This window comes from Haliotis rubra, unplaced genomic scaffold (assembly GCF_003918875.1).
Source record: "Haliotis rubra isolate DU_JTF1 unplaced genomic scaffold, ASM391887v1 Scf252, whole genome shotgun sequence".
NCBI classification, from domain to species: Eukaryota; Metazoa; Mollusca; class Gastropoda; order Lepetellida; family Haliotidae; genus Haliotis; species Haliotis rubra.
In genome coordinates, this window is record NW_025766581.1 from 1,212,436 (window position 1) to 1,284,524 (window position 72,089).

Consider the following 72,089-nt stretch of genomic DNA (forward strand, 5'->3'; position numbering starts at 1 on the left):
TTAATCGCCTCTTACGAAAAGCATGGGTTGCTGAGGATCAGGTTTAATCCGGATCTTCACTAGTCACTGCTGTATTGTAATGTCGGATTTAGAATATTTTGATATTACCTTTAACTGCAATCTTTATGAGAGATGAAATAGAATCTATTCTGCCGCAAGTTTCAACTGCTTATATTACCTAAAATATATCAGGTCGGTACGAACACGTGACAAATCTGTTTTGGTTAGAAAATCATAACGTCTCTTTCAGGAATGACAGAGGCTGAAATCTACAAATAATACGACTGTATGTATGGACGCTCTAGTCACACTATGGCAATACTGAAAACAAAAACAGCTTCGAAGGAAAACCAGGGCGGTGGGGTAGCCTAGTGGTTAAAGCATTGGCTCGTCACGCCGAAGACCCGGGTTCGAATCCCCACATGGGTACAATTTGTGAGGCCCATTTCTGGTGTCCCCCGCCGCGATGTTGCTGGAATATTGCTAAAAGCGGCGTAAAACCAAACTCAGTCAGTCAGTCGAAGGAAAACCAAGCGCTATGGATAGTCAACTTCTTTATTGCAATGAATCCGACGTTTCCGTGTAGACGTCGCATTCATTGTAATACTGAAGTTGACAATCCATAGAACTTGGTTTTCCTACATCTTTACAACTTCTAAAATGCCTCTCAAAGACGAAACACTGCTTCCATTGAAACTGCATTTAGAGATTGGCCCAATATATATTGGCTCTATGCCCGTGTACGAGGTTCCTGTCGGATATGAGTATTTTGTTTAAGTTGTCGTAAATACCGAGGTTCCTGTCGGATATGAGTATTTTGTTTAAGTTGTCGTAAATACCGCCGACCTTAGTGACTCAAACACTTGTTACAAACACGCAGTGTGACATCTGATCATCACTTGGTGTCAGACTAACGATACGACATGAGAAACATGACAAGAATGTTCGGATATGCTAACGCTTTGTTAGACTAATGCTCAGTCTCTGAATATATATAAGTTTGATAGTAACAAACAAGCCCATTTAAACTGAAAAGGAGCCCCAGGGAGACCAGAAATTCTTGAGGAAATCAAGACTTGCTCCATTTAGGGCTTTAGCATTGCAGGGAGGGCTCAGTAGTAGGTGGAAATATTGTAGTTATTCCTGAACCTGAGGAAATCTAGATTTGTTTCAGTTAGGGCCTTAGCACAGCAGAGAGGGCTAGTTAGTATTTTCTATTTGGTGAAAGAAAGACAAATATACTACACACGAAGTTAAGACATTCGTGTAGTTCATTACAAGCAGATCTGTTTCGTGTTAATCTATCAGAGAGTAGAGCTTGCAATTGTGGTGCTCCGGTGGAAGATGCTAACCATTTCTTCTTAAAATGTCCAAAATGTGTCAGTTGCCGTTTTGATCTGAAGAAAGACTTTGAACTATCAAAAGTTCAGTTAGACATTGATACCATTCTTTACGGCAACCCTGCTCTGCCAAATACTATCAATGAAAATATCTTTAGACATGTGCATAAATACATTGTACGTAGTAAGCGCTTCAATTAATCAATAATATGTCTCAATATTATTATGTCCATCCATTACGTCCAATCATTATTGTTCATTATTGTTCATGTTCTGATGGGAGCGGGCGGTAATAAGTTACATAACTTGTGCCCAATCCATTTCAGCACTGAATAAATATGTTCAAACAAACAAACAGTAGGGGAAATAATGTAGTTCAGGGACATATAATATTATCCAAAAATAGAAACTCATTGGCTTCTACATGTATCTCTTGTCACTGGCTTCTACATGTATCTCTTGTCACTGGCTTCTACATGTGTCTCTTGTCACTGGCTTCTACATGTGTCTCTTGTCACTGGCTTCCACATGTATCTCTTGTCACTGGCTTCTACATGTATCTCTTGTCACTGGCTTCTACATGTATCTCTTGTCACTGGCTTCCACATGTATCTCTTGTCACTGGCTTCTACATGTATCTCTTGTCACTGGCTTCTACATGTATCTCTTGTCACTGGCTTCTACATGTATCTCTTGTCACTGGCTTCTACATGTATCTCTTGTCACTGGCTTCTACATGTATCTCTTGTCACTGGCTTCTACATGTATCTCTTGTCACTGGCTTCTACTTGTAATCCCTTGTCATCACATTGTTACGGTACATCCCAATTCACGTCCTTGTGTTTTAGTTAATTATTTACTGTATATATAGTCCCCTGTGTTCTACCTTACTCATACTTGCTTGACAACGATACAAGAATCTGTATCGAAACGTCGCATCTACCGAATAAAGAAGTTGTTTGTCCAGATAGTTTGTCTATATATTACTCTCCAACTTGTAAACAATGCCTATCAAAGAAGTTAAACGCATAGGCGTTTTGTATTTTATAAATCTATAAATTACCTATCGTGTTCAAACAATCGTCAAAATATGTAGCAAAAGTGTTGACAGCATGATTTTACACAATTGCCCAAGTAAAAAATTGACTTTACCTGAAAATGTTGATTTTGATGAGATTTCTTACAAGGATTAAAAGGCATCGCCACAACGCAACAGAAATCACCTTCCAGTTGAAATTGTGCAGCAAAGAGCATGCACTGTCTGGCTAAAAAAATCCAGATTACTTTCGGAAATCGGCATTCGTTTTGAAGGAGTTTCAAGGTCAAATCACTACGCCACGTCTTGACGCTGCGACAAGGAACATCGCCATTGAAAGAATGCATGCTGAAGATTACCAATCTTCTGTTGCCAGGCGTCTGAATGTTAGCCTGAGCACGATATCACGGCTTACAACCCGTTACAACCAAACAGGCATAACAAATGACCCTCCCCGTACAGGCCGACCTCGAGTCACCACCGTAGCCCAAGATCGATACATCCGGGTACTACATTTGCGCAAACGTACTGCCACGGGGGATCACCATGGCGCTCAACGTCTCCGTTATCTAAAATTATCCACTTGGTTGTATAGACATTTCCTCCTTTTAAACTGATGCAAAAATTCATTTCCTAAAGTCTATTTGCGGACGAGTTTGAAAATGCAACAATTTCGCAACAGATTTCTGGGTTATGCGTTTCTTTTTTGGAATAGTATATGATTTTGATGGTAACAAATTTAAATAGAAAAGGAGCCCAGGCATATGGCTTGAACTCGGGGATATCTAGACTTACTTTATTAAGGCTTTAGCATTGCACAGACGGCTATGCAGAAGGTAAAATAATGTGGCACATAATGTGAGACAGACTAATGTTCGGATGAGGCGATACTCGTCTCATAAACTATCTTTCCCGTTATCTACTATTATAGGATCTTTGTATTGTAAACATATCCACGCAACTGGTACATGCTCAAGGTGCTGAAGTAGTAACATTTTCCCATACATGTTGAAAAATAAATTCCAAATAAGACAAATAGTTATATACCATGTACCAATATGACGCACCAATATGACACACTTCAGTCAGTTAATCGATGCTCATGCTGTTGATCACTGGATTGTCTGGTCCAGACTCGATGATTTACAGACCGCCGCCATATACCTGGACTATTGCTGGGTGCGGCGTAAAACTAAACTCACTCACTCACTCAAAGATGGTTGCTGTGTTGTTCAGCTACGAGTAGATGGTGTATAAATAGTTAATGGAGGCGGCATTGTTTTTGCCTTGTGAAACAACGATAGTAATAGCGTGAACTCGCGAGACTGTGATGCTTGCGACACCAATATAAGTATAAGCTGGTTCCTTGGCCCAGCTTAGCGACACCACCGGAAGCTTTCTGCACACAAAGTAAGCTTTTGGGAAACGTCGGTGGTCAAGAGCTATGGTCTCTGGCGAATCTATAGTCCCTCCAGACACCCTTGACAGGCGCAGTGGTGTGTAGAGACACTGAACCTATCCCCGTTAAAGTCCTCGAGCGCGACATATTTGATGGTTGTTTAGAGTTGAGTTGAGTTGGGCTTTACGCCACATAGCCATTATTCCAGCCATATATAGTGACGAGAACAAGTCTGCATTGTTTGGAGATGGCGGGAGACGTCATTACACGTTGTCCAGGGGAGAGACATTGGACATTACACTGGCGCCTACTGTCCTTCCCCTTTACCCTCGACATATTGTCGTCACGTCAACGTGAGCACCACAGTGGGGTGGTCACTGCATACTTGTAGCTGCGGAACATCCTCACATCGCCATGGCCAATGGTCAGTTCTGACTGAGACGTCATCGAAAGACTTTAACAACGCCATTAACAAGCCAGCGTCTCGCTCGTTGAACAAGTGTTTGGCTTCCGGATGAGTTGGACAGAATACTCCAAAAGAGTTGGTCAAGAAGATGCCTCGTGGAAACAACAAATGCCTCTTGAATCTTGGTTGTATTGACCTATGCGAAACACGTATTAGTCTGTCTCACAGTCCCTGAACCACATTATTTTCCCTATTGCCTAACCCTCCTTGCAATGCTAAAGTCCTAAATGAAGCAAGTCTGGAAATATTTTTATATTTATAATTTTCTATCAATAATTACCTCATTTCCCACATATTACATGGCCTCGTGATAATCATGAATTCATGAATACATATATTTTATACACATCTGCACTTTGTTAGATTTGTTGTAAGATATCGGGATGTAATTGGGATACGATGAATTGGTAATCATGAATTCACGAATGTACTTATATAAATGGTATAGCATGGATGATCAGCGACATTTCCGTGTGGACTGTGACGTCGGGCCGTGGGCAACTGGACACTTCAATCATTCGTGACACCCCAATAGCACCACCCAGCATCACCCCAACCCTATCACAAGAGTCGCCAATGCCCATACATCTGTGCTTGTCCAAAGATCCGACCCCTGGGTAGTTCGCGACGTATAACTGGTTTAGTCGTATAGAAAATATCATTTAATTGTTTCAACTTAAGCAATTACATGTTTGTTATTTCATTTTCTCGATATTAAACATAAATTATTCATGAATGAATAAACTCAAAATGTGTGACCTGGTCTCCTGCGTCATTGCAAACCAAACGTGGATGATCCCCTTGTCTTGCTGGTATAGATTGGAATATTGACAGGTCGACGAATTCAGCTGATATATGTCTGTCTGGTGCATAAAATAACATTCTTTTACCCAACCTAATTCATCCCCAAATGAGTAGGGGCGGTGGGGTAGCCTAGTGGTTAAAGCGTTGGCTCGTCACGCCGAAGACCCGGGTTCGATTCCCCACATGCGTGCAATGTGTTAAGCCCATTCCTAGTGTCCCTGGGGCGGTGGGGTAGCCTAATGGTTAAAGCGTTGGCTCGTCACGCCGAAGACCTGGGTTCGAATCCCCACATGGGTACAATGTGTGAAGCCCATTTCTGGTGTCCCCCGCCGTGATGTTGCTGGAATATTGCTAAAAGTGGCGTAAAACCATACTCACTCAGTCCAGCTGCGTAGATCGATGCTCATTATGTCAGTCACTGGATTGTCAGGACAAGATTATTTACAGATCGCCATCATATAACGGGAACATTGCTAACACAAACATGTAAAAAAAGTAAAAGACGTACACTTCTAGTCACACGGTTGTAAATCATGTAAACATTTATTGTATATATACGGTAAATTGAGTAGGGGACGACGTGGCTGTGTGAGAGTAAGGTGTGGCCTCTGAAACAGTGTCAACTGTTCCGCTGACAAGCAGGGAGCGTGCACGACATCGTACACAGCGTTGTTCGTGGGCTGTAGTGCGTGCATCAAACATGGCTGTAAACCCCAGCATCTGAGACGCCTTGTTCTAAACGTAAAAAAGACCCTTAGAAACTTAGCTGTGTTTAATGACTTGTGACCCACAACGCAATTCCGGCAAGTTTCAAGTGCGTCGGCAGTGTGACTTACACAACATTCAACTGTGTTTCATTGGATTTTAAACGTTGAATTTTTAACTTATTTCCAGGGAGGATGTAGACTGTAATTAGGATACCTCACCAAGGTGTCAGCATGCGGTAGAGACGCAGTATACATTGATTTACAGGATCACCTTTCATCATGTTGGAACTCGAAGACTTCTTTGACATCTCAAAATGATATCTTGCGTATCAAGGTCAATCAGAAGTTTCTGAGTCCATGACGAAAGTGGACTGTGGGTTACTCTCAGCTCATACACAACGGGCGGCTGTTAGGTTCAGTCAGTGCTTGGCGTGTTGTAGTGATAGCAACAGTGATATTAGCGATAGTATGCTCTTTCGCGATAGACACGTGTGAACGTTTTGAAACCACTAAAATCCTTATTGCGTTTTCTTATTGAGATAAATAATCTTATATTGGTTGGCTGCCCCTGACACACAAATGACTAGTTGTTGGGAGGCTCAGTCATGATATGACGCACTTTAGCTTCCGGATATTAAAACTGTAAGGTAGAAGTTTAGCAATTTTTAAACGGTGCAGATAGTAGCGTGAGAAAGCGAATATTGGATAAGGTCTCATAGGAGTGTATGTTGTATCAGAGAAATCATGCGTCTGTTTAGTACGTCATCATACTGTTCCACAAAACAACCCAACCTTAGGTTAACCTCATGTTATCAAAAATTGAAGTTAGTCCGCTCCAACCTCAACCTCACTTATGTTCATATTGATATGTGTATGTATTCTAAATGCCTCTCAAAGACTGACTGACAGATTGGTTTTACGCTGCTTTTAGCAATATTCCAGCAACATCACGGCGGGGGACACCAGAAATGTGCTTCACACATTGTACCCATGTGGGGATTCGAACCCAGGTCTTCGGCGTGACGAGCCAACGCTTTAACCATTAGGCTACCCCACCGCCCCGCCTCTCAAAGAACTTAGATAATGTATATCTATAACAAAAAAAGGTTTTATGTTAGCATTTATCTTCGAGAAAGGGGTAATTGGAAACAAGTAATTTATTTTAATTTTGATTTATATAATAATACGTAGATCTAGAAGGAAGTTGTATTAAGGGTGCTAGGGTAGATATCGATCTGTGTAGATAGTTTTTCATCGTTTTGTACTCAGTGTTTGTCTTTTTTTTTGTTGTTGTTTAACGCCGCACTCAGCAGTATTCCAAATATGTGGCGACCGACTGTATAAATAACCGTTTCTGAACCAGACAATCTAGTGATCAACAGCATCAGCACCAATCTATGCAAATGGGATACGATGACATGTGGTAGTCTCCTCTTGCGACAAGCATGGGTTGCTAAAGACCAATTTTATCCCGGATCTTATCTTAATAGTGAAATGAAATAGTGATCAGGCTCACTAACTCGGTTGACACATGTCATCATATCCCATTTGTGTAGAACGATGGTCATGTTGTTGATCACTGGATTGTCTGGTCCATACTCGATTATATACAGGCCGCCGCCATATAGCTGAAATATTGCTTAGTGCGGCGTAAAACAAGTTAACAAATCAAACGAAATGAAATGATGAATTTGGTTTGGTCTTTTATAGTCGATGTATCTACTCATGTTTCAGACATATTGGACGTGCATTACGTGGAAAACCTTCTCTGCAATCACTTTTCATGTGTCGTTTTATTTTATTTTATGACCAACGTTTACAAACACAATTCATAAATATAACGAACTGACCGATATAACGTAATGAATCGTAATGTATTATTGTGTAAATCCCAACATACAGAAGTTTGTAAATTTACTTAATACCCAAAATGCAAATGTTATTTTACGCCTAGCCATATTTGTAAACAAAATCCATAACGTTTTATGATACTTATAAATGCCAGCGCTCCAAAGAACATGATGTAAAAATGTTACTGTACTTTTGGCCTCATGGCCACTCTACGAAATAAATCTGTCTGTCTGTCTGTCTGTCTGTCTGTCTGTCTGAATCGTAATTTCAGATTTGCTCCCACCCCAAGGAGGCCGTGATACAAATGAAATTCTGTTCAAACCCGATTGATTCGTTAACTTACTCGTGACATGTCGTCATGTCATGCTCTATGTTTGACAGTGCATAATATGCAAAAGTTCATGCATACAACATGAATAAAAAGCGGTTATACATGGTCGTATAATACGGAGCAAATTATACATTAACACACATGCCGACTCTCATCAGCAGCTAATAAGAAGAAGGAAGAATAGTTGAAGTAATAAAATAACAAATATTTTGCCTTGTATGTAATAATATAGATACCCCTGTTGGCATAGGAAACTAGCATGAAATCACAGCTAATCATCGTTTATAATCATATTAACGGGCGGTGGGATAGCCTAGTTGGTAAGGCGTTCTCTCGTCACGCCGGACACCCGGGTTCGATTCCCAACATGGGTACAATGTGTGAAGCCCATTTCTGGTGTCCCCCGCCGTGATATTGCTGGAATAGTGCTAAAAGCGGCGTAAAACTAAGCTCACTCACTAATTATCTTAACTGTAATACGTACACATATCATGCATTGAAAGGACTTCCTCCACTCTCCCTACACTCAGATTTAAACATATAAATCTTTAATTCGGATGGTTCTGTAAGTAACAAATTCTGCGTTGGCGCCGTCAAGTCGAGATCACAGCATGTATGACGTAAAATGGGGACATTGATGTCAAAAGAGACTGATTAAACTTGAAATAGACCACGGTGACGAGAAATCAGGAAAACACGGAGAGAGCGTTCTAACCCACAGTGATAATAGGAACAGGTTCCTTCAGGCTGGGCTTATAAATCTGTTTGTCCATGTCGCTTTATGCTCTTGAATGTCATAATATATAATGATAAAGAAGCAGACTCGCCCAATCGTTATTAATGTATGGGATGTTCGTGAACAGATTTATTTTTATTGCCCAGATATTATGCCCCGATTAATGCATTGTTTATGGGCGCCGCCTGGCTAGTGCCTTGGAATACATATTACAGGCGCTTCCATGAACAGAACTAACGTTACGTGAACTGTGTCTTTTCTCCTCCACATACCAAATGGCTTTGACCTAGGAGATGTTTTGGAGCAGTTCAGAAACCATGCCTATGAAATCGTCAACCAATCTGCTGGTTGACTTGATGTAAAAACCGCAAGAAAATACTGAAAACTGATTAAGACTCAAAGAGTTAACTCCCTTAATTGCCCAACGTGAAACTCTATTTACAAAACCCCCGGCGCTGTCACATTTTAGGACACTTTTGTTGACATTAGTCATAACCAATGTTTTCTTTTATCTGTACCACTCAGGTAAATTCTGAAAACTCATGTTAGTGTTTGAAGCATATTCTTTACTAAAACAGGTGATTATCCTGAAAATGTGCCGTCATAAAAAGCAATCAGATTTTAAATGTATTTAAAACGTCAGTTTTTGTCCTGCAAGTCGTAACTGATAAAAAAATACTGGTATCATTAGGTGACTCTGTAGTATACCCGAAGTATTAGTGTATAATCAGCATAATATAAGGATTGGATAGAGTGAGTGAGTTCAGTTTTACGCCGCACTCAGTAATGTTCCAGTAAATATAGAGCGGTTTGCAAATAATCAAGTCTGGACCAGACAATCCAGTGATCAACAGCATATGCATCGATCTACACAAATGGGAAACGATGACATGTGTCAACCAAGTCTGACCACCCGATCCCGTTAGTCGCCTCTTACGACAAGCATTGGTTACTGAAGATCAATTCTAACCCGGATCTTCACGGGTCTCTAAAATATGGAATTTTCAACACACCAGAAGCGCCTCAATATGTCACGTGTTGGTTCCCAGGGTAAAACGTAAAGAGTACACTAGAAATTGTAAAGAATAAAAAGAAGTTGTTACCAATAAAACGTGTCATGTATCAGCAGGGCAAGGTTCACGAATACAAACATCCATACGGATAATATATGCGACATCAACAATAATTCACAGGCTCTATTATAGAAAAGTGTGCTCTCACAAACGTAATAACATTTGTCACTAAACGAATCCATTTAATAAAAGACGTTAAGTTCTAAAATCCAGTAAATAACATTAGAATCTGGTAGAAATGTAGATAGATATTCCGTCGGGTATATATTCCGTCCTAAAATGCGTCTGATCGGCTTCGTTTCGCTTCTGCATAGGCACAAACAGACATGTAGGAGCTCACCAAACCTTGTACATAGTCGATGACAGCACCGGAACCAAAACCTTCAAACACCGGCACTAGATATTTTAGGAGCGCTTCAATCTACTTTCTCCTCACACTCCGGCGCAGTGATGACTTAGCATAACATCACTGACACAGGCTAATTTGCATATCACGTGACCGGACTTTTCTCTTGTTTGTAAACAAACGCGCATATTCATAATAAGAAGAGACTGGCTGGCGCAAGCTTTTCGGCGCTCTCTTCATAATGTTTTACATTGTTACAAATATATTCTTCCACATCTACGACGGTACTGACTGACTGACTGAGTTTAGCTTTACGCCGCTTTTAGCAATATTCCAGCAATATCACGGCGGGGGACACCAGAAATGGGCTTAACACATTGTGCCCAGGTGAGGAATCGAACCCGGGTCTTCGGCGTGACGAGCCAACGCTTTAACCACTAGGCTACCCCACCGCCCCTCTACGACAGTAAGGTTTATGGCAGTACATATTTAGATATCAAACTGGCTGCATCGTTTGCTCTCCGTCGGCTTCGATGACAGCACATGGAGCCGTACAACCTTTGTAAACAAAAGATCGCTACGCAAATCGAAATAGTGTTACATGTTTTAGGATATTTTCTCAGTGAAACTAAACCATTCTATCAAAGATGTTTCATTAGATGTGTAGACTCAGTACGACAGTGAACAAGTAGCTTGGTTTTACGCCGCTTTTAGCTTGGACCTTTAACGCTGATTCAGTTCAGTTCTCAGCTCTTTAAGAGGGACTTGAATCAGGGACATCTGGCTTTTATAACGAATTCTGCAATGCCCTAAGTAAATACTTGACTGTGATGGGTTAATCATATAAGAAGGTCGTACAGGTTTCTGATTTTCTGACATGCTTTGTTTTCGTTTGCCCACTAACATGGTGGACACCATTATACAGCGATGGATTGTGGGAAATTACTCGTCTGATTGTGAGGGTGCATTTTTAATAAGCTTAATTTAAAAAAAACACGCCATAAAGGTATGAGAAAAATGTACTGCTTATTAGGCGTTCGGTTATAAATATAATTGAGCTATTCTAAATCTGCCATAGAACTCTGATTTTAAAACATGTTAATCTCCCAGTTTAATTCAGAACACCATTTTATTGAAAACTGTAAACGGTCCTATAAAATACATGAACAATTACATAAGCTTGATGTGGACCGTTAGAGAAATAGAAACTCAGGATCACCCCCACCCATAAAACAAAATAACAACAAAAACTACAAAAAAAGAAACAAAACAAAACTAAAACTAAAAATCCAACAACGACCCCCACCCAAAAAAAAAAAAAACACACACACAAAAAAAACAAACAAACAAAACAAAAAAACAAACAAACAAAAAACACATTGATCCAATACTTTTTGTTACGAATTTTTTTTTATATAAATAAAGGTTTAAATTAAAAGAAACTGTAGATGAACAAACTGTCTAGGTTCCTCAACTCCCATTTGTGTTGACTGCTTCATTTAAGTGGGGGACCAGGGCAAACGGAAGTGTTATTGTACAGAAGCTGTGATACCCACTAATTAAGCGTACAATAGCGTCCAGTGTATGTATGTACTACCGACATAAGGTATGATGAAATGATAGGTAAGGTGTCATGACAAAAATGTCAGTTTAATTTATTTCGGGCGCGTAGAGCATTATCTCGCAAGCCCTCCATGTTCGGCGATGCTTGCGACGACGACGACAAACATGGCGATGTGACACATGTGTCCAGTGACCACCACATCCGAGTACACATCCGAGGACACAGTTTTAGAGTGGGTCACCACAACAACTGGGTTAAGAAGTCGCATCCCTAGGAGGAAGGATGCGTCGTGGCGATAGAGAGATCGGTCGGCCTGAATAATCTCAAAGGAGTACTATAGCTGTTGGTCGAAAGAATATTTTGTTGCTTAAGGTCCAATTTCTTTCTTTATGAAAACAGTATAATTCTATAAGAAAAGCCCGATTACGTACGATATATATTTAAACGATAATACAGATCTTGTATTCAGAGTGAAAGTCGTCTGTAATTTCAGTTTGGAGTGAGTGAGTGAGTGAGTGAACTGGGTTTAACGCAGCTTTGATCAGTAGTCCAGACATGTCAGCCTACAACCCTCACCACTCGCCCCTTTCCGTAACCTCCGGCTTGTCCCAGAATAACACGAGTGGTCACGAATGGTCAGCTTAGTGATGCAGGCTTCAGACTTTTTGCCTCTGTGGTGAAACTAAAGGGCACGGGTATGGCGCTGACAAACCTAGAAGGGAGTGAGTTTAGTTTTACGCCGCTTTTAGCATTATTCCAGCAATATCGCGGCGGGGAACACCAGAAATGGGCTTCACACATTATGCCTATTTGCTGAATCGAACCAGGTCTTCGGCGTGACGAGCGAAGGCCTTTAACAACGGGGCTACCCCACCGCCCCAACAAACCTTGGAACATTTTCGGGGTGAAACGAGATTGAAAGTGCTGTCGACAATATAATGACTGATAAACTTTCTTGCTTGGGTACTTCACGCAAGCTTCCGCTTGCCCCTATATTGACACAGTTCAGTTGGTCGTCGAACTTCCGAATAACATGAACTATGGAAGGGAGGTAATCGAAATGGTAGCGAATCGACGCTGAATAGAAGCCCGAGATTCATTGACACTGGTTTCAGTAGTACACAGTGCTTTGGAAACAATGGCAGCATTTCTGTCGTTGTTTGTTGTGTGCCTCGGAATTGGTAAGTATAACGATGATGAATATATTTTATTGCGTCTCATCCATGCATTGTTCGTTACTTTATTACCTGGATTAAGAGCATCAGTTTGCAGTCAAATGGCATCCTCAGCTCCTCTCGGAGTATACATTCGCCATTGGCGGATCCGATGTGTGCGTGTGCGTGTGCGTGTGCGTGTGCGTGTAACACAAGCCGTGCAAGCCATTTTCTCAGTTTTTGTTTTGTTTGTTGTTTAACGCCGCACTCAGCAATGTTCCAACTATATGACAGCGGCCTGTATACATTCAAGTCCAGACAATCCAGTGATTGACGTCATGAGCACAGATCTACGTAATTGGGATTACTTGTATCAATCAAGTCCCTTAGTCGCCTCTTAGGACAAACATGAGTTGTCTAAGAAGAATTCTAACCCGGATCTTTTCTCAGGACTCATTTTGCATTGCGGTGTCATATCTGTCAATATATATCTGTCAATGTGATATCTACCCGCATTGTTGTTTGCTAGAGTGTTGTTCGCTTCCTGTCAGAGTGAGTGAGTTAAAATTTAACGTCACATCGGCAATATCTCAGCCACATCGTGACGAGGCTTCCTATCAGAATACAAAAGAAGAAGCTAAGAAGGTGTCAAAGAATCTGATGATAAGACATAGTTTTCTGGGTCCAATATATTATGAGACACCGTATTACAAAAATAGTTTGACTAACGTGATGGTTATCTACCGGAGGTTCCCGGATAGACAAGGTCATGTTTTAAAGAGTTTCTTCCACATGTGTGTTCAGAATATACTTTTATCCTCCTCCAGCTGCCCTTGGACGTGTGGCTGAAGGCGTAGTGGGCGGCACCCCTCTTGAACCTGGTCAGTGGCCGTTCCTCGTGTCCCTCCACTTCAAGCCTGACCACCCGTTCACAAACAAGACTCGCCAGAGACATCTCTGTACCGGCACCCTCATCCGACCGCAGTGGGTCCTAACTGCCGGACATTGCTTCGAGTAAGTAAAACACATTTCTTTTTGACAGACTGACAGCGCACTTGTGTATGACAGAACTGGTTGATCAGAACTTTGAAATCGCGCTGTTTCATGCACATTTCAGAGTGCCTATTCATATGATTTGTCAAATATTGACGAAACTAAACTAAATGAATGTTTGATGGTCAGTGACATAAGGACGTTAAGTCTGCAGTTTCTGCTATTTGACGGCGGTCAGTGAATAATGAAGTCTTCTAAAATATTGGAAAACACGAGTAGCAAATTAACTACTAAACTAAAAGGGGAATTTTTGGTTCCCAAACATAGGGTTCAACAATAATAGGGTTGACAAATATCTACATAGTACTATATAGATAATTCCGGTACTGCTAGACAATCAGTGCTACTAAAACACCTTGAAAACAAAGATACACTTGCCTATCAGAGATTACCTATATCAAAACAACGCATGATGAAAGTATACGAATGTTTAGTGGATAACAGTTTTGGTCAACAAATTCCCTAATGAAACCTGCTGAGTATCAAGATGCACTCGCCTCTTTCCGTGATATACAAGAAGACATGTACCCCTATCGTACGCCATTATTGCCAAGAATCGTGGCAAACCAATCAAATCGCGCGTAGTAAAACGCATTTCGAAGCATGAAAATGGCGGCACCGTTGAACTTTGAAACTTCGCTAAACTACCCAAAGCACAATTCAAACATAAACATTTTTTTTCAGACGTAAAAACCAGTCGTCCCCCTAATTGTTTTATCGTGGTATTCGTAATCCTTTTAATGTTTAACCTGTGACACTTTAATAAACTACGACCGTCCGGATGTCTGTCTGTCTGTCCCGTCTGTCTGATGATGTTTCCTACATTGACAGTGGAGAAGAATGGGACGGACTGGAGAAGAAGAGCAACTGGATCGTCATGATCGGCGAACACAACCAGTACAAGAACGAGGGGACAGAACAACGGATGAGGATCAGGAAGGTCTTCAGACACAGGAACTACACAGGTGTGACTCTCATACACTACCGGACAAAACAAAGTGTACACTAAAAACTGGATTTACTAGAATGATGAAATCTGAGAAGTATATAATACAGCATTTGTTCAAGCATGGCAAAGACCGCAGAAGTAACTATAATGTTGATCTGGCCTCATGAAAATGATTTACCATGTCACTAAGAGCATGTAAGGAGGCCAGAGAAGAAATGTTTTACAATCTGTGATGTCGTGACTCTACAAGCATCGCCTTTGTATGTATCTTTTTACCACGTGATTAAGTCTTTGGGCCTGTGTATTACCACATATACACCAAGAACTTAATTAAGCACTCCCTGTATATTTGCAGTGATAGGTTTTCAACACCTATCAACACCTTTTAAAACTTCTCGTGGTGAGCACGATGGAAAGTCGTGAGTTTCTCTGACCCGTATGATCCTTTGACTCATAAACAAACGACAAAATGATTGGAATCCATGTTGATTGTATGATGATAATTGCTCATTTAATAAAAACATTCAAGGTTACACGATTCAAGGTTAATACCGAGTGTAACCTCCATATGACTGTATGACAGCCAGCACTCTCCTTCTCATGCCCCTGTCAGCCTCCTGATCCTCGGAAGGGGCAGTCTACCCCATCCCTCGTGTAAAGCAGCTCCAAATGGGCCATGTTCTGTATAGGAGGATCCCTATGTTGCACATGACTACAAATCATGGCCCATATGTGCTCCAAAGGGCTAAGATCGGGGCTCTTTCAATCGTGTGGTATGTCAGGGGGTGCTTAACTATAAAATAAGTTCTTTGTGTATAGCTAAACAGTGATGATTTGGAGATTTTACGTGCGCTTTTCGCGTACCAAACGAAATCCAGCCTTTGCAATTGTTTTGCTGAGGATGCCATTTGTACCTGTCCTTATACCTCGTCATTACGTCTTTGTACCTGTCCTTATACCACGTCATTACGTCTTTGTACCTATCCTTATACCACGTTCTTTGTACCTGTCCTTATACCACGTCATTACGTCTTTGTACCTGTCCTTATACCACGTCATTACCTCTTTGTACCTGTCCTTATACCACGTCATTACGTCTTTGTACCTGTTCCTTATACCACGTCATTACGTCTTTGTACCTGTCCTTATACCACGTCATTACGTCTTTGTACCTGTCCTTATACCACGTCATTACGTCTTTGTACCTGTCCTTATACCACGTCATTACGTCTTTGTACCTGTCTTATATACGTCATTACGTCTTTGTACCTGTATACCACGTCATTACGTCTTTGTACCTGTCCTTATACCACGTCATTACGTCTTTGTACCTGTCCTTATACCACGTCATTACACCTGTCCTTATACCACGTCATTACGTCTTTGTACCTGTCCTTATACCACGTCATTACGTCTTTGTACCTGTCCTTATACCACGTCATTACGTCTTTGTACCTGTCCTTATACCACGTCATTACGTCTTTGTACCTGTCCTTATACCACGTCATTACGTCTTTGTACCTGTCCTTATACCACGTCATTGTAGCGTCTTATACCACGTTATTACCTACCTGTCCTTATTACGTCTTACCTCTTTGTACCTGTCCTTATACCACGTCATTACGTCTTTGTACCTGTCCTTATACCACGTCATTACGTCTTTGTACCTGTTCCTATACCACGTTATTACGTCCACGTCATTACGTCTTTTTTACCCTATTTCTTACCACGTCATTACGTCTTTGTACCTGTTCTTATACCACGTCATTACGTCTTTGTACCTGTCCTTATACCACGTCATTACGTCTTTGTACCTGTCCTTATACCACGTCATTACCTCTTTGTACCTGTCCTTATACCACGTCATTACGTCTTTGTACCTGTCCTTATACTACGTCATTTTGTCTCTGTACCTGTTCTTATACCACGTCATTTCGTCTTTGTATCTGTCCTGATACCACGTTATTACGTCTTTGTACCTGTCCTTATACCACGTTATTACGTCTTTGTACCTGTCCTTATACCACGTCATTAAGTCTTTTGCACCGGTGTTTATACTATGCCAGTAACTTTGTGACGTATCCAAGCCATCCTCAAACTTGATTTTGTTTTTCACATCTGAGTTCCAGGACGCCAAGACTTTAATTAAGCTAAATGTCGGCGTTAAACTTTAACTTTAACATTTAAGCGCGCCCCCTCCTACGGGATCTGACCCTCCTGAAGTTGAAGCGTCCGGCGGTCCTCTCCCGGCACGTCCAGCCTATTGCCCTGGATACCGAGGGAAGGTGCACGGAAGTAGGAGCCAATGTGTCCGTGGCAGGCTGGGGGCAGATATCATACAGTTAGTAGCGTCATATCACAATGTCTGAGTGAGTGAGTGAGTTTAGGTTTACGCCGCACTCAGCAATATTCCAGCTATATGGCGGCAGTCTGTAAATAATCGAGTCTGGACCAGACAATCCAGTGATCAACAGCATATGCATCGATCTACGCAAATGGGATACGATGACATGTGTCAGCCAAGTCAGCGAGCCTGACCACCCGATCCCGTTAGTCGCCTCTTACGACAAACATGGGTTACTGAAGATCAATTCTAACCCGGATCTCCACGGGTCTGAGATATCTAGAGGCATAACTGGACTTGCTTAGGGCAATAAAACTACAATAACAGGGGAAAGAGAGTATAATAAGGTAAAGGGGCTGAAAAAACGAGGACCGACAAGGGGCAGTCCGCCAGTGGAGAGTGCTTTCATTCCTTTAGTTTAGATTTTATTTCTTCTGAGTGTACGGGTGGTTGGCTGAAGGGAATATGTTAACTGACATCAATGGTATTCTAATGATTATAATAATGTTTCGTTTTATACTTCACAAATATCGGAGTTGAAAACACTAATCCACCTTTACAGGGCCTCTCGGTTGGAGCATGTACATTCCACTCAGGGTGAACATCACGGTCATTGAACAGGACCGGTGTAGTACAGGATATGCTACCGTACCAGACGATGACCCGGACAAAGCTTTCTACGCCCCAGAGGAAGACTCGGTTATCTGTGCAGGCAGCCCCTCGGGAGGCCGGGATGCATGTTTGGTGAGAAATTAACAGAAAATATCGAATAGTAAAGTGATTTATTATATACACTGATTCAAAGTAGCAATATGGGAAAGTAAGTGACGTTATTAAGCGCAGTTGTAGTTATATAACAAATATAAATTGATAAAAACGATCAACTTATTATTCGATCTAAAGAATCCATTCATTTTCTATATTCAACTCTGTGGGGAATATAGGTGCGTCGCTACCCCATCCTATCGGGTACCCATTCGGTACCCAACTAGGTGAACATGGATTTTAACACCTTGTCAACATCATGTTAAAACATTATTCTGTGATCACCTGTCCAACTAAAATAGGTCGACCTGCCGGTAAATGATCTTTTGGGTTCTTTTCAGGGTGATTCTGGTGGACCTCTGGCGTGTTACTATGACAACGAGTGGCACGAGGGAGCTGTGGTCTCCACTGGCTACAACTGTGGCAAAGCGGAGTACCCAGGGTTGTACACTAAACTCACCTCGTACCTGGACTGGATCGAACACACTATAGACAGACATTAGGACCCTGTCCTACTCAGCTAACTATGGCATCTGCAGGGAAGCTGGACACTCGCATGCTTGCAGTCAAAGTCATTTGATTCAAATCGTCAAAATTTCATTTCATATGCTTCTAAATAAAATGCCATGGTACAGATTAATCTACCGTTGCTTTTATCCAACCAACACAGTTTTCACACACGGCGCTAATGAACACAATATCGGTATCATTATTTCTCCATAAACCAATCAACACAACATCATCATCATTATTTCTCCACAAACCAACAACACAATATCATCATCGTTATTTCTCCATAAACCAATCAACGCAATATCATCATCGTTATTTCTCCATAACCAATCAACACAATATCATCATCGTTATTTCTCCATAAACCAATCAACACAATATCATCATAGTTATATCATCATCATCGCTTATTTCTCCATAAACCAATCAACACAATATCATCATCGTTATTTCTCCACAAACCAACAACACAATATCATCATCGCTATTTCTCCATAAACCAACCTACACAATATCATCATCGTTATTTCTCCACAAACCAACAACACAATATCATCATCGTTATTTCTCCATAAACCAACCAACACAATATGAACATGGTTATTTCCCATTAACATCATCATGTTATTTCTCCATAAACGGACCTACACAATATCATCATCGTTATTTCTCCATAAACCACACAATATCATCATCGTTATTTCTCCATAAACCAAACAACACAATATCATCATCGCTATTTCTCCATAAACCAATCAACAGAATGCGAACATGGTTATTTCTCAATAAACCAGTCAACACAATATCATCATCGTTATTTCTCCATAAACCAATCAACACAATATGAACATGGTTATTTCCCCATTAACCAACCAACACAACATCATCATCGTTATTTCTCCATAAACGAACCTACACAATATCATCATCGTTATTTCTCCATAAACCAATCAACATGATATCATCATCGTTATTTCTCCATAAACCAACCAACACAATATCATCATCGTTATTTCTCCATAAACCAACCAACACAATATCATCATTGTTATTTCTCCATAAACCAACCAACACAATATCATCATCGTTATTTCTCCATAAACCAATCAACACAATATCATCATCGTTATTTCTCCATAAACCAACCAACACAATATCATCATCGTTATTTCTCCATAAACCAACCAAACAATATCATCATCGTTATTTCTCCATAAACCAGTCAACACAATATCATCATCGTTATTTCTCCATAAACCAACCAACACAATATCATCATCGTTATTTCTCCATAAACCAACCAACACAATATCATCATCGTTATTTCTCCATAAACCAACCAACACAATGCGATCATCGTTATTTCTCCATAACGAACCAACACAATATCATCATCGTTATTTCTCCATAAACCAATCAACACAATATGATCATCATCGTTATTTCTCCATAAACCAACCAACACAATTTCATCATCGTTATTTCTCCATAAACCAACCTACACAATATCATCATCGTTATTTCTCCATAAACCAACCAACACAATTTCATCATTGTTATTTCTCCAAAAAGCAACCAACACAATATCATCATCGTTATTTCTCCATAAACCAACCAACACAATATCATCATCGTTATTTCTCCATAAACCAACCAACACAATATCATCATCGTTATTTCTCCATAAACCAATCAACACAATATCAACATGGTTATTTCTCCATAAACCAACAACACAATATCATCATCGTTATTTCTCCATAAACCAACCAACACAATATCATCATCGTTATTTCTCCATAAACCAACCAACACAATATCATCATCGTTATTTCTCCATAAACCAATCAACACAATATCATCATCGTTATTTCTCCATAAACCAGTCAACACAATATCATCATCGTTATTTCTCCATAAACCAATCAACACAATATCAACATGGTTATTTCCCCATTAACCAACCAACCAACACATTATCATCATCGTTATTTCTCCATAAACCAACCAACACAATATCATCATCGTTATGTCTCCATAAACTAACCAACACAATTTCATCATTGTTATTTCTCCAAAAAGCAACCAACACAATATCATGATCGTTATTTCTCCACAAACCAACAACACAATTTCATCATCGTTATTTCTCCAAAAAAGAACCTACACAATATCATCATCGTTATTTCTCCATAAACCAACCAACAAAATATTATCATCGTTATTTCTGCATAAGCCAAACAACACAATATCAAATCAGTATTTCTCCATAAACCAATCAACACAATATCAACAATGTTTTCCTCCATGAACCACCAACGATGGAAGTGCTATATTGTTTATATATATGTTTTCGAACCCTGTCAAGTACCATGTGGGCAAATGGGTATCACGGGTTCAACCCTTATGTGTCAAGTACCATGTGGGCGAATGGGTATCACGGGTTCAACCCTGATGTGTAAAGGACCATGTGGGCAAAGGGGTATCACGGTTCAATCCTGATGTGTGAAGTACCATGTGGGCAAAGGGGTATCACGGTTCAACCCTGATGTGTCAAAGTACCATGTGGGCAAAGGGGTATCACGGTTCAACCCTGATGTGTCAAGCAAGGGAATACCATGTGGACAAATGGGTATCACGGTTCAACCCTGATGTGTAAAGTACCATGTGGGCAAAGGGGTATCACGGTTCAACCCTGATGTGTCAAGAGTACCATGTGGACAAAGGGGTATCACGGTTCAACCCTGATGTGTGAAGTACCATGTGGGCAAAGGGGTATCACGGTTCAATCCTGATGTGTGAAGTACCATGTGGGCAAAGGGGTATCACGGTTCAACCCTGATGTGTGAAATTACCATGTGGGCAAAGGGGTATCACGGTTCAACCCTGATGTGTGAAGTACCATGTGGGCAAAGGGGTATCACGGTTCAACCCTGATGTGAAGGAAGTACCATGTGGACAAATGGGTATCACGGTTCAACCCTGATGTGTCAAAATTACCATGTGGGCAAAGGGTATCACGGTTCAACCCTGATGTGTGAAGTACCATGTGGGCAAAGGGGTATCACGGTTCAACCCTGATGTGTGAAGTACCATGTGGGCAAAGGGGTATCACGGTTCAACCCTGATGTGTGAAGTACCATGTGGGCAAATGGTATCACGGTTCAATCCTGATGTGTGAAGTACCATGTGGGCAAATGAGTATCACGGTTCAATCCTGATGTGTAAAGTACCATGTGGGCAAATGAGTATCCCGGGTTCAATCCTGATGTACCATGTCAGAAAGTGAGTATCATGATACAACCCCGATGTGAAAAGTAAAAGCTGAGTATCACAGTACATCCCCAAATGAATACAGATACAGGGAAGTAGATCCCAGTTGAACATGCCAGCGCAACAACAGGACCTCATGCATATGAATCACGATAAATAAGGTCAACGGGGCCTCCGGATTTTTACTAGCAAATAACAACGGGGTGCTTGTTTATGATAAATATACATCCCGTTTAAATCTGACTGTCGTTTTTCATGAATATATCTCGACACAACCAAAAGGCAGTTTAGCTCGTATCACGTGACAGAATTTGACGCATGGCTGGTTCCGTTAGAGGCTGCTTCCACTCGGCTGACGTCTGAATACCTGTCTGTTGTTGAGCGGGCCAGGTATAGATCAGGCTTCACGGGAGAACAGTAATACGTTTTAACAAAGGAAATCCACTTACATGGGGTACTTTACATGGAGAAAGGCCATGGTCATCGAGGAGACTGGGTATATTCAAAATTCGCTCAAATAAAAACGAACACATTTTACATGACCATCTTTAATAAACAGACTTTTGTAGCTAATTTGATATTAATACAATTAAAAAATGTAAATCCACAAAATATATGGCTTATGTTATTTCTAGACGTATCAGTCGTGTGCAAAATATCGGACAATATGCATTCGACAAATATGCATATTACTAAAATATGTTAAAATAATAGACTCTGTGGTTCAAAGAAAGTATACACAAAAGTTGGATGGTGGCTAAAATGAAACAAACGAAATGATGATGATGATGATGATGATGATGATGATGATGATGATGATGTATTTGATACGGGAATCATAGCCGTGTCTTGAACCTTATGTATACAGTGTTTCATTGTTTTAACCTGGTGACATTAAAGGCCATTATGGTATCAAATGTTGCTTTCTGGAGTACTCTTTACAGCTTTCTATTGTTTCGTTTTATTTTAGAAAATACTTTCAAAATATCCGCCTCTTTGCACGTGTTTGAACGCCAAAGGAAATAATAAAAATCACTCGATAAATATACTCAACATAAATAGTTAAGGACCACCCCAATATTCAATATTTCAGTATTATATCGATCATAATATGAACTATTAAATACATTAATATCGAAAATTGGGGCGGTCCTTAACTTTTTCTGTTGAGTATATTACACAGGTAATTGAAATATCCAGTAGACGAAAGGGACTTACTAATTCCATGGAGAAATGAACACAGCTGACACAGCCTGCAGCGGTTACCTCGGGATATTATTGATAATGTTTGAGCTACAATCCCAGCTGAGAACACACGCGTTAAAAATATTCCGTCAGACCGGATCGGGGCCAGACGGCGTGTGTGTTTATAGTAGACGAAGGATACGTACACTTCGGCTGTGGTGAATAACGGTGTAGATGTTTCTGGACTGACCTCCTCTGACTGCACGTGTTTGCGCATGCTGTTCAGTCATGTGACTATGTGTGGTGTGTCCTGATGTGGGATGTCCAGCGTTATGAGGTATGTAGGTTGTACTATGTTGTTGTTCAGTGTTCAGTGTGTTGATACTCTGGCGTTTGAAGTTATACAGCTCACAGGGTTATACTGTTTTACTTCTGTTTGTATGTTCGTCGGCAAACTATGTTTGTTTTCTATCTGACTTATTAAACACCAATCCTGGATGTAAAGTCGGTTGATAGGACTGACTGACTGACTGACTGACTGAGTTTGATTCTACGCCGCTTTTAGCAATATTCCAGCAACATCACGGTGGGGGACACCAGAAATGGGCTTCACACATTGTACCCATGTGGGGATTCGAACCCGTGTCTTCGGCGTGGCAAGCCAACGCTTTAACCATTAGGCTACCCCACCGCCCCCGTGTGATAGGACTAATGTTCTTCGTATTTTCTTCTTATGACCTCTGAACCACTCGCCCTCCGACCAGTAGACAAACCCACCCGCAAACATTCCCTCCCGTTACCGCCCCACCCCCTCCAATACACACAGCCAGACACAGACACGGACATAGATAGACAAAAACAACAACCCAAAACAAAAACAAAACAAAACACACCCTCCAAAACCCCAGCAAGCAAAACAAACAAAACAAATCACCCAACCAAACATCCCCTAAAAATAAACAAACAACAACCCCCCCCCCCCAAAAAGAAAGCAACAACAACAACACCCCCACCACCCCTCTCCAAAAACAACAACCCCTAAACAACAACAAAACCAACACCCCAACCTTCAAGTCTGACGACAAGTTTTTTAAATGCAGGGAATCGTCGTCTGCTTAAAATCCATTAACAGCAGGCGCTTTCAAAGTCACCCAGTCAAACTTCCATAACAGTTTGTGTTATCCGGTTCACCCAATGCTATTCGTAATGAAAGCAAGATTTATGGATGTCAACTTGTTTATTATGAATAACTAACACAGAGGCTTGTGTCTGTTATAACCCTTGCTGTGCACATCCCATCTTTCTCCATGCTATATCTCTTTATCCATATTATTTATCCATGAACAAATACTAGTCAAGGAAGTTAGAGAACATCTTATATTTTCATGGCTCAGTTAATATGTCATAACAGCTGCAGTAATGTGAACAATATCAGATGTTCTTAACTTCTTTTGAGCATGTATAAACATGAGGCTTATTCAGATTATGTCACCTTATCCATAACCTTAGTCATTCTTATCCTAATCATACATGCGTATTAGTATAATTCTATAGAATACTAACTGACCGAAAATTCCCGCATTCAAGTCCCAGGCTAATAATGACGTCTTTAAAAATGAAATTAGCTAACTATAATTAAGCCCAGGGCGGAATTTCGAGAATTGCTCATGATGGATGATTTTTGTAGATTTTCTCGACATGATCAGAATTTATGTAATCATGGATCAAGAGTGATGTCATACAAATCGGTTAATTTCATGTCATCATTTTGGCTCTCGCAAAGACAAACTCTGCAGGTATTTCAAGACTACCTCGTGGTGGGTGTGAGTGACGTGGACGTCTATCGTACCCATGAACGTGAATGATATCTCCTTTTGAGATGAAAAACCGACAGATTCTACTCTACAGTTGTGGAATATATCGGCTACAGTATTTCCCAACTTGATACAATGCATGTATCATGTATCTGACCGGACAGGTCAAGTATCAGACCTGACAGGTGTTCAGACCTGTACTGTATACAATCCCTGTGTATCCCCTGATTGTACTATGAACGTTAAATAGCAACATTCGCCTGGACATCACTCCCAACAATGAAATTAAAAATCTTGATTTAGTACCGTGGGCCTTAAACAAGGGACAGTTCCGAATTTAAGCCCCTAGACTGACTTTCGCATTTATTTAACTACAGGAAATCCTGGTAGCTATTCGCATACATTATCCTCAGGGGGCGGTGGGGTAGCCTAGTGGTTAAAGCGTTGGCTCGTCATGCCAAAGACCCGGGTTCGAATCCCCACATGGGCACAATGTATGAAGCCCTTTTCTGGTGTTCCCCGCCGTGATATTGCTGGAATATTGCTAAAAGCGGCGTAAAACTTAACTCAGTCAGTCAGTCATTATCCTCAGCCATAAGATATATATTCTAAGTCACCTCTCATTTACACACTGCATTGTCAATGCGGATCACCTATCATTATCAATAAAGGCAGGTGCTAATCGTGTTCTATATCCTTATCCATCATAATCCATATCATCCACCCATATTCATATCATCTATATAGTTTCATAGAAGTCCCTTTCAAACGTACCTACCCGTCTCATGTAACACATTTCATAATTATAATCCATGCTTATCGTCTCAATTACCTTCATCGTCTTTTATTATTGTCAATATGCATGCAAAGTCCTATGCATTCTATCAATACTAGCCCGTAAAATACATCCTTATTAGCTAGAGCTGTGTATCGGTGCCTGAGTGGCGAGACGATATATCCTGATACCAGTTTAATGAGGCGATACAATATATTATGAAAGTATTGGCAATGACTGACTGACTGAGTTTGGTTTTACGCCGCTTTTAGCAATATTCCAGCAACATCACGGCGGGGAAGACCAGAAATGGGCTTCACACATTGTACCCATGTGGGGATTCGAACCCGGGTCTTCGGCGTGACGAGCCAACGCTTTAACCACTAGGCTACCCCACCGCCCCTATTGGCAAGGAACCTGCGAGACGATTATCATCACGATACAGTGATGGCGATACGATACGTTTCCCGATACTTTACAATTCTAAACACAGGACATATATGATAGATAAAAAGACTGAATCTTTATTTGTTATTCAGCAGAACATGTGCTACATTCACACACACTCAAAAGGCTGTTCATGTAATGAAGTTTCAGCATTTAATGCTTAAGAAAGTACAATTCAAACATATACCTTTGATCTAGGCTTCCCTTTGAAAGTTGTGTTTCTGCACCAATGCTTTCACTGACATTTCAATGTAATTTATACCAGAATCACTGAAAAAAACTCTTAAGTATGCTTTCTAAATATATCTTCTCTTTCTTAACAAAGCTAAGACATCGTTCATAGTTGTTAATAAATGGTGTTATTTGTCAAACAACTAAAACATGTTTCAATTACTTACAGACAAATCTTTACAATTCACAGAGATTGAAAAATGTTCACATTCTTTCACTGATACACCAACTCCTTTGTTCATCTAACAAAGATGGCAGACACAAACAGATTCCTATAAGGTTCAGTTTGTTTTTAAAATTTAGAAGTATTTCAAAGAGACTCCCTTCCTACTCCTAATGCAATACTCCTTACAACTTTAAGTAGTATTTAAGTAGTATCGGGATATATCGTCTCTTGTGGCGATACATTGATGTATCATGGATCCTTGCGATATAAATATCCTGATATATTGCCTAAATGTGTTTTGTATCGCGTATCGCGTAGTTGACGATGCAAACATCGATACTATCGATGAATCGTTACACCACTATTATTAGCATAGTGGGGCGGTGGGGTAGCCTAATGGTTAAAGCGTTGGCTCGTCACGCCGAAGAATCGTTCGAATCCCCATGGGTATGTGTGAAGCCTATTTCTGGTGTCCCCGCCGTGATTTGCTTCATTGCTAAAAGCGGCGTAAAACCAAACTCAGTCAGTCAGTATTAGCATAGTTTATTCAGAATTATATACCTTCTCAATATCAACAGTCGCCTGAGTAAACCCAGTTTTCAATGACAACCATCACACAAGTATGTAGACTAACGCTTAGTTTCTGAATATATAAACTTTTGATAGTAACAAATAAACCCATTTAAATTGAAAAGGAGCCCCAGAGAGACCAGGGATTCTCGACTAGAGCTTTATCATTGCGTGGAGGGTTAGGTTGTAGGGAAAATAATATGGTTCATGGACTGCGAGACAGACTAACAATTATGTAACGCTGTGATCCCACAACTCAACATATGGAGTTGTACTATGCCTCACTCCCAGATTCGTGTACACGGTGACAGCTTACAATAAACACTTAATCTGTATATAAACGAAGACCGTGGAAGAGGTTAACTCTTTTATGGATGATAACTTCGTTTTTCTATTATTAAAAGACGTTTCGGAGTAGATTCTTATACCGTTGCCAAACAGGAGTATAGCTTGAGTGCATCGTAAGTTATGTATACATCCAGTTAAGATCTACAAAACATCATAAGGGTATGCATGAAAGGGAGTAAAAACAAAAGATAATGGTACATTGAATGTAGTAACACATAGTATACTATAGACACAGCGGTAGAGGGGTCTATACGGAAACATCGTGTCCTGACAGAACAAGGTTTGTTTGTTTGTTGTTCAACGCCACAATCAACAATATTCCAGCTGTATGACTGCGGTCTGTAAATAATCGAGTCTGGACCAGACAGTCCAGTGATTGACACCATGAGCATCAGTGTATGCAACTGGGATACGATAACATGTGTCAACAAAGTCAGCGAACCTGACACTCCATCCCGTTAGTCGCCTTTTGCGACAATCATGGGTTTCTGAAAAACACCTCTAACCAAGATCTTCACGGGTTGACCAAACAAAGAATAACGGTTGTAGTAACACACAGTAAAACATAGATACAACGCTTGATTGAATGTAGTAACACACAGTAAAACATAAATACAACGCTTGATTGAATGTAGTAACACACAGTAAAACATAGATACAACGCTTGATTGAATGTAGTAACACACAGTAAAACATAGATACAACGCTTGATTGAATGTAGTAACACACAGTAAAACATAAATACAACGCTTGATTGAATGTAGTAACACACAGTAAAACATAAATACAACGCTTGATTGAATGTAGTAACACAGAGTAAAACATAAATACAACGCTTGATTGAATGTAGTAACACACAGTAAAACATAAATACAACGCTTGATTGAATGTAGTAACACAGAGTCAAACATAGATACAACGCTTGATTGAATGTAGTAACACACAGTAAAACATAGATACAACGCTTGATTGAATGTAGTAACACCCAGTAAAACATAGATACAACGCTTGATTGAATGTAGTAACACAGAGTCAAACATAGATACAACGCTTGATTGAATGTAGTAACACCCAGTCAAACATAGATACAACGCTTGATTGAATGTAGTAACACCCAGTAAAACATAAATATAGATACAACGCTTGATTGAATGTAGTAACACACAGTAAAACATAAATACAACGCTTGATTGAATGTAGTAACACACAGTAAAACATAGATACAACGCTTGATTGAATGTAGTAACACACAGTCAAACATAGATACAACGCTTGATTGAATGTAGTAACACACAGTAAAACATAAATACAACGCTTGATTGAATGTAGTAACACACAGTAAAACATAGATACAACGCTTGATTGAATGTAGTAACACACAGTAAAACATAAATACAACGCTTGATTGAATGTAGTAACACACAGTAAAACATAAATACAACGCTTGATTGAATGTAGTAACACACAGTAAAACATAGATACAACGCTTGATTGAATGTAGTAACACACAGTCAAACATAGATACAACGCTTGATTGAATGTAGTAACACACAGTAAAACATAGATACAACGCTTGATTGAATGGAGTAACACACAGTCAAACATAGATACAACGGCTGATTGAATGTAGTAACACACAGACAAACATAGATACAACGGTAGGAGCAATAATACCGAAACGTTGCTTCATGACGCAATAAGGAATTTGTCACCTATAATAATCTTACCCTTACTATTACTCACCAGCTTATAAAATGCAAAATGAAATGTTATTAAAATGTTTGTAATGACAAAATACAATTCACGTGTAAGCAGCATTATAACTAACACACCCAACTATAAATCAAAGTCGGGCTTAAATCTGATCGATATCCAGCTATTGTCTTATGCATTTGGGTAATCAAATGAGGGATACACCCACATTTGAATGCAGGATTAATACATTGCCTAGATTATAACATGAAGTACATTCCCATTTCTATGCCGCTGATATGGTTGCGTCTTACAGAACAAGAGGCTTGTTTATGTCCTGGAGACAGCTTCGACTGATTGTCTTCATGATTATAGGGCTGGGTTCAAGTGCACACAAAGGTACGTACACCTCCTCACGTTGAGTAACACAGACTTTGCTAGAAGGCATAATATACCAGCGATGTTAAAGCATTTCTAACGAACTGACATAAAGAGAAATGAAAATAAGCAAGTGCCGTATGAACTAGATGAATATTTGTTTATTCTATACTCAGCAGCAAAAAACGTCAGTATGAATTCAAAATTAGATAGACACTGTAATCAAATCATTACATAATAAGCGGATCAAAACCATTGTTTGTGTACAAAATCTTGACATATCAATGAATAACTCAGCACAATTTCAAGACATTACGTGAACGTTTGCAGTCCATTCAGACTCTTGACTTCAGTATCTAGTGTGACCACCACGAGCGGCAATAACTGCAGCACAGCTTCTTTGCATGTAGTGCACCAATCGATTGATGAAGGCCATTGGCACCTGGAACCACACTCTGAGAAAGGCCTGGCGCAATAAATCGGCTGTGTTCGGCCTTGGTATGACATTATTCAGTCTCCTCTGAATTTCATCCCAAAGATGTTCAATTGGGTTTAATTCAGGACTAAGGGCTGGCCACTGCATAATTGTGTCACCGTTTTGATGTGGGAAGTCCCGTGTAGCTCTGGCAGTATGGGCCCGGGAGTTATCATGCTGGAAAATGTTGTTCCGGTGACGTGCAAAATGTGTTATGACGTGGGGTCTGAGAGTTTGGTCGATGTAGCGCACCGCTGTGATGCCGCCTTCTCTCCCTGGACCAAGGTTCTGGAATACCACAGGACCAACTCTCTGGTTCAGGCCTATTCCACTCCATACCATGATGCTTGCACCTCCCCATGAGTCTCTTTCCATAACACATTGGTCTGAGTAACGCTGGCCGAGTCGTCGCAATATTCCTGTTCTGCCATCTGCAGTTGATACGCAGTACCGACTCTCATCTGTGAACAGAACAGTTCTCCATTGCCTGTATCGCCAGTTTTGGTGTTGTAGGACGAACTGTAGACGTTCACGCCGATAACGAGGGGTGAGGATAGGTCCACGGTAAGGTCTACGGCAATGGAGGTTCCCGCTGTTAAGACGTCGGCGTACTGTATCAGTACTGATTGGTCTTCCGTGTGTTCCCACTGTCTGGCGTGCTGTTTCGGATGCCTGCATGAAGGGATTCTGTACATGCTGTCGCGCAACATGGCGGTCTTGTCGTCTTGTGGTGACCCTTGGTCTGCCAGTACGGGGGCGATCATTTGAGGTGTCGGTGGCCCGGAAACGTTGCTGCAGCCTGTAGATGGTCCGAACGTTGACCTGGAAGTGACTGGCAACGGCTTGTGCAGTGTGGCCAGCTCCAAGTCTTCCTAGCGCCTGGTTCCTCTGAGCTGTCGTGAGAAGGGCATCCTGCTGACATTGTAATGTGAATAGTTCAACCAGGTTTGGGGATGCATTTTATAGGGCTGGTCCTTGTGAACAGCACGTGCAGCATGAGTTGCATGAAATACATGGAGAACACCGTACCATCTCCGAGGTCAGGTTGCGTTTTTGAGACCATTTCCTGGGTTCAATTCTGAGTTTGGGAAGGAATGTCTTTGCTCAGGTAAAGTTGAAGATGTTGTCAAAAATATACAATCAAAAATGAGTTTACAGTTATCCGTTTCTGCGATGGAAAATTCCAAGCTGACGTTTCTTTTGCTGCTTAGTATATAACAAATGTCATATTGACTTCTCTGGTAACTGACATGCACAATCGTTTGTAAAAACGTTCCTAGGAAGAAGTTACACATTCTGAAGCAAATATCATCGAAACTGCACTTGTAATTAACACGAACGTATATTTCGTTATTTTTTTTCTCTGAAGAAGTTAATTTATTCAAGCTTCATCCTATAATGATGTGGAGGGCCGGTTGGTAAGCGAAACCCATCTCTGGTGTCTCCCGCCGTTTTAAAACTGGAACAGTTGTAAGAAACACTCATCCAGCCACGTATCAACTCACTAGTAAACATCTATACATGCTGGCATTGCTACAACTATTAATGTTCTTCTTAAAGTGAAGATTTAATAGCTGTCTATCCATAACACAAATGTTTCTCTTCAACTATTCATGATGCTATTTACTTGGATTCAACTAAATATAACAAAGTATGAAATAAGTTTCAGATGAAAACCCAATAATTATGTGGTGGGACTCTATGGGTAACATCGACAGACTGACGTCATGTGGGAAATACACCTGCCAGATCACCGTCAACAGAGCCCGGATGACAGAACAAAGTCACATGGTATAGCAAACGTTCATTGTGGAAGAATGAAACTTAGATATGTATTTTGGACCAGAAATGTAAACTAGGGATGTCAATTTCATTAAGATGTACCTGTCTACCGTCATGTCTTTTACTTCTAAGGTTTTGCTGTATATTGATCATTTAGAGCACGATAATCCTGGGGATATTGATATCGATCTGATACAAGTCATAAATCATGTAAATTGATATCAGTAGATTTCAGTTAACAGTTTATTACATTTTGGTTAAATGCTGCTAGGGAATCTGTGTGCTTTACTATGTTATACTTCACAGCAGTGCACACACAGAGAGTTCAACACACAATCAGTGATTTTGTTTTGAAGTTTGGAGAATTTGTTCTGTACTTGTTGATTAGTCCTGCATTGCAATTTTAACAGTAACAGGTTCCATATCTGAATGTATGAATATTGTATTTGAATTTTTAAAATAGGTAAAATACATCCTAATTAATACTCTTGGTGAGCGAGCCAACAACACCCACTCCACCCTAACCTCAGATATAGCTACAGTTATTATGTGTATGGCAATAGTGAGTGAGTGCGGGGGACACTAGAAATGGGCTTCACACATGTGTGACAATAAAAAATGGACAAATTATGACATCTTAATAATCATTTTGGTTTTACTAACCATTTCTTTGACAAAAAGTATGATACCTTCTGGATAACAACTTCTTCATATTTTGATGCGGCGTTTCGGTAGATTCTTATACCGTTGTCAAGCAAGAGTAGGTATATACATGTATAAGATTTTATAAACGTAATATAATAAAGAAGATGTTATCCATAAATTGTCATACCTTTCTCATTATTCATCAACTTCTAAAATACCAATCAAACAGATCATGTCTTTGACGATTAAAACGAAAGAAGTACATGGTTGAATGAATCATTTATGTATTTCAATTTTATTACATATATTAATGATGAATTTTAAACTGTGATAATGATATACACATCTTTTCATGTACGTGCAGCCAAGTGACAACATATCAGAATCAGTGACAGACCCCATCCCTGAATATCATTATTAGGGTACCCGTAAAGTTCCGCGTTAGTATTCGTCTTCAACAACCCATGCTATTAGGGTACCCGTAAAGGTCCGGGTTAGTATTCGTCTTCAACAACCCATGCTATTAGGGTACCCGTAAAGGTCCGGGTTAGTATTCGTCTTCAACAACCCATGCTATTAGGGTACCCGTAAAGGTCCTTGCTAGTATTCGTCTTAGTATTCGTCTTTCAACAACCCATGCTATTAGGGTACCGTAAAGGTCCTTACTAGTATTCGTCTTCAACAACCCATGCTATTAGGGTACCCGTAAAGGTCCGGGTTAGTATTCGTCTTCAACAACCCATGCTATTAGGGTACCCGTAAAGGTCCGTTAGTATTCGTCTTCAACAACCCATGCTATTAGGGTACCCGTAAAGGTCCTTGCTAGTATTCGTCTTCAACAACCCATGCTATTAGGGTACCCGTAAAGGTCCGGGCTAGTATTCGTCTTCAACAACCCATGCTATTAGGGTACCCGTAAAGGTCCCGTAAAGGTCCGGCTAGTATTCGTCTTCAACAACCCATGCTATTAGGGTACCCGTAAAGGTCCGGGTTAGTATTCGTCTTCAACAACCCATGCTATTAGGGTACCCGTAAAGGTCCTTGCTAGTATTCGTCTTCAACAACCCATGCTATTAGGGTACCCGTAAAGGTCCTTGCTAGTATTCGTCTTCAACAACCCATGCTATTAGGGTACCCGTAAAGGTCCTTGTTAGTATTCGTCTTCAACAACCCATGCTATTAGGGTACCCGTAAAGGTCCGGGTTAGTATTCGTCTTCAACAACCCATGCTATTAGGGTACCCGTAAAGGTCCGGGTTAGTATTCGTCTTCAACAACCCATGCTATTAGGGTACCCGTAAAGGTCCGGGTTAGTATTCGTCTTCAACAACCCATGCTATTAGGGTACCCGTAAAGGTCCTTGCTAGTATTCGTCTTCAACAACCCATGCTATTAGGGTACCCGTAAAGGTCCGGCTAGTATTCGTCTTCAACAACCCATGCTATTAGGGTACCCGTATAGGTCCTGGTTAGTATTCATCTTCAACAACCCATGCTATTAGGGTACCCGTAAAGGTCCTTGCTAGTATTCGTCTTCAACAACCCATGCTATTAGGGTACCCGTAAAGGTCCGGGTTAGTATTCGTCTTCAACAACCCATGCTATTAGGGTACCCGTAAAGGTCCTTGCTAGTATTCGTCTTCAACAACCCATGCTATTAGGGTACCCGTAAAGGTCCGGGTTAGTATTCGTCTTCAACAACCCATGCTATTAGGGTACCCGTAAACAACCCATGGTCCGTAAAGGTCCGGGTAGTATTCGTCTTCAACAACCCATGCTATTAGTAGGGTACCGTCTTCAACAACCCATGCTATTAGTAAAAGGTCCGGCTAGTATTCGTCTTCAACAACCCATGCTATTAGGGTACCCGTGTAAAGGTCCGGGCTAGTATTCGTCTTCAACAACCCATGCTATTAAGGGTACCCGTATTGGTCCTGGTTAGTATTCATCTTCAACAACCCATGCTATTAGGGTACCCGTAAAGGTCTGGGGTAATATTCGTCTTCAACAACCCATGCTATTAGGGTTACCCTTGCTAAGGGTACCCGAAAGGTCCGGGTTAGTATTCGTCTTCAACAACCCATGCTATTAGGGTACCCGTAAAGGTCCGGGTTAGTATTCGTCTTCAACAACCCATATTAGCTATTAAAGGGTTAGTATTCCCGTAAAGGTCCGGGTTAGTATTCGTCTTCAACAACCCATGCTATTAGGGTACCCGTAAAGGTCCGGGCTAGTATTCGTCTTCAACAACCCATGCTATTAGGGTACCCGTAAAGGTCCGGGCTAGTATTCGTCTTCAACAACCCATGCTATAAGGGTACCCGTATAGGTCCTGGTTAGTATTCATCTTCAACAACCCATGCTATTAGGGTACCCGTAAAGGTCTGGGGTAATATTCGTCTTCAACAACCCATGCTATTAGGGTACCCTTAATGATCCGGGTTAGTATTCGTCTTCAACAACCCATGCTATTAGGGTACCCGTAAAGGTCCTTGCCCGCGTTTCACAAAAGCCTCCTAAATTTAGGAGGTCGTAGCCCATACGACCTTGTTTACGACCCTCTTCCGACCTCCTTTACGACCGTTTCACAAAGACGGCATATCCATGTCGTACGACGCGGTGCTAAATCCATGTCGTACATTGTATAAGAGGTACTTTGTTGCATAGCAACGCATAAAGCGAGACCAAACGGGCACCTGCTTATCTTGTTATTCCCAAAGTATTTCAAAATAGAAATACAGTTTGAATAACAATAGAAATGTTATGTTTTTAGTTCAATGTACAGGTTATCTTCTCGTAAAAAAATATCAATGGTCAAGAGACCATGAATAAATGAATTATTTTGGATTTTCCATTGAAAATTACAAGATAAAATGTATAAATCATTTCCATTAATATTATCAGTTTTACTTATAAGGTTTGAATTAAGTCGCTGTCCATTAACTTGTTCATATGAAACTGCAATATTAGTCCCAATGCAGGACCTAAAGTCAATGTTGCAGTTATGGCTACGCTTGATCTACTAACACTTGTGTAAAGATTTAAAATATGGTGTGATACTCTAAATGTGTCAATTTCTTTTGTAACTTTTATTCAAACCATCAAAAACTTTCAAAGAATATAAACGTATACCCTATATCCACGTATGATATGATATTGAACAAGGCTAAATGTAGGTACTGAAATTGGTTTCATGAAAAAAATATCTGAATGATACGCAAAATATACATCATAGTACTGAAAGTGTAATCAGAAGGATAAGACGATTGTATTTACTTTTTTCTTCTTCCGACCTTCACCTCAAATATATTGCCTAATATGTAGTACTACAACAATGTTGACGTGTGACATCACAACCGATGACCGATTTCTTACAAAATGGCGGCTCCGCTGACAAGGGTACACAGGATTTTGCGAGGACTCTTACTCCCTTGATTCAGGGATCGTTTGTACATAAATATGAAATGTAAGTAATCAGAGTGACTCTGACTATCTGTGTATTGTTATAAGTTTTCTTTGTAAGTAAGAGAAGAAGCCAGAAATGCTGATAATTACCGTTGTCATTCTGCGTGATTTTGCGTCTGTTATGGCGTCACGCTGCACGGAAACTTTGACAATTTCTTATGAAGTATCAAATCATTGCATTGTATCAATTTTTAATTTCCTTTTTCTTGCTATGATCGATACTCTTTCCATGCATATTCTAAAGGTATTGAGCCATTGCTACGCAGTATTAATCGGAATTTTTCTTTGTTTACATTTCAGTAGCGCAGTCTTCCGAGCACAGCGTTTGTTTTCACACCCAATATCCAGTTGGTATTGGTAACAAAGACCAACTGTGATTTGATTTCAAAATGTATGTGGAATTCAGTGATGCATTTGTCGCAGCTGACTATGAAATATACTTCATTTGATAGGCAACTCAATACCGGCCTTTGCGAGACGTGATTTTGTAAACACTATCCATTATGGCGGAAAGCGCACTTCGGCGTTCGTGTAAATATATTTTCGAAAACATCCAAACCGATTCTAGGTTCATCGGGAGCGTTTCAGATTATCATTAGTGATATCATGAACAACTGATTTCAGTGATCATTAATATGTTATTTTTTGAAATTCAGTACCCCCAGTAATTATCCGATTTTCACTTTTGAAAACATACTGTCTACACTGTACAACAAATAATGCTGTGAATCGTGATTTCGTTTGTTATAAAATGGCGACATTTACGCTATGATCGGTTATTTAAGCACTTTCCATACATTTCCGCATTCTGTGAAATATTTGTATTGAGCCATTGCAAGCAATGAATAGCCTGCTGCTACGCAGTATTAATCGGATTTTTTCTTTGCTTACATTACAAACTACAGTAGCGCAGTCTTCCGAGCACAGCGTTTGTTTTCACACCCAATATCCAGTTGGTATTGGTAACAAAGACCAACTGTGATTTGATTTTAAAATGTATGGGGATTCAGTGATGCATTTGTCGCAGCTGACTATGAAATATACGTGATGCAATAGGCGTCTCAATAGACCATTCTTAATGAGGCCTCATGAATATTCATATCTATACCAAAACGAGGCTAAATGGGGCAAGGACACAATCGCATAATGGCGACAAATCTCAATGTATACTTCCTGGTTTCAAATTTCCCTTGAACGGTACATTACGAAACTGTCCAGTAGTTCAGGGAAATCGCAGAGAAATGGGAAAGGGCTACACAAATGTTTCTGTAGCATATCCACGGATTGAAGGGTGAATAATTACTGTACATCACGACACATCACGATCAGTCATATGACCTAGATACCTAGGTAACGTTTACCATGTTGCGCAGCATTTATGAAGGGAAGCTACTCTAAAGTCACAATAGTGGAAATATTACCAAGGGAAGTCAATTGCGTTTACTTTATCAACATATGAACAAAGCAAAAGACTCAACGTATTTCCTGACCTGGATTCAAATCCTCCACTTCCACATGGGAGTAGTGTTGTTAATTCTTGAGCTGGATAATCGAAATTATAAGTAATATGTAGATCAAGATAGCTCTCCTCGAGTGGATCTGGACCAAACAAATTTGTTTGTATTATTCATGTGATGAAATTATTTGTTTGGTATTTTTTCTGTTTAAAATGTTTTGTCCTATCGACTCTGTTTTATAGATATAGGGTATTTATTCACGCATTTATTTTCAGTTGTACAGGACTAGTGGTGATGGCGATGTGCGCGTAGCTGCATGTTACAATCGCAGAGGAAAAACGAATCGCCACATCATCATGTAGAAACTATTTATTTCAATCAACATGAGTGGGACCAGAGACCATATCTATTATATGGTCTCTGGTGGGACACAATGTGCAAGGCAAAACTGGATGATTTTATTCAAGTTTTTTTCTTGACTGATTTGGAGGTGAATTATTCATTTACCTAAATGGACAAGTGGTACCTGCATGGGGAATATTTGAACCAATTTTCAATACTGTGTTACTATACCATAAAATTGATTTATTGTAGATCAGGTGTATTTATTCTGTACCACTGTAACTGAAGACATTTTTAAGGAGAACATATTATAAGATTAACATAAAAGGATTCACACTACAGCAAACAATTAACCCAAATAAATAACGAACACCTGGAGTGCAGTTAATAAGAATTTATTTTGAAATGGTGTCTTAAAAGTCCAATAACAATAGACACATTCAGAATAGCTTCCAACTGTAATACGGATGAATAACAATAAAATTTTCAGAGGATGCAAATTGAAAATATATTGGGTGCAATATTTATGTTGATAGAAGTATCGTTTTAGAATAGTCTGACATCAATGGAAACAATTACAGCTAGATCAATGCATAATTTATCATAGTTTTCTCCCCTTACACATTATCATAATCTCTTACCTATGAATGATGTTTTTTTTCTGATTCCCAACTAACTCTTTTCAAACAGGATCAAATACATTCTTTTTCATCAATTATTAATTAAACAGCAGCAAATGAGTTACATCTACAACTATGCCATTATGAAATACCTTTCTATTATTCAGTTAAATCCATCAATGTGTATATATTACAGCTGTCTCTTTTTTCATCCATCATTTACACAACACAAAAGCATGAAACAATTTCATTTACATTCATGTCTGTCAATTTTTGTGCTGTAAGGGCAAGGTACTTCACAAAACCTGGGAAGATATTCAACAAATGAAAAAGTTCCAGCTAATCAGTGCCAATGTTTGAAATGATGGAATACTGTAAAATGTTCAATCAATTTTTATCATCATACATGAATTTACAAACTCCAAACTTTTCAAGTTCAAGTTTTCTGTTCAATTTTTCTATTTTGTCAACCTTTTCCTTGAGTTGCCTCCCCTGTTCATGTAAGTTTTGCTGGAGTTGTTCTATGTAGGACTGGGGTCAGTGGCTGCTGTATCACTCTCTGCTTCACTGTAATATAAGCATTGTAAAGCATCACTATTATCTCTTCGACCACACAAACAATAAATATATCTCTGGAATTACAAATAGAGGCTAACATCATTTCATATTTTAGACAGTATGAGCAATCAATATTTTTATATGTAAATAACATAGCATATAGGTCAAAGTTCAGTTGTATTACATTTTCTACAAAACCATGTCAGTTGGCAAAATTAACTTAATACGATCTGACATTCTTACTGTATCTGAGATGGTGACTGTGGTAGATCCCTTATGGTAGGTTCCTGAGCTGGTGACATGCTCTCTGACTCTTAATTAGCAGCATCTGAAATGGATATTTAAACACTAAATATATTTCAGTTGGTGTAATTGGATTGTCCAGTAATATGTCCTGTATCCCTGAAGTACTGGTCAGTATGCAGTAATTTTGAAAGTAGATACATATTTAAGATTTTTTTAACAGCATGTGTATGTCCTGCATATATATATACATGTATATGTACTTGAAATGTTACTTTGATTTGCAGCCAATCTAATTTCACGGATACAGAATATTTGCAAATAAAATTCCCGTGCCATCATGACAAGAGTGTCTGCACATGTCCATATGCTTAATTTTTTATAAAATATTGGACAGTTCATAATTTATGACTAAGGGGGTGATGATGATTTTAGGTGCGGTGTTTGTGGGGGTTGGGGTGTCTCCCAGTTTGTTTTGGGAGGCAGAGGGAGGGGTCAATTGTGTACATATGAACTAGGGGGTGATCACTGATTTTGAACATGACAATGTATGTGTGTGTAGGGGGTGGGGTGGGGTTTGAATGTGTCTCTGTGTGTGTGACATTCACATTGTACATGTGCCCCTGATATTAAAACCTTGCATAGTGAACAGTTTGTACATTACACGGTAGATCTAGACTATGCCATGTGCCGTAATTATTTTGTACTTACTATGAATCATTTTCCAGGATCTCTCCGTATTTTCGTCAACCACTGCCTTCTTCTGATCTTATTCTTGGGAATATGGTGAAAAGATACCGTAAAATCCTTACGGGCATCACTCCAACGCAAAGGCACACAGCAGTAATCTTTCCTTTTCGAGGTCGCCATTTTCAAGGTTGGGTCAACCTATTTAAGCCTCGCTTTCGATTTGACCTCGAGGTCATGCATATTGGCTAAGAATGGTCTATACCGGCCTTTGCGAGACGTGATTTTGTAAACACTATCCAATATGGCGGAAAGCGCACTTCGGCGTTCGTGTAAATATATTTTCGAAAACATCCAAACCGATTCTAGGTTCATCGGGAGCGTTTCAGATTATCATTTGTGATATCATGAAAAACTGATTTCAGTGATCATTAATGTTATTTTTGAAATTCAGTACTCCCAGTAATTATCCGATTTTCACATTTGAAAACATACTGTCTACACTGTACAGCAAATAATGTTGTGAATCGTGATTTCGTATTGTGTATAAAATGGCGACATTTGCGATGAATCCTATTTCGAAAGGTTATCTTAGCACTTTAGCTTTGAAATTTTAGTGGATGGTATCAAGATACAGGGAATTTCCCGCAGATTACAAAACTGTGAAGTATATTTGTGTGGTGACATGTTATAGAATTTTATTGGACTTCAAAGTGAGGGTTGAAGATGAAGGACATATATCCCTGTGGCACCCAGGGATTTTTAATCAAGTCCAGATACACGGCCAGAGCACTAGCGGTGTCGCGGAGTATTCTTGACACACTAGCTCGGGATACTCCATGGAGATCCCCGATTTCACTGAGGAAAACCCCCTTTTGCCAAATACCTCTGTGTACACAACACTTGCAGGGAGGTCGGAATAGCACGTGAACGCCTTGTAGGTTTGTTCAGTTGGGGCTCTAACTTTCTGCACAGTTAGAAAACAACATGAGTGTCGAGCACGTTCGACCTGTCTCAAAATTTCTCAGGTCTTCTTTGTTAGCGCGTTTTAATCACTTGCAGTGCCATAATTGTTGACGCCATCTTTGTAGTGTTTACGACCTCCTAAAGCATTTACGACAGGTCAATCGGGGTCCTAAATTTTGGGCTGTTTACGGCACAGTGTAAATATACGAGGTCTTTGTGAAACAGGGTAAAAAAGTAAGAGATGGTCTACGACCTGCTTTACGAGGTCGTACCGGTAAGAGGTCTGTGAAACGGGCCCCTGGTTAGTATTCGTCTTCAACAACCCATGCTATTAGGAAACCCGTAAAGGTCCTGGTTAGTATTCGTCTTCATAAACCCATGCTATTAGGGTACCCATAAAGGCCCCGGGGGCCCGTTTCACAAAGCCCTCTTACCGGTACGACCTCATAAAGCAGGTCGTAGACCACCTCTTAATTTTTTACGCTGTTTCGCAAAGACCTCGTATATTTACACTGTGCCGTAAACAGCCCCAAATTTAGGACCCCGATGGACCTGTCGTTGATGCTTTAGGAGGTCGTAAACACTACAAAGATGGCGTCAACGATTATGGCACTGCAAGTGACTGAAACGCGCTAACAAAGAAGACCTGAGAAATTTTGAGACAGGTTGAACGTGCTCGACACTCATGTTGTTTTCTAACTGTGCAGAAAGTTAGAGCCCCAACTGAACAAACCTACAAGGCGTTCACATGCTATTCCGACCTCCCTGCAAGTGTTGTGTACACAGAGGTATTTGGCAAAAGGGGTTTTCCTCAGTGAAATCGGGGATCTCCATGGAGTATCCCGAGCTAGTGTGTCAAGAATACTCCGCGACACCGACACCGCTAGTGCTCTGGCCGTGTATCTGGACTTGATTAAAAAACATGGGTAACACAGGGACATATGTCCTTCCTCTTCAACCCTCACTTTGAAGTCCAGTAAAATTCTATAATATGTCACGCACACAAATATACTTCACAGTTTTGTATTCTGCGGGAAATTCCCTGTTTCTTGATACTATCCACTAAAATCTCAGACAAAGCTAAAGTGCTTAAATAACCTATCAAAATAGGCTTCATCGTAAATGTCGCCATTTTATACACAATACGAAATCACGATTCACAGCATTATTTGCTGTACAGTGTAGACAGTATGTTTTCAAAAGTGAAAATCGGATAATTACTGGGGGTACTGAATTTCAAAAAATAACATATTAATGATCACTGAAATCAGTTGTTCATGATATCACTAATGATAATCTGAAACGCTCCCGATGAACCTAGAATCGGTTTGGATGTTTTCGAAAATATATTTACACGAACGCCGAAGTGCGCTTTCCGCCATAATGGATAGTGTTTACAAAATCACGTCTCGCAAAGGCCGGTATTGAGTTGCCTATCAAATGAAGTATATTTCATAGTCAGCTGCGACAAATGCATCACTGAATTCCACATACATTTTTGAAATCAAATCACAGTTGGTCTTTGTTACCAATACCAACTGGATATTGGGTGTGAAAACAAACGCTGTGCTCGGAAGACTGCGCTACTGAAATGTAAACAAAGAAAAATTCCGATTAATACTGCGTAGCAATGGCTCAATACCTTTAGAATATGCATGGAAAGAGTATCGATCATAGCAAGAAAGAGGAAATTAAAAATAGATATAAAGGAATGATTTGATACTTCATAAGAAATTGTCAAAGTTTCCGTGCAGCGTGACGCCATAACAGACTCAAAATCACGCAGAACGACAACGGTAATTATCAGCATTTCTGGCTTCTTCTCTTACTTACAAAGAAAACTTATAACAATACACAGATAGTCAGAGTCACTCTGATTACTTACATTTCATATTTATGTACAAACGATCCCTAAATCAAGGGAAGAGTCCTCGCAAAATCCTGTGTACCCTTGTCAGTGAAGCTGCCATTTTGTAAGAAATCGGTCATCGGTTGTAATGTCACACGTCAACATTGTTGTAGTACTACATATTAGGCAATATCTTTGAGGTGAAGGTCGGATAAAAAAAGTAAACACAATCGTCCTATCCTTCTGATTACACTTTCTGTACTATGATGTATATTTTGCGTATCATTCATATATCTTTTTTCATGAAACCAATTTCAGTACCTACATTTAGCCTTGTTCAATATCATATCATATGTGGATATTGGGTATACGTTTTTATTCTTTGAAAGTTTTTGATGGTTTGAATAAAAGTTACAAAAGAAATTGACACATTTAGAGTATCACACCATATTTTAAACCTTTACACAAGTGTTAGTAGATCAAGCGTAGCCATAACTGCAACATTGACATTAGGTCCCATAGTGTGCAATATTCAATACATTGGGACTAATATTGCAGTTTCATATGAACAAGTTAATGGACAGCAATTTAATTCAAACCTTATAAATAAAACTGATAATATTAATGGAAATGATTTATACATTTTATCTTGTAATTTTCAATGGAATTTAGTGAGAGAATCCAAAATAATTCATTTATTGATATTTTTTTACGATAAGATTACCTGTATTTTGAAATACTTTTGGAATAACAAAATGAGCAGGTCCCCGTTCGGTCTCGCTTAATGCGTTGCTATGCAACAAAGTACCTCTTATACAATGTACGACATGGATTTAGCACCGCGTCGTACGACATGGATATGACGTCTTTGTGAAACGATCGTAAAGGAGGTCGGAAAAGGGTCGTAAACAAGGTCGTATGGGCTACGACCTCCTAAATTTAGGAGGCTTTTGTGAAACGCGGGCCGGGTTAGTATTCGTCTTCAACAACCCATGCTATTCGAAAGAGGCGACTAACAGGATCGGGTGGTCAGACTCGCTGACTTGGTTGACACATGTCATCATATCCAAACTGTGTTGACATGATGTTGATGACTGGATTTTCTGGTCCAGACTAGATTATTTACAGACCGCCGCCATATAGCTGGAGTGCGGCGTTAAACAACGAACCAACCAACAACCAGTGATTCTTATGGATCAAAAGTACCATTTTCTGGTTAATATACTGGGGATCCAGTTTATTTTCAGCATAAAACATCAGAAGAAAATGACCCAAATCATCGAGAAGATAATGATATTTAAGCAACATGGTCATTCTGTTCCATGCATTGTGACCGCTAACGTGGTGTAGTGGTTAGAGTGTCCGCCCGGGGCGCGGAAGGTCGCTGGTTCGATCCCCGGCCGCGTCATACCAAAAGACGTTAAAATATGGTATTTGTTGTTCCCTGCCTGGCGCTCGGCATTAATGGGTACAACAAGGACTGGTCGGCTTGGAGTCAGTATAATGTGTCTGAATGGGGTATTCATGCCTAACAGCGGCATGGTATGTCAGCACTATAGTACAAGCAGCCACACGTACACACGCATGCACGTCGTCATATGAGCGAAATATTCACAAGTACGACGTTATTCGTTAAACCCCATTTCACCTCACCTCACCATGTATTGTGGGTACAATTTTGTGACAATAGCGATATTTTTAAGATATTTTTAAGGAGGATATCTTTACGAGGGTATTTTACCCTTCTTAAGCTACATTATAAGGATTGGGAATATTTCTGTTATCAAAATTAAACGTCAAAATGACAAAATGAAGGTTTTATTTTGAAACTGGTACACATCGCTCCATTCCTGAAAGGTAATGGAGAAAACAGACAATGGAATGACGTCACAAATATAATTTAAGCCCATATAACGACGACTTATGTGTCTCGAAACTACGTAAATAACAGTTTCCTACTCTAAATGTATAAAAGCCCATTTAACAACCCGTTCTTAGATTTTTCTATAGAAAATATATGGCGTGTCCCCAAAAGTGAAGGCCGCCATTTTGTAGTCCTTGCAGGGGTCAGTTTAGAGCAAGCCGGCCATACCCCTGTATAATGTATACTTTCTAAATGTCCTGTGTATTCGTCTACAACCAGCTGTGGCGCAGATGTCTCATATCAAGTACAAGGTCCGCTTATCGTAGAATTGAGTTCCTGAAATGACCCTGTTGTTACTCTGTCAGCAGAAAACATGTTTTTGTTGTTTTTCATTTTACCAAAGTGGCACACATTTAAAACATTTATCACGGCAATTCCTCACCAATTCAGCAAAGATGCCGTGGTATCACTTAAAGTAATTCTGACTGAATGCTGGTGTATGTCAATCTAGATAATTGATAAACATGTACCAGAGCAGCACTCGGCCAAGTATCATTGCATTGCCTTTAAATATTTCAGGCATACATATTTGACGGCACTAGCTTTGGTGAGACAGGATTTCCGTTTCCACGACAACGCGGGGACATATGGGGTCTGTTCATGAACGAATCACCCAAAAACAACGAATGGTTGATCTCCCAAGATGAAGTTATCTACCTTTTCAACTACACCTCAACTTTCCGGAGAGAGAGCCACTGTCCATTTCCAACACAGTGGTTATCAGATATAAATAGTTTGACGGACGTGACCTATTTAGTGCGGACGTCGGAGAAGACAAGGTTGAGGAAGGAAGAAGGACTGGCGCCAATTATATATGTTCATAGTGATTGTGTGACTCCTTCAGACAGAAGGGCTTACTTGCAAATGTTACAGAAATATGTTCAAGTTGATTCTTATGGACCATGTGACCATAACAAAGACTTTCCTAACAGGTAGGTAAATCATTTACTTGACACTACCGCACAACCGAAAGGGTACATACAGGGCTTGGAGTGTCTTTAGCGTTGTAAGAGTTATTTCAAATTAAAGGACAGGCACATGGTTGCTTGATGATCTGCTCTGGAAGTATGTCGAGTATGAATGAGAGAATACATTACGTAGAGGGTAATGTCCGAGTAACTCTCCATTCCTTAAAAATAATGGAGCCGAGGCACATTATTTTTAAGGATTGGAGAGTTACGAGAATATTACCCTACTTAAATTACATTCGAAGTATTGGGAATATTTCTGTTATCATTAAAATTAAATGTCAAAATGACAAAATAAAGGTTTTATTTTGAAACTGGTACACATCGCTCCATTCCTGAAAAGTAATGGAGCGAACAGACAATGGAATGACGTCACAAATGTAATTTAATATCAATGTAAGATGTTTACTATCACGGTTATTGGAACCTTTGCTTTCGGACAGAGAGATGGGACACGGTTGGCCCAGTGGTGTTAGGCGCCGCAATTGGGTGTGCAGAGTTGCGTCCCTTGGCTACGAAAGAGACCCATAATACTTCTAGGTTGGAATTGTGTTACTAGGTTTGTCGGCACTATTGACGTGCACCTGGGTTTCACCAGAGTGGTAAACGTCTGGAACCGGCATAACTCCTGGCTTTCCTCCGACATCGAGCTGACCGGGAGTTATATAATTAGCATACAGTTGGAAGCGGCGTTACTAATTCACTCACTCACTTAGTGTAGATTCGTCGGTACCTGCAATTACGATGCACAAACTTTGAACAAACCTTACCACTGGTCCCCTGATCCATAGTCTTATTCTGTGCCAATCACAAGTCGGTTTATTGACGGAACAGTCAGCACGCCTCCAGCTGTATCACGTCGGCCTGTCAATATTTAAGTATGGGTAAGAGTGAGTGAGTGAGTTTAGATTTACGTGTATTTTAGCAATATTCCAGCAACATCACAGCGGGGGATACAAGAAATCGGCTGTGCACTCTGTACCCATGTGTGGAATCGAACCTCGGCGTGATGAGCGAATGCTTTAACCACTTGCCTACCCCACCGCCCTATGGGTAAGACAAACCATGTACGGTGTACCCCTCGATCCTTTTGACCAATAATCCTTCTCAGTCAGTTCTTACAACCCGGATACAATGGACCCACATGTACTAACACACTGAACCGTCTTGTGGTTCCGCTGAAGCATCTACTGGTTCCACAGAATCCTGGAACCATCTAACACTGCGTGCCTACTCTTGATTGGAATCCTGAGAAGTTAATAGCAATCTGTCCACGTAAACATGGTTTGTTCCAGTTTGTTACGATTATCACATAACGCATATACTTTTCTTTACAGTACTAATTTTGGCACCATGGCTGGGATGCTTTCTCCCGAGTTTCACAGGTTCGTCGCCCAGTACAAGTTCGCTTTTGCCTTTGAAAACGCCGTGTGTCCGGATTACATAACGGAGAAACTGTGGCGCCCCCTTGTAGCAGGGACTGTGCCTATTGTGTTCGGGTCTCCGACTGTGAAGGTAATTACACGTTTCAGGTCTCAGTTTGCCAAGGACACATACAGACTAGTGATTATTTCAACCGCTGTGACAGTTTTTTTTGGCAAGTTTATATGGAATCATAGAAGGGGCATTGTCGCGTTGTTGCCCTTACAAAAACACGCAAAAAGTGGCAAAATTAACCAAACCGTGATACTGCGACAACGTGACATATTTTGACCTTGAAAACTGTCGCTATGTCGCATTGGTTGAATAAAAAATACATGTATTATTCAAAGCACGACAATGCGACAAATGGACAAAATGTCGCGTGACGAGCGAACGCTTTACCACTTTTGTAAGGGCGACAACACGACAATGTCCCTTCTAGGATTCCATAACTTTGGTTGTTGCTTAACGCCGCAATGTGCACTAACCGCTCTGTACTTCTTCATACTGAGACTTCGTTGAAGTAAATCCATACTGTTTTACGACGCACTCAGAGATAGTCAGTCAGTATAAAGGAGACCTGTAAATATATCTAGCCTGGATTAGAACATCCAGTGATTGATAATGTGAGCTATGATCCCAGCCGTCGTGATGCGGTAACATGCAATCACTCAGCATGATCTTCAAATCCAGTTGGTCGCCTCTTACGACTAGCATAGGTTGTTCTTTATCATTTCTAGCTTAGGAGGGGCGGTGAGGTAGCCTTATAGATGAAGCGTTCGCACGTCAGGCTGAAGACCCTGGTTCGATTCCCCACATGGTTGCAATGTGTGAAACCCAATTCAGGTGTCCCTCGCCGTGATATTGCTGGAATATTGCTAAAAGCGGCGCAAAACGATACTCACCCACTCTAACCCAGAAAGCACCCTGCACCTGGGCCTTAGGGGCGAATCTATATTTATAACATGAAAGTACCTTTACGTTAACACAACAGTAATTGTGGAATAGGATTGTGCATACCGTCTCTACGTATACTACTCGTAACAACTTAAAGAACATTATGGTATTTCAATATCCACCAGAGAGACAGGTAAAGTGAAGTAATATGAAGAGCACCCGTGAAGATCCTGATTAGAATTGTTCTTCAGCAACCCAAGCTTGTCGTAAGAGGCGACTGACGGGATCGGGTGGTCAGAGTCGCTGACATGGTTGACACATGACATCGTATGCTCATGCTGTGTATCACTGGATTGTCTGGTCCAGACTCGAGTATTTACAGTCTTGAGAAAATCGTGAGCAGTGAACCCAACCACTGAACATATGAATGGTGATCCCTGCCATCAGTTTTAGAATAACACATAGTGAGCCAAGTGGGAGACCCTGACCAACCGATCCACCTTGGGGGCACTAACAATACGCAGAGGGTACTTATAATCTGAGCTACCTCGAAGGAAACCGCTGAGCGAGTATGCTCAAAGCCATTACAAGAATAATGAATCTTTATAACTAACATCAACATATGCTTCTCCATTCCAGGATTTTCTTCCTGCAGAGAAATCGGCCATCGTGATAACTGACTTCGACAACATAGAGGACGTGGCTCGCCATATCAACTACCTGGACCAACACGATGACGAATATGAAAAGTATTTACAATACAAAAAAACTGGAATTCAAAACGAATACCTCATCGAAGTCGAACGGAAGAAAGCATTGAGTGACGGGATTGATATATTCAGGAAGTTTGAATGCTTCCTGTGCCGGAAGTTGCATGATGCCATCAGAAACCACAATGCAGATGAGGATGCTACCGTGTCCCAAGGGGAGAGAACTCATTACGGTTGCCCTACGCCGTTGATGTTTAATGCTGATGGGCAGTATGTTGTGCCAAGAAACTCTAGAGATAATGTCTACAAGAAAGCAAGACATCGATCTAAAGCAATTAAGCATTTTCATGACCGAAATATCAACGCTACGTTTGATGACATTGAGAATTATGCCAAAATGTTGCCAAGAACATGTCATCATGTTCACGATGAATTGTAGTGAATCATCGCACCATTAAACTGAACGCAGCGTTCGTTATCAATTATTTTCGTTAGGTGATGATGCAAATAAGCAGGTTATAGTTTGGTGATCCTATCTAGATATACAACCAAGCATCCGTGATGCACATAAACACACATACAGGGAAACCGTTATTACGACCACTACCATGTCCAATAACATCGCACGGACAAAGAAACCTGGTAAAGATAACATTGTGTAATTTTGTGTGTGTGTGTGTGTGTGTGAGAGAGAGAGAGAGAGAGAGAGAGAGAGAGAGAGAGAGAGAGAGAGAGAGAGAGAGAGAGAGAGAGAGAGAGAGAGAGAGTAGAGGGAGAGAGAGAGAGAGAGAGAGAGAGGGAGAGAGAGCGAGCGAGAGAACAGCAAAGACAGTAGGGTGAGAGGGTTGTTACAGGTACGGGCGAGCTAAGAACAGCAACATAGTGTGTATAAGGTAGGTAACTATGTAAAAGTACATGTACGAGTTTTTACCAGTCTAAGTAAACTTAGGCTCAGTATTATTCGTTACACTGCTATACTGAGTCTAACAAAACCTAGTAGAAGGTCGCGTCAGCTAACCGTCGGACTGACCAATCAGAACACAGCTTACCAAATCGCGAAAGTTAACATTCGCACATACCGTTTGAACCTTTACCTAAAGAAACTTGAACGATTCCGAATGCTATTTTCCGCACGATCGCTTCCGAGTGATACACGCAATGAGTAAACAGTCGCTGAAAATAGAGTTTTCGTCAATATTCATCTTGAGAAAAATAAGTCCCGCCGAACCCTAACAAGTAGTCGTTGTCTGATTGGTTAAATCCGTTCGGCCGTCTCGCGTTTGATTGGACGGTCATAGGTCGCTCAAAGGTTAGCTGACGCAACCTTCTACTAGGTTTTGTTAGACTCAGTATAGCAGTGTAACGAATAATACTGAGCCTAAGTTTACTTAGACTGGAGTTTTTACCAAACACATATCCAACATATTTGTCATATTGTCATAGTTGTCATACAATATGAACTGACTTGCAAGAAATGATATTGACTGCATTTGTGTCATTTGCGTGAGGCTACGGTCAGTGAAGAAATAAGGTTCATTCTCAACTAACACATGGGTGGAGTATTAGATGTGCTCACGAGTACTCCAAGGTCAGCAAAACCGCTGGTCTTGAATCAGGTCAGGGACCCAGTCTATTGTTGATGGTAGACTCTCAGAGTTTGGTCATCGTGATTCCCAGTCAGTCCTACCTGTACAACACGAGGGTCCCTGATCCCAAGATCTACCATCATGATCCTCATCATTGTCGGACGATGCCAAGCGTTTGTCTGGGTACACAAGCACCGAAATCGATATTCACGTGTAACGTCCACACAACTTCCTGGATGTTATAAATTTAAAGAGAATGACCTTTGTCTTTTCCAATACGTTAATGCCAATCAGATAAAGGTTTTCTCCATACTTTTTAAAAACACACTTCCCTAATGGTTTGGACTGAAACTCCGATTTTTAACTTGCAGCCCGCCAACAATGCTGGATAAGGCTCGCACCAAATATTAGGCACATTAACCTCATGAATAATGCAGGCTAATCGAAATCAATAATCGCATATTTCTGATAAGAAAATACTTAAAAGTCATTATCAATAAATTCTGAATATTTTTATCAGCACCTGTCTAATGTCCAGGGGTCGTGTACCTGAGGCGATATTAACAGACATTCAAATATGGTGTTTGAAACATTACTATATCATGTTATTTTGATCACCGCCAAACAACTAAAAACAATGACAATACCAATTTTTCATGGCACCATACATACTGGTGGAACGTCCGCGCGTGAATCTAGTGAATGCAGCATCGCTTCGACAAGGGAAGTTTTCGGATTAAGTGCCATATCATCCCAAACCTTTGGATTCGGACCTCAAAGAGCGTTAAGAACAAAGTTGCCAGCATACCACTCGTCACTGTGTACGCTAACCCACCCCTAAAAAGACATTTATATGAATTATTTTTCATATTTCGCCATATTTTGCTCTTATCGTTAAGAAAAAGGAAAAGGAAATATGTCGGGCTGAGATAGAAGGTTTTCAGTCATTTCTAATGTGCATAAACAGTGATTGTGGCCATATTAAGCTGATTCTCACAAGTCTATCAGGAAATTCAAATATCACCTGATTTGCCTGATCGAAAGGTACATTCGGGGGTAAAGGGCGTGTGGGGTGGAGTGGGGTGGAAAGCTCAAATGACTACAAATACATGTTTGAAAGAAAAAGCGCTTTTTGGTACCTGGATTAAAGTGAAACATCATAAGTTAACTCAAAGTCAGTAAGTGAGTACTTTGCGCCGCTTTTAGCAATATTCCAGCGATATTACAGCTGGAATGGACTTCACACCTTGCACCCATGCGGGGGATCGAACTCAGGTCTTCGGTGTGACGGCTGCTCCACTGGCCCGTTTTTAATTTTATAACTTTTATGTGAAAATACTGATCGATAACCACAAACAATAAATGAAACATTCCATAAATAATTAAATAAACTCGTACTACAACCATTCAAAGCCCATCAAGATTCTAGGACAAACGGATTTCATATTGGAGGTCCTGCCAGTTTAATTCTTCATCTGGAAGACCATGGATCGTATGCAAGTCGCAGTGTACATTTTACTAATGCTGAATTCAAAGTCAGTTGAAGGTTCGTATCAATTATATGATTCTTCTGATTATCTCGACCGGAATATTGTCTTGTGTGTTGTACATGTAACACTGCGATTCTTGGATTTTATTATTTCAAAATGTGTATAGGTGAGATAACATAGGGTTTAAGGCAGTGCCAAGTATCTACCGCGTTATCCCATAGAGATACCATGCTACAGTTTAACTGGTATATATCACTCAGAAGCCGAGCCGACCACACCTTGTTTCATCCATATAATGAGTGAGAGAGTGAGTTTAGTTTTATGCCGCTTTTAGCACTATTCCAGCAATATCATGGCGGGGGACACCAGAAACGGGCTTCACTCATTCTACCCATGTAGGGAATCGAAACCGATTCTTCAGCGTGACGAGCGAACGCCCCTCCACCCCTATCCCAGTAATGCATGGGCTCACGCGTATAAAGCGTTTTTAGCGTTACGATGATCGTAACTCCCATACTCTAAGATAGACTTAAGACGGCCTCAGTGCTCAGAGAGGCGTTGGATAGCCTAGTGGTAAATGCGTTCGCTCGTCACGCCGAAGACAAGGTTCGATTCAACACATTAGTACGACGTGTGAAGCCCATTTCTGGTCTTCCCCTACGTGATATTGCTGGAATATTGCTGAAAGCAGCGTAAAACTATACTCACTCATTTTAATGTTTACCGGTATGACGAACCCCAACGACCTTCCGCTCTGTGGACAGACAATCTATCCACCACTAGCACAGGAAATTAGTATATACAGTTCAACCAGAAATTATTGAGAATTTAAAGATTGTAATTTTGTTCACTCATTACTCACGTATTAAATGTGAATATTAGCAGAACATAACTCCAAATTCCCCCTCAGCACAGATCACCAACACCGCTTACTCATCTCCTTTACATGGATGATATCGAGCTCCTTGCCAAAGGAGATTCCAATTTGAAAGAACAGGTTCTCCTTGTCGAGTCCTTTTCTAATGATATTGGCATGACATTTGGACTCGACAAATGTAATACTCTTCATTTGAAACGTGGCAAGGTAGTTAATGATGGATCGGTCAAGTTACAAGGGGGAGGAGTTATTGAGCATCTTGTGGAAGATCAGGCCTACACCTATCTTGGAATGCAAGTTCGAGACAAGCTCCAGAATGCCCAGATTCAAGACAAACTTCTTTTGCTGTGCCAGTCCTTTCCTATTCCTTTGGAGTAGTTGATTGGACAAAACAAGACATCCACAGTCTTGACCGTCTGACCAGAAGGATCATGTCTGACAACAGAGCCCACCACCCTCGTTCCTCTCTTAACCGTTTATACATGCCAATCAATTCTGGAGGTCGGGGTTTGATTAATGTGGAGACTCTTCATGATAGAATTTTATTGTGTACTTTTGCACATATTTATTTATCGGATGATCCTCTGGTGATGCATGTGAAGACTCATGATGAAAGCAAGGAATTCCACAGCTATTTTAAGCGTGCCAAAGTTGTTGGACAGAATCTGAGATTTCAGGTAGATTTTGTTGATGGCGATGTACTGCTGGACGGTACAGCGATGGGAGTAAACCAGGTGAAGTCCTTCACCAAGTCTGCCCAGAGTCGGTCCTTTGTGGAGAAGCTTTCTGAGAAGCCATTGCATCGTGTGTACATGCAGTGTGTTGAACGGAATAGCAATCCCACCGACTCCTTCGCCTGGATGAAGTCGGCTGGTCTTAAATGTGAAACTGAGGGCTTCCTTTTTGCTGCTCAGGACCAGTCACTTCCCACTCGCAATCGCCTAAATGTGATTCTTAAAGAAAATATCAATATGAAATGTCGTCTTTGCAATGAATTCACGGAGACTGTCCAACACCTTGTCAGTGGATGCCCTTCCTTGGCACAAACAGCATATCTTAAACGACATGATGGCATGGCTCGTTGCTTTTACTACCGTCTCCGACATGCCTGTGGCTTTGACTCCGAGGTCCATCCATGGTACGACCCTGAACATGTCCAGGGCGTCATGGAAAATGATGCTTTCAAACTTCTGTGGAATAGGCCCATATACAGCCTCAGAAGAATTCCTGCCAACAAACCTGATCTTGTCCTTTTTGATAAAGCCAATGAATTTATTTATATCATTGAATTTTCTGTCCCTTTTGACACCAATGTGATTGGCAAGATTAAGGAAAAGCATGATAAATATGCGGACCTCGCCTTTGAAATGTCTCGCTTGCATCCCAAGTACACTGTCGCCAGGCTCCCCATTGTTCTCGGTGCCCTTGGTTTGGTACCTCCTGATCTCTTGGCGCAGATCAGGAGAGTGCCCGGGTTCTCCACCGGGAGTACAGCCCTTCTGACACTCTGGGTAATGCAGAAGGCTGCAGTGTTGGGGAGCCTTCATATTCTCCTCAAAGTTCTTGGTGGGTTCGACTAGGCAGCGTTTCCTGGGAGAAGTCCCATTCGCTGTCTGGGCTGCGTGTAGAGGGGGCAAGGGCCCTGAGCTGATGATGAGCCTTACCAGCCTGACTGTGCCAGGATCACCCGAACCCTCTCTGCTGCATACTATCTTTAATCTGTAAAACATAATAATAATTAATTAATTTGTATAGCGCCTATTTTCCAACTTTGAGCTGCTCAATGGCGCTGAACAGGGTAGATAATTTACATATCATCAGCTTGATTAAACAGGATAGTTTTTAGACAGTTCTGGAAGGATTTGTGAGAGCTTGCTGTTTTGAGTTCAAATGGTAGATTGTTCCACAAGGTAGGGGCAATTTTGGAGAAGGCACGATCAGCAAGTTTAATGGATGTTGAGGGAACCGAGAGATTGTACATATTCTGAGATCGGAGATATCGTCCTGGTGTATACATCTGGATCAGGTCCTTTAGGTAGAGAGGGGAGTTATCATTGTGCAGAGCAGCGTAGGTCAGTGATAAGACTTTGTACACCACCCTAAGCCGAACTGGGAGCTAATGTAATTTTTTTAGAACAGGCGTGATATGCTCACGAGGTTTGGTCCTTGTAACAATGCGAGCTGCCTTGTTCTGGATCCTCTGCAGATGGGAGATAGAACTAGATCCAGCCAACAACGCATTGCATGCAGCTCAGTTCTAATTGTCTCCTTACAGACAGCCTCAGTTCCTCTATCAATCATATCCAGCCTTAAGTTTTCTAAACTCCTTCGTTTGTTTTTAAAAACAAGAATACCAAGCCGCCTCCTGTCACCGACAGTCAGTTTTCTGGGCCTACCTGCGCCTCTCTGGTGCTCAATGCCATATCCATTTGCAATATTTTTTCAAAACACGATAAACAGTGGACAAAGGGATGCCTGTTCTACTTGAAATCACTTTAGCTGATCTGATGTCCTTGTTATAATACTCTAAAATCAACTTCCTCTTCTCTAAATCATCCATACTGAGGATCACTGAAAATGTCGTCTGCTAGCAAGTAAACAAAGGGGAATAACTCTTCACAAACTAATGAAAAAGGATTAACGGAGTTGTCTCTCTTGAATGAAACCTTGCACTTGATAGCTGGTCAAGGTTGTTTATACTAGAAATCAAATTAAACATATTCCTAAAATTCTCAATAATTTCTGGTCATACTATACAAGCAACCACTATCACTCAAGCTTGAACAGTGAACAGATTATGTGTTTCAGGCGAGGCGGTGTCCCAAGTCATTGCTCAGGTCGGCATTGCCACATGTAAGAAGAGGTGTGCAGACAATTCAGCGTGTCTGGCTGTTGCATATGAAGGCGCACGGATGTCCTGTGAGATGTTCTGGGCGGGAAATAGACAAGCGGTACAGGGAAGATCGGAATCTCTCACGTGGGTAGAAATGAAAAGGGTAAGTATACAGGGTAAGTATACTTACAAAAACAAACAAAAACAAATTTACGCCTCCCCCCGAAAAAAAATCCAAAACAAAACAAAAAAACACCCTACCCCAACAACACCATTTCACAGGCTACAGGAGGTTTGGTTTGGTTTGGTGTTTAACGCTGCACTCAGCAATATTGCTATATGGCGGCGGTCTGTAAATAATCGAGTCCGGACAAGACAATCCAGGGATCAACAGCATGAGCATCGATGTACGCAATTGGGATACGATGACATGTGTCAACCAAGTCAGCGAGCCTGACCACCCGATCCCGTTAGTCGCCTCTTACCACAAGCATTGGGAATTGAAGACCAATTCTAACCCGGATTTTCACGGGTCCTACAGGAGGTAGAGCGCTTCTGGTAAACTTTCATGTTTCACACCGTGTGTCTTATATTTGCTAACAAGGAAAAGAAAATACAATTAGCACCTGTATTTAGCCAAACAGTCGCTAAGCGTTACGAGGATGAAACATCTGATCTCACTAACTATAAGAGTGAGCGAGCGAGTAATGCTGGGATGTTTTCTCATAAATCTATATTTCGTACATGAGTTAAAGGCACAATTTCACACATTTTGGACAATATTTTAGCCTACATTATATATATTGGGGCATATGCACTCACTAAAGCTTCCTATTGATGCAATAAAAGACATATTATCCCTTACGACTTGCCTGAAATTGAACTTCGAGGCAAACAACTTCCAAACAGAGAACACTTGCCATGTATGGAATGTAAAAAAAAAATTGCTCCGTACATCGAAAACTGCCGCATGCGGTGTTGTCGGTGTTTGCCAAACTGGTTTCTATCGCAAGTTGTAGATATTCATAAAGAGCGCTCCAAGGGGCATAACTCTATGGGGTTCGCTTGAAATGATGTTCGGCCGGTAGAGGGCGCGAGCGTCGATTCAATGTAACGTTGCATTCATTCATTCGAACTTTATAATTTGATATTGTAATCTAAATGCGTAATTTTCTTCTGGAATATATTACATCGTAGCTTTCATCTGAGGGCTGATAGTTAGTCTTATTGAGAAAAACGCATTATTTATTTTAGAGAAGTGTGGTGTGATAGAGTGCCTTTAAGTACAATACATTCCGTAATTACTAAGTAGCGGAAGGTGATCTAGTAACCATGTATCGTTCTCATCTACCGTATGTCCTCGCTGAAACGCCCGGAAGTGTATTTTCCAGGCACCTTTTTAACCCAAGACGCTTGTTCGCTGAGATCAAAGTGAGAATTCCGTGCTCTAAATCTACACAGCGTTTAATCGGGATTCCGACGTTTAATCTGTGGAATTGTCGATCAATCGAATGCTGGAGCACCTTGCACCTGTACACAACTTATGTTCAGTTCTGTTACTGTACTCCCTATGCATAACCAATATTAACGAAGCCCCAGAGATGCATACCTTCCATGTCTATGCAGTTTTATTGACATAAATTGTTTCTTTCATTGACCTGTGATATATCGCAGGACTCTAGAACAAACACATTTGTAATATAGAGAATCTATATGGACTTGTACTTTTGTATCACAGCATTGGAAGCATAGAAGTTCAAAAGGACAGTAATAGACAAAGCATTCTGTGATTTCAGAAATCAAATCATCTGCAACCTCGTCTCAAATATATCAATGGCAATAAATGGAATATCTTTCAAACTTCCAGGGAAAAGGACACAACGAGAGCAACTGCCACCACAAGTTCCAGTCATCCATTGTAACACATTCACAGAGGACGGTCTGCCTTCTTAAACTAGGTAATCTTGAACATGTTATATGGATTATTTCTGACTAATATAGTGACTGTAGTGTGTTAATGATAATAATGAAAACAATGACGATAATGACGACAGTAGTGGGTGTAGGTATATATCTGTATATTGAAATCTGTCTCATCATTTAGCAGATAAAGGGTGATCTAAAGCGAAGCGTGGTTATAACAGTACATGATAGAACTCTGTAAATTGTGTCATAGTGATGATACAACGGATTCGGTGTGGTCGGATATTGTTCACCCAGCAGAAAATGGGTACCGGGTGGGATAAGGTCATGTGACTTTATTCATTTAGCGCCTAACGGTCATCCGGGGTAATAATAATCAGATTGTTTGGGCACTTCGAGCAGGGATTGTCCATGGAGCAATGCGCATGGTAAATGGATTATTATTATTTATATTATATTTTGAATAAATGTTGTTTGAAAACTTCCAACAAACACTGTTATTGCTCCTGGGATGCAGAAAACTCCTCGAAATTTCTGTTAAGTATTTTCTGATCAAGTTTCATGATATTACGAAAACCATAGTTGCTTTTGAGCAAATTGACATATACAATATACACTTTCACGAATATATTTTTAACATATACTGAGAGAAACAAATAAAGGATCACACGAAAATTCAAGCGTTCCTTGCGTTCCAGTTTTTATCACCACAGCACTATTCAAAATATTAAAGGAACCGTTACGCTTGGGTTTTCCTGTGATCCTCTATTTGTTTCTTCCAGTATATATAACTAAACATACACGAATGAATAAGCGCGCCACCCACAGCATACACACGCCATACACTGCTACATATAACCTGCTAAAGATCCTACACAGCGTCACATCTAATAAAGCTACACACACAGCTACACATACACACGCCATTCACTGCTACATATAATCTGCTAAAGATCCAATACAGCTTCACATCTAATCAAGCTACACACAGCCACACATACACAGCTACACATACACACGCCGTACACTGCTACATATAACCTGCTAAAGATCCAATACAGCTTCACATCTAATCAAGCTACACACAGCTACACATACACAGCTACATATATCCTGCTAAAGATCCTACACAGCTTCACATCTAATCAAGCTACACACAGCTACACATACACAGCTACATATATCCTGCTAAAGATCCTACACAGCTTCACATCTAATCAAGCTACACACAGCTACACATACATAGCTACATATATCCTGCTAAAGATCCTACACAGCTTCACATCTAATCAAGCTACACACAGCTACACATACACAGCTACATATATCCTGCTAAAGATCCTACACAGCTTCACATCTAATCAAGCTACACACAGCTACACATACACAGCTACATATATCCTGCTAAAGATCCTACACAGCTACACATCTAATCAAGCTACACACAGCTTACACATACATAGCTACATATATCCTGCTAAAGATCCTACACAGCTTCACATCTAATCAAGCTACACACAGCTACACATACACAGCTACATATATCCTGCTAAAGATCCTACACAGCTTCACATCTAATCAAGCTACACACAGCTACACATACACAGCTACATATATCCTGCTAAAGATCCTACACAGCTTCACATCTAATCAAGCTACACACAGCTACACATACACAGCTACATATATCCTGCTAAAGATCCTACACAGCTTCACATCTAATCAAGCTACACACAGCTACACATACACCTGCTACATATAACCTGCTAAAGATCCTACACAGCTTCACATCTAATCAAGCTACACACAGCTACACATACACAGCTACATATATCCTGCTAAAGATCCTACACAGCTTCACATCTAATCAAGCTACACACAGCTACACATACACTGCTACATATATCCTGCTGAAAGATCCTACACAGCTTCACATCTAATCAAGCTACACACAGCTACACATACACAGCTACATATATCCTGCTAAAGATCCTACACAGCTTCACATCTAATCAAGCTACACACAGCTTCACACATACACAGCTACATATATCCTGCTAAAGATCCTACACAGCTTCACATCTAATCAAGCACACACAGCTACACATACAATGCTACATATAACCTGCTAAAGATCCTACACAGCTTCACATCTAATCAAGCTACACACAGCTACACATCTAATCGCTACACACAGCTACGCATAGCTACATATATCCTGCTAAAGATCCTACACAGCTTCACATCTAATCAAGCTACACACAGCTACACATACACAGCTACATATATCCTGCTAAAGATCCTACACAGCTTCACATCTAATCAAGCTACACACAGCTACACATACACTGCTACATATAACCTGCTAAAGATCCTACACAGCTTCACATCTAATCAAGCTACACACAGCTACACATACACAGCTACATATATCCTGCTAAAGATCCTACACAGCTTCACATCTAATCAAGCTACACACAGCTACACATACACTGCTACATATAACCTGCTAAAGATCCAACACAGCTTCAAATCTAATACGACTACACATACACAGCTACATAAAAGTGAAATAATATTCAGTCTTTATAATAAATCTAATCACACCCTAAACCCAAACATCCCCATCCCCTATAAATCAGAATGTGACATGGTTAGATTGTAATGGTAAAGTGTTTTTAATCCATGTTGATGTGTCAATACCCAAACTGATCCTCCTGCTGCAGGATGCGCTGATTGTCTGGATCCTCCTAAAGTCAATAACGCTGCTGTACGATTGACTCTTCTCCCGACTGAAATGGTGGCCACATACAGCTGTTGGAAACATTTCAAAGACTTCAGACAGACATCTTTTACCATTACATGCAGTGCCAGTAAATCCTGGCCAAAACATCGGCGCGACTGCGCAAGACCTGCCTATCTACGAGATGTAAGTTATATGTTTGGAAACGTTAGAAAATGATTTTGCATGGGCGTGATGTACAGCAAGGAGTGTGGCTGTGAATGCGCATCTGTATCTGTATATGTGAAACTTTGTGTGTGAAGCTGTGTAAGTGTAGCTGCGCATGACTAGCGGCGTTTGTGTTGATGTGTAAGTGTAGCTGCGCATGTGTAGTGGTGTATGTGTAGCTGTGTATGTATAACTGCGCATGTTTAACTGTGTAAGTGTAGCTGCGCATGTGTAGTGGTGTATGTGTAGCTGTGTATTTATAACTGCGCATGTTTAACTGTGTAAGTGTAGTTGCGCATGTGTAGTGGTGTATGTGTAGTTGTGTATGTATAACTGCGCATGTTTAACTGTGTATGTGTAGCTGCGCATGTGTAGTGGTGTATGTGTAGCTGTGTATGTATAACTGCGCATGTTTAACTGTGTAAGGGTAGCTGCGCATGTGTAGTGGTGTATGTGTAGTTGTGCATGTATAACTGCGCATGTTTAACTGTGTAAGTGTAGCTGCGCATGTGTAGTGGTGTATGTGTAGTTGTGTATGTATAACTGCGCATGTTTAACTGTGTATGGGTAGCTGCGCATGTGTAGTGGTGTATGTGTAGCTGTGTATGTATAACTGCGCATGTTTAACTGTGTAAGTGTAGCTGTGCATGTGTAGTGGTGTATGTGTAGCTGTGTATGTATAACTGCGCATTTTAACTGTGTAAGTGTAGTGGCGCATGTGTAGTGGTGTATGTGTAGCTGTGTATGTATAACTGCGCATTTTTAACTGTGTGCGTGTAGTTGCGCATGTGTAGTGTGTGTAGTGCGTATGTGTAGTGGTATGTATAACTGCGCATGTTTAACTGTGTAAATGTAGCGGCGCATGTAATGTAGTGGTGTAACTGTAAATATGCTGTGTATGTATAACTGCGCATTGTTTAACTGTGATATGTTGTAAGTGGCGCATGTGTAGTGGTGTATGTGTAGTGGTGTATTTGTAGTGAATGTGTATGTATAACTGCGCATGTTTAACTGTGTAAAATGTAGTGGCGCATGTGTAGTGGTGTAGTATGTAGCTGTATATGTATAACTGCGCATTTTTAACTGTGTAAATGTAGTGGCGCATGTGAAGTGGTGTATGTGTAGTGGTGTATGTATAACTGCGCATTTTTAACTGTGTAAATGTAGTGGCGCATGTGTAGTGGTGTTAGTGTAGCTGTGTATGTATAACTGCGCATTTTTAACTGTGTAAATGTAGTGGCGCATGTGAAGTGGTGTATGTGTAGTGGTGTATGTATAACTGCGCATGTTTAACTGTGTAAGTGTAGATGCGCATGTGTAGTGGTGTATGTGTAGCTGTAAATGTATAACTGCGCATGTGTAACTGTGTAAAGTGTAGCTGTGCATGTGTAGTGGTGTATGTGTAGCTGCACGTATGTGTATGTGAGGTGCTATGTGTAGCTGTGTATGTATAACTGCGCATGTTTAACTGTGTAAGTGTAGTGGCGCATGTGTAGTGGTGTATGTGTAGCTGTGAATGTATAACTGCGCATGTTTAACTGTGTAAGTGTAGCTGTGCATGTGTAGTGGTGTATGTGTAGCTGCGCATGTGTAGTGGTGTATGTGTAGCTGTGTATGTATAACTGCGCATGTTTAACTGTGTAAGTGTAGTGGCGCATGTGTAGTGGTGTATGTGTAGCTGTGTATGTATAACTGCGCATGTTTAACTGTGTAAGTGTAACTGCGCATGTGTAGCTGTGTAAGTGTAACTGCGCATGTGTAGCTGTGTAAGGATAGCGGCGTTTGCTTTGATGTGTAAGTGTAGCTGCGCATGTGTAGTGGTGTATGTGTAGTTGTGTATGTATAACTGCGCATGTTTAACTGTGTATGTATAACTGCGCATGTTTAACTGTGTAAGTGTAGCTGCGCATGTGTAGTGGTGTATGTGTAGTTGTGTATATATAACTGCGCATGTTTAACTGTGTATGTATAACTGCGCATGTTTAACTGTGTATGTGTAGCTGCGCATGTGTAGTGGTGTATGTGTAGCTGTGTATGTATAACTGCGCATGTTTAACTGTGTAAGTGTAGCTGCGCATGTGTAACTGTGTATGTGTAGCTGCGCATGTGTAGTGGTGTATGTGTAGTTGTGTATGTATAACTGCGCATGTTCAACTGTGCGCTAGTGTTTCTGCGCATGTGGCAGCTGCGCATGTGTAAGTGGTGTATGTTTAGCAGGCTGTGATTAATGTAGCTGCATAAGTGAAGTTGCGTATGTGTAGCTGTTTAAGTGTAGCGGCGTATGATGTGTAGTTGTGTATATTTCGTGTATAATCTGTAGCTGCGTATGTATAGCTGCGTTTGTGTAGCTGTGAAAGGTTCACTGTGAAAATGAATGGATTGTTTGATAGTGGTCAGTAACATGGGAGACACCTGGGAGAGCAGGGGATTGGTACCAAGCAGAACAACCAGTCTCGACCATCGGCCGAAACACACCCCACAGGGCGCAAAAAAACAATATTAATCCCACATGACCGGTGTCCAGGTAGCAGCGTGCACTCACATAACTTTCACAAAGCTTGCATTTGTTTCAACCAAAAATCGATCGTCTGTAGTAGTGGTGTATGTGTAGCTGTGTATGTATAACTGCGCATTTGTAACTGTGTAAGTGTAGTGGCGCATGTGTAGTGGTGTATGTGTAGCTGTGTATGTATAACTGCGCATAGTTAATTGAGTAAGTGTAACTGCGCATGTTTAACTGTGTATGTGTAGCTGCGCATGTGTAGTGGTGTATGTGTAGCTGTGTATGTATAACTGTGCATGTTTAACTGTGAAAGTGTAGCTGCGCATGTGAAGTTGTGTATGTGTAGCTGTGTATGTATAACTGCGCATTTTTAACTGTGTAAATGTAGTGGCGCATGTGTAGTGGTGTATGTGTAGCTGCGTTTGTATAACTGTGCATAGTTAACTGTGTAAGTGTAACTGCGCATGTGTAGCTGTGTAAGTGTAGCTGCGCATGTGTAGCTGTGTAAGGATAGCGGCGTTTGCGTTGATGTGTAAGTGTAGCTGCGCATGTGTAGTGGTGTATGTGTAGTTGTGCATGTATGACTGCGCATGTTTAACTATATTTGTAGCTGCGCATGTGTAGTGGTGTATGTGAAGCTGTGTATGTATAACTGCGCATTTTTAACTGTGTAAGTGTAGCTGCGCATGTGTAGTGGTGTATGTGTAGCTGTGTATGTATAACTGCGCATGTTTAACTGTGTATGTAGTTGCGCATGTGTAGTGGTGTATGTGAAGCTGTGTATGTATAACTGCGCATGTTTAACTGTGTAAGTGTAGCTGCGCATGTGTAGTGGTGTATGTGTAGCTGTGTATGTATAACTGCGCATTTTAACTGTGTAAGTGTAGTGGCGCATGTGTAGTGGTGTATGTGTAGCTGTGTATGTATAACTGCGCATAATTAACTGTGTAAGTGTAACTGCGCATGTGTAGCTGTGTAAGTGTAACTGCGCATGTGTAGCTGTGTAAGGATAGCGGCGTTTGCCTTGAAGTGTAAGTGTAGCTGCGCATGTGTAGTGGTGTATGTGTAGTTGTGTATATATAACTGCGCATGTTTAACTGTGTATGTATAACTGCGCATGTTTAACTGTGTAAGTGTAGCTGCGCATATGTAGTGGTGTATGTGTAGTTGTGTATGTATAACTGCGAATGTGTAGCTGTGTATGTATAACTGCGCATGTCTAACTGTGTATGTGTAGCTGCGCATGTGTAGTGGTGTATGTGTAGTTGTGCATGTATAACTGCGCATGTTCAACTGTGTAAGTGTAGCTGCGCATGTTCAACTGTGTAAGTGTAGCTGCGCATGTGTAGCTGCGCATGTGTAGTGGTGTATGTGTAGCTGTTAATGTGTAGCTGCATAAGTGAAGTTGCGTATGTGTAGCTGTTTAAGTGTAGCGGCGTATGATGTGTAGTTGTGTATATTTCGTGTATAATCTGTAGCTGCGTATGTGAAGCTGCGTATGTATAGCTGCGTTTGTGTAGCTGTGAAAGGTTCACTGTGAAAATGAATGGATTGTTTGATAGTCGTCAGTAACATGGGAGACACCTGGGAGAGCAGGGGATTGATACCAAGCAGAACAACCAGTCTCGACCATCGGCCGAAACACACCCCACAGGGCGCAAAAAAACAATTATATTAATCCCACATGACCGGTGTCCAGGTAGCAGCGTGCACTCACATAACTTTCACAAACCTTGCATTTGTTTCAACCAAAAATCGACCGTCTCCGTGGTGTAGTGGTTAGAGCAGGGTTCGATCCCCGACTGCGTCATACCAAAAGACGTTAAAATATGGTACTTGTTGGTCCCTGCCTGGCGCTCGGCATTAATGGGTACAACAAGGACTGGTCGGCTCGGAGTCAGTATAATGTGTCTGAGTGGGGTATTCATGCTTCACTACGGCATGGTATCTCAGTGGGCTAGCACTATAAAACCAGCTTCAGTCTGGGCTAGTACAAGCAGCAGCACATACACATACACACGCATGCACGTCGTCATATGAGCGAAATATTCTCAAGCACGACGTTAAACCCAATTCCACCACCACCACCATCAAACAAAAATCGAAGAAAACATCTCGTCATTAATTTTATCATCGAAAAAATAAATTAACTGACTTATTCAGGGACATATTGGATGTCCTGTCTGATTGGCAATCAGAAGCATGACCAAAGGTTTTGTGCTAGAAACAGAACAGCTTGTCCGGTTCCAAATTTAACTGCGTCAGGTAATCTAGATCAACATTGAAAACACATGTATCTCCTGAGTGTACAACTGCTATACGTCACCAATTGTAAAGTTGAAATACTAGTAAAATAATCAGCATGAGTCGAGGTCCCTGCTATGTAAAACAACTGATATGCAGTGTGTGTATTGTCTGTAGGACGATATCGTACTACCAGTTGGTCTGAAGGGAAAGAGGGAAGTTACAGTTTGTGGGACCCCTGAAGAAGCTCTTGAGTAAGTATCAAGTTATAATCTTTGCTGAACAACAGTGAGTGAGTGAGTGAGTGCGTGAGTAGGGTTTGACGCCGCTTTGAACAACAGTTGGAGGAGGATTACACCCCACACCCCAAGGTCATGTGGAACCCAAGGCATCGCGGAACCAAAAGCATCATTTTAGGGTCCTTGTATTTATAATGGTTTCGATTTTGTGTCAAAAGTACTTGCCGGTTGACATGCAAATTGTAAAATTGTAAAGGTTGGCATATGTTGCCGATGTTGTCACGGGTTCTGTTTTGGCTCACCTGGTCTAATAACCTCATTATCTTTCAGTATCAACTATTGCAATATTTTTTAATGTGAAAATACTGACCTATTAACCCTTTTCGTTTATATCGCTACCCTATATATTGAGAAACTGGCATAATTAAGAAAAATCACACATTAACAGATGAGCAGTATATTTTCGACAAAAGAACAAATTTCTTTAAGCTAAGAAATTTAGTTTCAATGATATATGTATTAAAATAATTTCAATGATCGATGGATTCCATTTACACACACAAACCATGTTCTAATTGGGAACAATGTACGATGACCTGCAAAGAGTGCATGGAACTAAAAGAAAACATATTTTATCAATATTTTTCAATTTCAGATTTTCGATCAATTTCATGAGAGGGGAGAATGTATTGTTTCATATGAAACCAACATACGACCTAGGAAAACAGCGCCGTGTGATTGTATTCAATGCTTTAGTTCACAACCAGTGGAAACGCCCGGCGGTTGAGGAAGAATACTTCCCTTTTAGAGAGCACAAAGAATTTTGTATTGGCGTGTATCGACACAATGGAACGTATGTTGTGAGTACATCATCGCAATACATTGGTCACTGTAAATAATTCAAATGTTCAGTGTTCAAATTGAACCAATTGATTTTCTAAGGAACGAAATATCACGTGTTAATTGCATGAAACTCTGTTATGTGAGTAACGTCGATGTTTGTGAGTGAGTAAATGAGTGAGTTAGTGAGTGAATGACTGAGTGAGTATGGTTTTACTGCGGTTTTACGCGGGGACATCAGACACCGGCTTCATACATTGTACCTATGTGGGTAATCGAACGTCTGTGCTTCCTCATCACCCCCACGTCGATGTGAGGAACAGTAACCAAAATGGACCAAATAACTTCTTTGTTGGTACCTGTTCTCTAAGTTATAACAATAGAGAAGAAGAAGAAGAAATATATTTTCTTTGCGTGTCACATGCTATACATATCATAATACCAATAAAATACACATACAAAACAAGCATCCTGTCCTCATGCCTACGAGACACGATATTACAAATTATACAAATTAAAAATATAACAAATATTATAAGAAATTAAAAATATTACAGATTAAAAAATATATATATACAACATAGATAGCAATATACATCAGCTGTCAGTGGGTGGTATTTTCTATCCGAGACGAACGCGAAGCCTGTCCCATATGTACCTGTAATCACGTAGGCAATACAACCATGGTGTGAGTCCTCTTCAACGCCATTTGAAGCAGTAGTTCAAATACATACATTATTTGAATACAGGATTACACCTGACTAATTATGAGAAATTGTTTTAATATGAACAATTCAAACAAACTTGAGTACCTGTAATTAGGGAAATTACATAGAGGGCTGCCACTGCCATCATGGTGTGTGCCAGGCACATGGCACATGCAGCTTTTATATCACCTGAGTGCACAGACTGCAGGAGCAGCATGTGCCAGAGCCCAGGATGTACCTGCCGGCAGCCAGCTCATCTGTATGGCAAGCTGTTAGGGACAAAAATTGTAAAATGTGCCAGGGGTGCTGTGCTGTACATTGTATGAACAATTGAACCTGTGACAATAGTATGTTAGATGAAGTCGTGAAATGATGAAATTCTGAAACCTTGACAACCGTGGATATGGTGCCATAAATACCGAAATCAAACGGTTCCAATATAGGTGTGGAACTCACGGTGATATGATTCGGGTCCGCGTAAGGGGAGGCGAATCTGCACATCCTCGCAATCCTTGCTCTCAGGAACAATTCCAACATACAAAACTCGTTAGATAGAAGCGCCATTACAACGATATAACTATATAACTACTATTTACGTGATTTCATTCAATACCCTAATAGGAATGGCATATGTACTAGCAATTTGATGGTGATCATAAAATGTATTACATGTGTCAGGATTTCTAACAGGGAACTTAATATAGCAGAGAAGCCGTTGCAACTTTCCATTCATTCATTCATCATTCATTCATTCATTCATTCATTCATTCATTCATTCATTAAACACATTATGCCTAAAATACCCTCCATATCCTCCCGGCGGTAGAGATGACGGTGGGCCTCTGAGTTCAAGACAACTTCCCAGTAGATGTGTCCAAAATGAACCTTTATTGAATGCTGTTTATGGTCATGTAACGGTGACCTGTGTACAGCCAACCATGTTGTTGCTCATAAAATTAACCACCGGGTTACGTGATCAGGGGCAACAACATATATTCTACGAAAACTACTAGTAGTATGGTGTCGTTTGTTTCTACTGCCAAATTGACGATTTGCATCTCTTATACCTCTGGGGCGTTCAAAATGTGAACCAACTGACACACTACATAATATGGTTGTTGTGAAATGCTCCTAAAAGAATCATTTGCTTGTGTCATCAGTTTCGATATTTTGTCAGATATGACCTTTTCTTTAAATCACTGCTTAACAAGGTGCCTTCATGCAGACCTTTAAGTCTATAAGTTGGAACGGCTTGTCGTAATGTAAACAATGTCCTAGATATGTTTGTTTAGTTTAGCACTATTCCAACCATGGATCATAGACGCCTAGCAAGGCCTCCACAGGTGATACCCACATGGAGAACTGAATCCTGGTGTTCGACGTAACGGACCAACATTTTAAACAGTAAATTACCTAGCCTCGAGATATGACGGTAAAACATTTCTATGGAAAGTCAACTTCTTTATTGCAATGAATGCAAAATTGCAATTAAAAAGTTGACTATCCATAGAACTTGTTTTCCTTCATCTTCTAACTTCTAAAATGCCTCTCAAAAGAACTCTAGATGTGAAGTAAGAATCTTATGATATTCGTCTTCATCCATCTCCATCAAAATTTGGAATATCATTAATAATATTTGTATTTCTATTAACTTTCAACAGTTAAAGCATGAACAAGTTTTGTTTTCAGGTGAAAATCGATGGAAGGAAACTCTCCTATAGCGACTGTGCTCCTCAGGTGTCGCCAAATGTGGTTCGACTAAGCAAAGGAGTAATACATTCAAACGTGACGATGGCCTACTAGCCGTGAAGGGAAGCCACACGGATAAATTTAATGTGTAATTGCTGAAAGTTGTGTAAAATCTTATTCACTCTCTCAGATAACATAAGCCGGTGTATGACCTAAAAAATATGGATGTACTACATGGCAATAAATATGGGAAAAAAGCCAACCAACCGTGTATTTGCTTGATGATGAATTAAAATAAAATGTCTTTAACATCTAGTGTCCGCATATCTGGTATCTTGTTTTGAAATTGATAAACAGAACATAATTAATTCGATAATTAATAGATACATTGTTCGCAGGAGATGCTGGATGTTCTAAAATATCCCATGCTCAGGGTATATAAAATTGTTTGGATCTTTAGACAGAAAAAATATAGGTTTTGAAGCCCTGAGAAATGTTGCCCAAACTACAAACTACAAACTATGGTTATCTGTATCCTCTGTATCGATGTCATAATCGATCTGGGTTAGAATTGTTCTTCAGCAACCCATTTGTAAGGGGCGACTAACGGGATCGTGTGGTCAGTCTCGCTGACTTGGTTGACAACCCATTGATGTAAACAAGACTGCAAGATGGCGATTGACGCTCCTTTTACCTACCTACTTCCTTGGGGAAGAACATGCATGAATAGGTACCATTTCTTATTTTTGGTTGGTTGGTTTGTTGTTTAACGCCGCACTCTGCAATAGTCCAGCTATATGGTGGTGGTCTTTGAACAATCGAGTCTGGATCAACATCATGAACATCGATCTACGCAGTTGGGAACCGATGACATGTGTCCACCAAGTCAGCGAGCCTGACCACCCGATCCCGTTAGTCGCCTCTTACAAGCATGGGTTGCTGAAGATTAATTCTAACCGTGATGTTACATATATTTTATTTCTGTCAAAGAGGCCACAGGCCCATAGGATAATACACTTGTAACATAAACAAAATGTGTTTTACAAAAGCATCATATAAACACTTGTCCCAAAACTGCATGTATACTGCTATATACACTAAACGCCAAAGAAACGTTACCCTCCTTCCTTAATGATGGAGGTACCTATCTTCAGCTAGAGTTGTGATGCGTGGACGTCCACCTCTTGGTCTATCGTCGTTGACCTCAGTCTGTCTGAAGCCCTGAATAAGTCTTTTAACCGTGCTACGGTGGTATCTGAGGGCATTGGCAACAGCATCTGCACCATCCCAATGGCACCTTTTCTCTCCTCAGCTGTTAATCGTGGCATATTTCTCGTACTCGTGTATCATATCATGTATTCTAGGCTCTCTTCATACCCCATAGAATCATTCTATATGAAATGGAGGCAAGTACTGCTTGAATATTGCTACGTTTTGGAGGTTGCCATTGCTATGTGTAAACAGAAAATGGAAAAATGTTACTTTGCAAGCAAACAAGTGAACAAAGAATTTAAGATTTCCTAAACATTTTTTCACAATATCAAAGACGCGTTTTACTTGTTTTCACTAATGCAAATCAGCAGAAATTGTTTTAAAAGACTGAAATCATAGGAATGATTATTTTACAATTTAACACACTCTACAACAGTTGTTTCTTGTTTTAATAGTTGAAAAATGGTGAATTTAAATGGTTTATCTTTGTCTCAAAGCAGAATGTTATTTCAACCTTTCAACATCTGAATCACTGTTATTGGTTTATTTCAGCATGGGCGAAAGCAGGACAATTTAACTCTTCTGAAAAAGATGCATTTCACCTGAATATGAATGGCGGCATGCATTTGAGAATTTCTTTTCGTGATTTACATAAAGCTGTGTTGTTAAACTTTCTTGTAAACTAATGCCTTCTAAATAGTTTTGATAGTTTTCAAGTAATTCATAAAGGTATGAGGGTAACGTTTCTTTTGGCGTTTAGTGTATGTACAAAGCATATTAGTAAATACAATTTCTACTACTGTTACAAGTATTTATGTAGTGTACCATAAAGTTTTAAAAGCAATATATACATATTTCCCAAGATTTAAAATAGTTGATTGACAATTTGCGTTCATAAAGTTGGTAAAAGATTCATGTGATGGATTTACAGTATAGGTACCTGGATGTTGACGGGCTACGTTGTTGTATAGGAACAAATGATAGGCGAATAGCTCCTGTTAGACAGGGACCAAAAAAACGGCAGGAGAATTTATGTGATTCTTAAGTCAAGCAACATGAACACTGTTCATTGCAGTCCGTTTGAGTTCATTTGAGACCGATGAATTGCTTACTTACACAAAATCTAAAAATTGCAACAAAACCAAATTTTGCATAGTTACATCACGATCATTATTTTGTTGTCACTTTTCGCTATTTTCATGCTTCACACCGGGGGATGACAAAGGACTGATGGAATATCACCTGACTGGCTGGGGTCATCTCACCTGGCTGTGCTGACTGTGTGCTGGTACTGTTTCACCAGCCGTTTGTCACCCCTCGGTGTGAAGCGTGAAAATAGCACAATATTACATGATAGTTTCATAAACAGCTTTTTCCGTGATCGATCAAAAAACGTCAGATTTCAGACAGTGTTAGGTACAGAGGTTTCAGGACCATGTGTCTTATTTATGTTTTGTGCACTTATCCCTATTTCGAGGTATCATTCATCGTTCTCATTTAAACAAAACGGACTATTTTATTACTTCCTTACACCCAGGTGACAGTTTATTCGCCATGACGTCATGTTCACAGGCTGTTATTGGACGTGCCATCAGTCGCCGACTTCAAGAACATGGTATCTGAACCGAATGACCCTAACAAGTTAACATCGTCGTTCGCGTAAACGTTGGGCAGTCCAATTGATTGTCGCCCAAGGTCTGATGAGAGCATAATCCATTTGTTCAGAGCAGACGGCACAACACAATCTGCCGACATGTGCGAGAAGGGAGGACCCCTTGTAATATAGAAGACTGTAGGGAACTCAATATATTCGTACACTTGCAAATGATGGGAATCGAACCCGTGTCTTTTACTCAAGGACTAAACCTTACAGCCCCTTCGAACCCATCCCAGTGTACGAGAATATAACTGTGGTTTTTTGGAGCGAGATATATGGTATTCATTACTTTAACCAACCCAAGGCTATATGTATAATCCCCGACATCCGGGTACATCACCTGCCTCATCGAACAGCTACGGCGACCAGTACCGCTCGACAAATACCCGGATTGAGGAGGCTTTCTGCACAGACCGTCAGGAACAGGTTGAGAGAGGCTGGTTTACGTGCCAGAAGACCTTATTTTGGCCCTGTGCTTCGACAACAACATCGTCGACATCGAGTTCAATGGTGCACCAACGTTCAGGCCTGGAACCTACCGAATGGGCGTAGAATCTGGTTCAGTGATGAATCACGATTTCTATTGGAACGAAGCGATGGAAGAATGCAGATGTACAGACGTCGACGTGAACGTTTCGCCGACGCTTGCGTTCCCCAGGTGGTCAGATTCGGCCGGGGAAGTGTTATGATGTGGGGAGTGATCACCTGCCGTAGGAGAAGTGACGAAATCCTACGCCCACACTTCCTTCCAATCATTGATCGCCAGAGGGAGTTGTTTCAACAGGACAATGCCAGGCCCCACACAGCACGTCACACTAGAGACTTCCTCCAGAACCACAACATCAATGTGCTCCCCTGGCCCTCAAGATCACCGGACTTAAACCCGATCGAACATCTATGGGATGCCCTGGACAGACGGGTGCGATGCCGTAACCCTCAGCCCCAGACACTTCAGCAACTCGCACAGGCACTACAGGCAGAGTGGGCTGCGATTGGGCAACACGAGATTCTGAGACTTATT

The 72,089-nt window shown here is 40.6% G+C and overlaps 2 protein-coding genes and 1 long non-coding RNA gene across 4 annotated transcripts; 2 read left to right on the top strand and 1 right to left on the bottom strand.

Annotated features, from left to right (window-relative positions):
* Positions 1 to 12,710: 12,710 nt before the first annotated feature.
* Positions 12,711 to 18,555, top strand: LOC124279543 (trypsin-like). Its single transcript, XM_046715361.1, has 6 exons — positions 12,711 to 12,834; positions 13,635 to 13,821; positions 14,692 to 14,825; positions 16,998 to 17,150; positions 17,716 to 17,897; positions 18,260 to 18,555. Exons 1-6 carry the CDS (start codon positions 12,792 to 12,794, stop codon positions 18,419 to 18,421), a joined length of 861 nt encoding a protein of 286 aa, XP_046571317.1. The 5' UTR covers positions 12,711 to 12,791; the 3' UTR covers positions 18,422 to 18,555.
* On the bottom strand, positions 16,402 to 16,940 carry LOC124279544. The gene is made up of 3 exons (XR_006899409.1): positions 16,789 to 16,940; positions 16,591 to 16,689; positions 16,402 to 16,476 (listed from the first exon to the last, which is right to left on the bottom strand). It is a non-coding gene; the product is annotated as an uncharacterized LOC124279544 (long non-coding RNA).
* A 4,441-nt stretch (positions 18,556 to 22,996) lies between the features above and the next one.
* LOC124279577 (alpha-(1,3)-fucosyltransferase 10-like) lies at positions 22,997 to 48,800 on the top strand. Of its 2 annotated transcripts, none has more exons than XM_046715416.1 (6): positions 22,997 to 23,226; positions 29,249 to 29,331; positions 31,449 to 31,576; positions 44,841 to 45,253; positions 46,627 to 46,804; positions 48,248 to 48,800. In XM_046715416.1, exons 1-6 carry the CDS (start codon positions 23,210 to 23,212, stop codon positions 48,755 to 48,757), a joined length of 1,329 nt encoding a protein of 442 aa, XP_046571372.1. In that variant the 5' UTR covers positions 22,997 to 23,209; the 3' UTR covers positions 48,758 to 48,800. The 2 variants fall into 2 exon arrangements, with proteins under 2 accessions (XP_046571372.1, XP_046571373.1); XM_046715417.1 differs by having other exon boundaries at positions 31,455 to 31,576.
* The last annotated feature ends 23,289 nt before the right edge of the window (positions 48,801 to 72,089 follow it).

Excerpts from the sequence above, each read along its gene's own strand:
- LOC124279577 (XM_046715416.1), top strand. Across the intron at positions 31,577-44,840 it reads TGACAGAACAAAGTCACATG|GCATACATATTTGACGGCAC; the intron begins GTATAGCAAACG and ends TAAATATTTCAG. Across the intron at positions 45,254-46,626 it reads AACAAAGACTTTCCTAACAG|TACTAATTTTGGCACCATGG; the intron begins GTAGGTAAATCA and ends TTTTCTTTACAG.
- LOC124279543 (XM_046715361.1), top strand. The coding sequence starts at position 12,792 with ATGGCAGCATTTCTGTCGTTGTTTGTTGTGTGCCTCGGAATTG. Across the intron at positions 13,822-14,691 it reads ACTGCCGGACATTGCTTCGA|TGGAGAAGAATGGGACGGAC; the intron begins GTAAGTAAAACA and ends CTACATTGACAG. Across the intron at positions 17,898-18,259 it reads GAGGCCGGGATGCATGTTTG|GGTGATTCTGGTGGACCTCT; the intron begins GTGAGAAATTAA and ends GGTTCTTTTCAG.